General features: G+C 39.3%; 1 protein-coding gene across 1 annotated transcript; it reads right to left on the minus strand.

Annotated features, from left to right (window-relative positions):
- Positions 1-2075: 2075 nt before the first annotated feature.
- Positions 2076-45785, minus strand: MOB3B (MOB kinase activator 3B). The gene is made up of 3 exons (XM_058824012.1): positions 45368-45785; positions 14733-14935; positions 2076-2562 (listed from the first exon to the last, which is right to left on the minus strand). Exons 1-3 carry the CDS (start codon positions 45783-45785, stop codon positions 2533-2535), a joined length of 651 nt encoding a protein of 216 aa, XP_058679995.1. The 3' UTR covers positions 2076-2532.
- Positions 45786-72089: the final 26304 nt, after the last annotated feature.

Below are 72089 nucleotides of genomic sequence, written 5' to 3' on the forward strand. Positions count from 1 at the left end.
GGTGGAGGAAGGAAACTCCATGTTCTTCCTAGCAGAATAAGCAACCAAAACAAGTACACTTTTCCCTCCTTTCCAGCTGGTTCATTTCCTGTGTAATAATGGGCTTTTACCATTACAGGGATTTTGGCCAGGTCAAACACAAATCCTCTAGAGTTCAACCCTGCATTTCACTCTTTTGCTTCATACAGTGTGCCATACCAGAAAATTAAACATAGGGGTTTGTGGGGAAAAAAAAAACCAGTTAAAAAAAGAGGAAAACACTTCCAACTGATAAGTTTTGCATTCAAAAAATGTATGCATTCACAAAAAGGTAATTGAATTTTTTCTCAGGTAACTTTTTCGTAGCCTAATCTTCTGACTCAGCTACAGTGAATAGTCTCAAAACAGCATGTGGTAAGTAATGTAATAAAATGAAGACTAAATTATGCATAAAACCCCATGTTTTTCAATTTGTGTAGTGACTTTGATCTTTATGCGCTAAATTCCACACCTTTGCATCTTTATGTTAATCTTTCAAATACAGTGTTGCCCAGACTGAGAGCACCACATGGCAACTGTACATGGTGGCAGTGAAATTCAAGTGCACTGCATCAGCTACAGCTTCTGTAGCTTCATCTCAAAGAGTGCCATAGCCCAGGCACTTTGGAGGAGTTCAAAACACCCTTTATAAGCAATTAAAGTTGTAATTCCCAGCAGTTGCCAGCTACATGAATCACCCCAAAGAAGTTATATTTTTCATCTTCTTTAAAATGAGGCAAACTCAAGAGTAGCTGTGGCAATGAATTCCAGAAGCTAGTTATATCCTGCAGAAGTGCCAGCAGAACAGAAATCATCTGTGTGTGCATTCCAATCCCCAGAGAATTAACCTGATTGCAAAGACTGCCAAAGGAGGTAAGAACACTTAGGTCCATCCCCTTGAAAGCAAAGGATAATGCTGCTTATGTAGTTCTAGAGATGCAGAAAAGCTCTCATCATAGGTATACCAAATGTTCACAGACAAAAGCACTTTTTCCCAGCAAGAATTTTACAAGCCCTGATTTAAACAAGCAGGTAAATAAATCATCATGTGCTACAACATTGAGCTAGAAAATATTTGCTGTTCTTCTTTAGTGTCTGCTACCACTCTATTTCAAATGTTCCAATCACTGGATACTCCATGAGATTTTCTTATGTTTCTGTCTCAGAAGATGTAAACATACCTAAACTTATTCGAGGAGAAGGCAGCAACACGGTTCAGCACTCACTCAGGAAAAAGTAACTTTTCACAATAACACTAGTGTGCAAAATTCATTACAAGGCACAGAATACATAGATGTGTTCCACTTGATTCCCATTTATTCAGAAGTATTTCTCTTGTGATATTCTGTATCACTTTCATTTTTTAATTTTTTTTTTTCAGAAGAAAGCCTCCTCAGGGCATATTTGGCATAGAAGATTTGATTTGCTGCAATGGATCGTTCTAGACTATCCATACACGTGTTCATTTTCCAGAATTAAGTTCTGGAAAAATGTATTGTGTTAGCCCAATGTATAAAGCAAGTCACATTACTGGGCACTGTTCAGCTGCAACAGGGACCTTCAATTAGTCCCTCCTGCTCTAACCTTTTTTACTACTCATCTTTACTGTATCTTCCTGCAAGTTACCCCAATAAATTTATTTTTCTCTGAAAAGATGAAATTTTAGGGTGATTGAGAAGGATCATTTTCCTAAGGGGATAAAAGGATATGAAATTACATGACAGATTGGTGTACTTCATTGGGTACTTCAGGAAGATGATGACTGTAGCTGGTTTTTTTTAATGTAATATAAAGATACTGAGAACATTTGCTGTCAGTCACAGCATGAATTCAAGGAAAATACCCCAGCACTGCAGAGCTATATTTGGATCCCTGTTCATTCCCTGTATTTGAAATCAGAAATCCTTCCATTGTCATTAAATTATGAATCACAATGAAGCATACTCTGTTCAGCTGAAGGACATGGCTGTCTTCCTGGAAACACAAGGCTTGATAGCATTTGGGAATGGCGGCCAAGCTTTGGGTGGCCTGGAGCAGGGCAGGGGGCATTAAAGGCTAAGTGTTCTTTCATTCCAGAACCTCTTAATAGTCTGCTGCAGTTAGGAAAGAAAGCACATACCAAGAGACAAAATAAAAAGAAAGCAAAATTGCAGATTTCATTTTGAAACAACTGGTCTGGAGGTCAGCCCAAGGACCTGAATTTCAGTAAAGCTTTAGCAGCAGGGGCACTGTCTGCTATTGTCTGTGGCTGAAGAGGTTCTTATCCCTGATAAAGGAGCTAGAACTGATATAATTCTTTTTCTCAATAATCCATGTTCTCAGCTGAGGTTCCTAGCAGCATATTTAGGGTTAACAACATTGACACTGGAGAGAAGCGTTTGTGACAGTAACTGTGGCTCCCAACTTTCCTGCTTTCAGGGATGAACAAGCAGGCTCAGTCCATGAAGGCTGTCATATTCTTGAACTCTGCAGTAAGAAGGAAATTGGACTTTGCTTTTGTTCAGTGGGTAGTTTTTAGTGACACATCCTGGTTGTCATCTCTTTCTGTAAAACAAGAAGAGGAAATAAAAATACAAATGGCATTTATGATAAAGTGTGCACAGGCCTCTTCACTGTTAGTATTTCTGCAACTCTGCAAATTCATGTGGTTTTATATGGCACCATGTTTCTGCCCCTTTCTGTCACTTTCAAGGACAATGAACATACCTGCATGTAAAATACAGTATTTTGTCATTTTGACAGCTTTAATAATGTAATAAATCCCTACCCATGTCAGGTAAATGGTGCTGCATCCCCCTGCCCTAAGAAATAAATCAACTGCAAATGCCAGAAATCTTTTAATTTAATATAAGAAAAAGGATTCAAATCATTATCATTGAACCTGCAGCCAACAGGAGTCCTAGATATATCTTCTCTGCCTAGCTGTTTTACCCACAGGCACAAAGGGAACACAAACCTTGAGGACTTGACCAGAGCTGTGGCATTCATCTCCAGGATAGGGTTTTGGACCATTCACAGACTCCGTTAGGAACTGGGGCTTGGGATCCACAGAGGATTTTATTTGATCTGATTTACAAACACTCTCATACAAACTCTCTAGTAACTGGCTGCTCTATTCTATAAAACTTCATATTTGTCAGCAGATTTCTGGAAAGGCATTATTTGACTAACAGCCATACACATACACCAGACCACACAGCAGCATTTACCTTGGAAAATCAATGGAGATTTACCAAGTTACCAGAAGTCTCTGAAAAATCTCTTAGCTTGCTTGAACTTTTTTTAATAATTTATCAGGTCATTAAGATCTAATGCAAATAGCGTCATGACAATTTTGTAACTGTATCTTACTCTGTGTTTAACAAATTACTTTTCCACCTAGGATCATACACATAATCATGGGACTTTCTCCTCCTTTTCCAAATCTTTAACTAGTTTTTCTTTCTTCTATATTTATCTTGCATTACATTTTATTTTGTTGCCATGCATGTAGCAGAATAGGATGTTGTCATTTGTTATAAAGACAATCGTAATCAGTACAGGAGTTTATACAGTAATATGTGATCTCCACAGTGATATATACAGTAAACTGAACTAGGACTGGCTTCTCCTCCAATTTGTTAAAGATGACAAAGCTGACTGTTAATGGAAAAGTCTGTCTCCTTTTCTCCTTAAATGTTTGTGTGGATTTTTTTGGGAAGTTGCTTTGTTTTGTTTTTTGTTTGTTTTTTTTTTTTTTCCTTAAATAGCTGGGATTAGGTTTATTTCATTAGAGCAACAAACACAAATGCAGAACTAAATAAAATTCAGCACAGTGTGTTGGACAGCTTCCTACTGAAGATTAATTAGGTGTCCAGGCATTTCAAGGCAGTTTTTATCTTTGCTGGCCCCTAATTTTACACATATTCGATGTCTGCATGTTTGTAGTGTACTTCCTATAATCAAGGCTGATAGATCTGTGAGGTAAAACACTGCAACTTCCTTCTGCAACTTCTGCTGAACAGTGATTTTCAGTCAGACTGTATCATCTTGCCCTGTTATAAAAACAGTCCAGGGAGTAATGTGGACCATATCAGAGCCATTGTAAACTGGGGCACCCTCCTTCAGACACAGTGGGAGGCAAACTGCAATAGCATCAGAGGTAGGAGTCTAGATATGGATAAATGTGTCCAGGAAAAGGGCAGAGTAGGAACTTAGATGATCCATGCATAGGATGTAAACAAGAGGCCTTTATGACACCCATGAAGCATGAACCTATCATGCCATTTCTAACTTCTCTCTAGAGGCAGAATTTATTTTTTATAGTAATACAAATTCTCCCAAAGCCTCTCTCTCCCTTAATTTCTAACTTTTTTTGGTTATACTATTACATCCACAGTCTTCTCCCTAGATCCTATATCTCCACCCTGGAGATAGGAGAACATTGCTGCAAATGGCTCTGTAACTTCCCTCCTGCAATGGCTTCCCTGTAACTTCCCTTCCCAATGGCTGCTAGGCTACAGTATTGGAAATTACCCCAAAACTGTAAAGTCAGAAAAACATTTAACCTTAATAAACATTGACATCACTGATGCACAGAAACATTCTCTGTGTTGATGTATATTGTTAGTGGTAAATGAAGGGCACACACACAAGTACAGTCACAGTGCATGCCTGCATATATGTGAGCTTTTACTGATTTCACCCAATGACAGTGAATTAGATGTGCTTTAAAAAAAAGATAAAGCCCATGATGCCTGTCATAGTGAACTGGTGCAAGCTTTGTGGGAGTGACCCACTTCTACTTGTTATTTTCTTAGAGGAATTCACAAAACAATCTGGAAATAGTTTCTCAAGAGACTGATACAATTTGGATGCTGGCAAAGAAAAAGTTAGCTTCACTCAAAATGCTGGTGAGAAGGTGAGGAAGGGTCACACCCCTAGTATCCAGTCTTGGCTGGGTAGCAGCATGAGGCATGCTGTGTGCTGCAGAGCCTGCTGCTGAGCCTGTTACTGAACAAGCTGGTCCTACTTGCCAGACTCTGCCCCCTCAGAGATACCTACCTTTCAAAATTAACTGCCCCTCTTCTCACAGCCTGCTGGCATATCTCTCACTGATTCTGACGGGCACCAGAGAACTTAGCATGCATCCCCCCCTCAACTCTGCAGAACAGTCCCCCTCAAACCTCATGAAAGATCTGATCCTCAGTTACTCTGCTGCTGCATAGCCTTGGGTGGAGCACTGTCTAACAAAAAGCTAACAAAAGTTTTTTTCACTGTCTCCTGAGTCTGCTTGGGTTTGTGCTTCTGTGAAACATCAATGTTCATTTTAAATTGGGAAAGGTGGAGAAGAATGCTCTTGACTAACAGTTACTGATTAAAAGCACAAAAGAGTATTTCTGAAACACAGCAGATGACAAAAAGCTATCAACTGACTCTTCTGAAAAGGCAGGAAGACTGGAAATGCACTTTGCCTTAAGGTACTGTGATACCCAAGCCCAGCTGGATCTTGAATGAAATATAAAGGCTAGACAGACGAGGGAGTCAGAAAGTCAAACACAGAGACACAGATTTGCTTGTTAACAGAAACTCTCCACACCAGAACTTTTGCTACCAGATGCACTTCCTTTTGAAAATTAATTACAAGATACTCCAGAGCATTATTCTGCATTCAGACTTACTCCTGCTCTCAATTCTGTATTACATAGTTAACTCAAAAAAAAAAAAAAAATGAAGGCAGAAGTAGTTGTTTTCCAAATCCAAAATGCAAATCAGAAGCCTGGACCCATTCTATGTGTTGGATATGCCCAAGACTAGTAACTGAGGAGAATTTAACGTGGAACTCACTTCTAAGGAACATAAAGAGAAACATTTGCTATTCTTTATGAAGTCCTTCAAGTATCTACTTGCTGGAATTAATGGTAACAAGCCACTCTGTAAGCATCAAGAATCTATCTGATTTGTTGGGATTTATGAATTCATGGAAGGACACATTCCTGAACATTTTGCAGGGAATACCAACTTGATTTCACAGATGAAGGGAAAAAATAAGTATTTATAAAGGTCATCAATATTTATATCTAAACAATGTCTGGCCCTCTCCCTTCCATAATGCTCCAACATAAATTTCAGATACATTCAGCACATAAATCTATACCTGACCATTTCAATTTTTACTCCTCAGTTAACGTTTAAATGCAACAGGAGGAGAATGGAAAAAAATGCAACATAGCCAGAAGTAGCCTGGAAAATCTCTTTTTAATGTGACAAATTTACCTGTGCAAACATATTGATTGCATCTGAATGGATTACAAGAAGAATGAATTTCCCATAAAGAATGATGTTCATCAAAGAAAACTGTGTTTCTGTGCTTATGCGAGTATAATCTATAGCTGCCAAAACACAAGGCAAAAACCCTTCAAACAAATATCACCTTTGTACCAGTATATAAGAGAAGCCAGAGGCCCCTCCTGTGCAAAAACTGATGAGAAAGTAGATGAAGTGAAAAAACAGTGTAAGTAATAGTATTCTATAAAATAATAATAGGAAAAATAGGAAAAATAATAAATGCAATAATGACCGTCACTAAAACCAGTGTTACTTTAAAGACTCAAATCCTCCTTCAGTGCCTGGGTCTCATCCTCACTTCCAGTTCTCCAAATTGAAGCAAAGCATGTCTTGATATTCCCTCTCCTCAGCTCTCCTGCTGCTACTTAGGAAGCCTAAGGATGATGTGGAAACATCTCTTTTTAACCCTTTGACAACTGTTTTAAGCATAGTGAGGTTTTAAAATGTATATACAAGGGTATTCACAGACAAGTGGGTAGAGAGAAAGCATTACCAGCTGACGGGCAGTGATACCTTGCCTGGAGGCACCCATCAGCCTGGAAGACCTGACCAAGAGGCAAGGAGAAGGACATGCCAGCAGCGGGCACCATGCCAATTACACTTGCCAAGCTTACTGACTCCACAGAGAACCGCTCATGTCTGCAACCAAATACTGCAACCAAAAAAACCCAACCCAAACCAACCAAAAAAAAAAACCCCACAAACAAAAAACATTGCCCAGCATTAACCGCAGTCTCACAGGTAAGGAACTTAAAATCTATTCAACCATCCTGTGAGGCAGTGCTGGGCAGAAAGGCAATACACAAACAGGCCTCCCAGTTTATGGACTCATAACAGTCCAATCCAACCTGACCTGAGGCTCTGCTGGGCAAACACAAGCATCCCTGGGACACACATTTCTCCTCCCTACTCTCATGGACAGAAATGCAAGCCACAGCCACAGGGAATGGTATATGCACACAGAGAGGCACCAGTGCAGCCAGTTCAGAGTCTTTCTGTGGTTCAAATCACAACTGTAGAATAAGCAGATGAAAAAGAGAAAGATCAGTTCATCAAAGTACAAATGACTATGACATCTGCTGCTTTTTATTGCTGCTTTCTTCACAAACCTCTCAATAGTTAACAAATAACTAACCTGTGGACAAAGTTCTTTGTGTCCTGATGACAAAAGAAGCTGTTTACAATGGAATAGCACTGGATCACAATGTCTGTGTTCCTGTGCTGCACAACTAATCTGTATTCAGATAGCTGATTGATCAGGATGGGAAGACTGACAACAGAATTGTAACAATAAATTAATCTACAAAGCTTTTTTTTTTAAATGGAAGTTTTAGTTAGAACCTTGTACCCTGAATATTAATTTAGAAATTGTTCTCCAAAGTTATTAAAAAAGAAATTCCTCCACTTCTTCCATTACTGCTCTCTCCATATCCTGACTGAAAAAAAACCCAACAGACTGGTAATTGCTGTCCAGTGGGTATATTGATCATTCAGTTATTTCCTTTGTTAGGTTTCACAATGTCTTCCACTTGAATGAGTCTCAATTATCATGATGCACAACATTAAATTAATCTCTCAGACAATCTCTTTGGCTTCAGGGTAGTTATTCTGAACCTAAGGACAGGCTGACAGTAATCCTATTTGGTTCCTCCTGAATTTGTTTGGTGATGTTTGCAGGACACAGATAATACTCCTGTCTGCAAATGTAACCCTTTATCACTGATGACAAAAGTATTTTATCAACTGACTGCAAGCAGGAACAAGATCAGGAAATTACCCTGCCAAATACTCCTGTGAGTAGAGCTAGACCCAGCTAGATACAAAGTACATGCATTTGGATGACTGACTTGCTTAAAATTGTCATATTCCAAGGAGGTATTTTCACCTTCTGCATGTTTTTGTCTTCTGTAACAATAAAAAAAAAGTTGGGTTTAGTGTACTTTACCATATTAAATGGACTTGAAATATGTTACTTTTTACACTGAAATGAAGCAGAGTGAATAAGTAAACACTACACTATATTTTGCATAAAATTTTTGCGTAACATTAATCAGGAGACATGTTAGTTCTCTACTATGAACTACAATTTTGTTGCATATAGTAGGTATTTTGCATAGATTATTGACAGATCTGATTAAATGGGACAATAAATACATCTTTCCTCATTTCTTTTTTCTTTTGCAGAACTTCTAAGTTCATGTGACATGAGATTTTTTTTTCCTTGGACAATTAGAAAAAGTGGACTTGTTTCTCAGTTTTCTGGTTCTTGAAGATTTAAGAGAATATTAACAGTTCAATCCAACACGCAATCAAACTAATAGAGTCACTCAACAAGTACTGGTCAAATTAAGAAACCCATACTTAAGTAAAGTAGCTTTTCTGAAATTTCTTCTGTATACTGCCTTTACATTTGCCTTATGACTAGCTAGACTATTGAAGGGAGCTGTTAAGTACTGTAAAAGAAAGGAGATCATAGGCACTTTTTTAACAGTTAACCAAAATCTCACTAGGAAAGTCCTTCTGTCTTCAGTCAAGTACAAGCAAAGCAGCTGATGCAATAGAAATAGTCACTAAAAATGTGCCAGAAATTATATATTCAGAAAATCCAGTGCACCTTAATTCTCTGCTTTCTTCGAGCACCAGCACTGAGAATTCTGTTTTGCAGCAATGTTTAATCCTAGAATTCTCAATTGCCTTCTAATTTCCTGCAGGACGTGGAAAAGATGGCATTTACCTAAAACTGGTTTCTTTAGTTAGTGACCAGATCAATTTTTTAGAAATTCACACTGCTTGTACAATGTAAAGAAAATTCTGTTAGATATTAACACTGTAACTAGATTGGGGGCAGGAAATACTAGGTTGTTTGAGTTGGTTGGTTAGTTTTCTTGCACTTCTGAAAGAAAAAATGAACTCCTATTTTCTAGTTGACAGCAGTGACTGAACTAGTCTGAACAAGACTAAAAGTTACAGGTTACCTGCCCAAAGCTTAAGCCATCCTGGCAGCACTCACAAACACACTGGGAAGTCTGGAAGGATAAACAGCTGGAGGTATCTTTAAAAGAGTGTCTTAATATTACTGTTGCCTTGCTTTTTCTAAGTGCAGTAACACAGGACACCTTGAAAAGACCTGAAGGGCTGTACTTTGATGGCAATGAGCAGCAGTATGAAAGTAAAACTGGGTAGCTATAAAGGATAATGACAACAGGAACACAGTAACTATAATGAGATTAGTTCTCCTGTACTCTTCATCTCAAACTGTCCTCTTCTGATTGGCAAATAATTTGTATTTCAGACTCTACTGATTTGTGGATGCATTCACTGCTTTCATGAAGTTTATAAGTGGATATACAAAGAATATGGACTGGAAAGTTTAAATTCTAATTTTCAGCATCAACATAAAAACATAGGTAAGTGGACAAACAGACATTTTGGGAAAAACTCCAGTGAATTAAAATAGGAATACTTTTATTTTAAAATATATGCTTGAAAATTTTGTCTGCATAAAAAGTCTCTTCTAATCAACCTGTTTCACACAGCTGTGCTTCATCTGAGACACCTTTGTCAAAATGCCAATGTTTTTGCCATGTTTTTCTAAACCTGCTACAGCTGAGTTTTCCACTCTGAGTTCTGAATGAAATTAGTGCCAGAAGTGTTAGGTTTATAGTATTTTTACTACATTTACGGCATTTCTGGCAATGAATTGCCTGATGAGCAAACATTCTTTTGTGGTATAGATAAAGATGCAACAAAGCTGCTAATTTTTTAGTGAAAAGACATAAATTAGATATATACCAGTAGCTACTTTGGCCTCATGCACAGAGGCAGAGTAACAAGACTTACAGACCTGAGGGACTGATATTTATGAGGTCTGTAACCCTAGAAAAACAAAAAGCACAAAACAGAAATTCTCAAGTGTTTACCTGAGTACTGTATGACTACTTTACTATTAATGGCACATCCTGAAATAGACAGAAGACTTGGTGGAACTTATGTGAAACAGAGGCTTCTTGCTTTGGTATCTTGACTTCCATGTCATGTTTTAGGCAGCTCCAAATACCAGATGAAAATGTTTGCAGAAACCAATCATACCACATAGCCAATGGAAGCTTTTACAGTGAGAATAATGAGGCAAGAAAATCCTAATTTCCTTGTTTATCCTGCAGAGGAAGTCCATACTCATAGAGGCAATTACCAACTTCACCATTTTTATACACTCAGCTCCACTGATGGTCATCACTTCCAGACACAATCCCAGCCAGTTGCTACTGTGGCTGATAGTCTCTGCATCTAAATGAAACCAACATTTCAAAAGTAAGCAGAATAGTGCATATAAGCAATATATTTCTCTACTTTTTGTCATTCGAATGTAATTGTTCCTTTCTGCTCTTATGAAAAAATGTTTATAACAATTACTTTGAGAAAAAGCTCAATGTTTTCATAGGATATGATTTATTAAAAAAAACAGCTTGAGAAGAATAAGTGATGCAGATTACTGTATTCTGCTATCTATTACCCCAATCTCTGAAGAAAATTTTGCTACCATTAATAGTTTCCAGTTATTTAGGAATCTGCTCGGAAACTAACTGATTTACACTGCTATCAAACTAGTAGGAGTGGGATGGACTGAGGTTCCTCTCCTACTGGCACCCTTAGTTTAAAAACCTCTTCACCAGCTTGGCAAGACTGTGGCTGAAAATGCTCTTCCCGTCCTCTGACAGATGGACCCATCAGCGCCCAGCCGGGAAAAGCTTGCTCCCTTCCCATTTCCACCAGTGTAACTCCTATAGAAACAGCAAAGCAAATCAGCAAACACCAAGTTAAGGAACACAGAAAGCTTTGGTCTTCCCATTTCTTTTGTATGTGGCAAGGATCTAGTTTGCTGCTGAAGGTAGGATGTAGAATTAGGAACAAGCTCTTCTCTTGGTACAACTCTTATTTTGTGGCACCAGAGTACTTTGCAAATACTGTTAAATTCAGGTTCATAAGACTTCTGTCAAATGCTAGATATTTTTATATGTCGCATAAGAAGATTGATGAAGAGACCTATTACCCAGAGATAGGCAAAAAGCCTAAAATAAAATTGGAAACAGAAACTAAGTCTTTAACCAAGACATCCCATATGAACTTACTTACAAGAGGTTTCTTTGTACTGGGCCTTACTGGGAGGGTTTTGGTGGCAGGGGCTTGCAGGGTGGGTTGTGGTGGCAGGAGGTCATGTACTGCCCTGTGCCAGCCAGCTACTGCCATCTGCCCCTGACACCACTGCAATAAACCCACCGTGTGCCAAAATTTCTGCTAAACAAGCACATGGTTCCTCTGCTCAGATATTTAAGAAAGCAGCAGCTGTTAAGAGGAGAAGACAAATGGTGGCACTGTTGGGATGTGGTTGGAGACATATTTTTGGAAGGAAGGGCCATGTGCCAGAGCAGACACAGCCCTGAAGGGACTGTGGGTCCCAGCACAGCAGAGCAGGGACACTGTGGAGGGACTGTGTCCCACAGGAAACCCACGCTGGGGTGGAGGAACACAAGTAAGAATCAAGAAGCAACAGAGACCTCCCCAGTCTCCTGCATTGCTCCTCACCTCCATGAAGGGATTAGGAGTATCTGAATGTAACCTAGCAAACTCAAGGTGAATGGAGACCTGCAGGAAGCAGGAATAAGTTTTATACTGAATTAGAGCCCAGGGAAGAAAGGTGTTTCTTTGCCAACTGTTTTGTTTAATTCCCTTTTTTCTCCTCAATACACAGATCAGTAATCAAGAGTTTTGTTAACTCGCAATAAATTAAATAAACTCCATGAACCAAGATTGTTTTTACTCATGATGTGTTTATAAAGTTATATGGTATATTTCTGAAGTCCTACATACTGTAGAATACATTGTCAGAGAAAAGGGATCCCAGGAAAGAAGTAGAGGGGCAATACTTGGCATAGCTGTACTAATGTTTGAACAACAAATTTATGTGCTGAGACGGCTGTGTACAGATTCTCACTAAAAAGTATATTTAGTTGCTGTGTCTGACTTTTGACAAGCTGTCACCTAACAAAGGGTGAGGGTGGGATGGAGGTAATAGGCACTCCCATTCCTATGGTGTTTTGGCCATTGGATGAGGCTCAGAAGTGAATTAAGGTGAACTACTGACAGCAGGAAATAAAGCTAGCCACACAGGAAAACAACATGAAACAAATAACACATCTTAAAGCTAAGAATAGCCCCCCATAGCCTCCCCATGGATGCACACTTTAAAGGTCTGAGAGCTCTCATGGTGCTGCCTTGTCTGTCTGTTAGCTGCAAAGAAGAAATCATATGCTTTCAGACATCTTTTTCCCTAAATAAACCAACCGGACATGAGTTTTTTCTTCAGGATGCCCTGTGGGGTCAGTGACTATGTCAGTTTCCTCTTTTGTCCCCATATAAAACAACTCTATGAAAGACTCAAGAATCTTGCAAATTGACCTGCTGATGGGTATGGGAAAATGACATGTAGCATTTTAAACTATAACCATCTCTTTGACTGCAGAAAGGACGAGTTATGCAACTCCCACATGGGAGGGACAATTCTCTTTGAATTATTTCTTCATTTGATTTTATGACTGCTCCACTGGGTTGCAAAAGTCTGATAAAATCTATTTTAAACATAGAGCATAAGTCCTGTAGACTAATATTATGATTCATCTACTGCCAACTTCCCCAATTATTCTCCCTTCTTAAAGTTATGTTGATAAATCAGTTGTCTGCCCATTTATTAAAGCATGTGGCAGTCTGTTTATTTAATCATCTCTTGGCCCATTTTCTAATTAAGGGAAATAATGCAGGCTCATTTCCTGTCATGGTGAACCCAGCAGTCCACAGGTTGTCCTCAACCAACTACTCAAGACTATTTGTAATGCCTGATTTGTTTGGCAATTCCCTCCCTTCTCCTTGCTCAGCTGAAGAGAAAAATACAGGCATGGTTTTTTTTCTGCATTTCCACACTGCTCACACCCACCCAACTCAAGGACAGGAAGAGGGAAGCAGGTGAAACTTTTATCTGGGAGATTGTGAATCTCAGCAAAGTTAATAATCATACAATGATTCTAAGGATAATTTTGTGAAGGGAGGAATACAAAACAAGGAAAGCACACACCAACTAGAGCACATTCCCATCTTGCTCTGTTGCTGGGCTTGAGTAACCTCCTGCACCACTCTGTCCCTATCTGTCAACTTTGTGCAGGGGTTTTGATACCCACTAACTGCAGCATTCAACCATTTTTGTCCTCTCTGTAATCTAAAGCTTTTGTACTAAACTTAAGATCACCTCTATTCCTATCTCTGAGATATTCTGATTTGTATCTTGCTTATGACTTAACTTCAGTATTTAATAGCTACAGGATAACCTAGCATCACTACTCTGGCAGAAAAACTCTCTTTAGCAGGGCTGCCTTCTACCCCTTAGGACATATTTATATAGCGTATTAATTCTCCTGTATAGAAAAAAACCTCAGCTGTCCTGTGATTCTGTGCAAAAAAAACCCAAAAACAAACAAAACAAAAACAAAAACAAAAACCCTCCAAAAAAACCAAGCCAGTGATTCCAGAACTTCCTAATAGGCTGTATGATACAGTATAGTCCAAACTCTAACCAATGGGGAAATGTCTCCTCAATCCCTTTTAAAGTTGGCTGGACACCCACAGTGAGGATTTGAACTGCTTTCTGAATTGTTCCTTACTTTTCCTTCTCTGCTTATATTTTTTTTTATTTGCATTTGCAAGCAACAGCAAAAACATTTCAATTTCTGGGTCTTTGCTTCTGGAAACAATGATTTTAATTTTAATCTATTTCAGTCCACAAGGAAGTGTCTGGTTTTGTTACACTGCTAATTATGTGAACCTCTGTCTCACTTCATCTATCTCACTTAGATTCAGAGTGTGCTCTGGATCTAACACACTCAATAGCTTCACAAACACCTACTTAAGGACTTAAATAACCTCACAATTCACCTTTATATAGATAACTGTTCCCTTTACACTCATTTAAGTGACTGCTATGACTTAGTGCCATGCTGTTACTGACCAGTGAAAACAGACTGAATAAAATTATATACTAAGTATATAGTACAGGAGGAAGCAAAAGACAAATGAACTTCTATTTTCAAATGCCAGGATTTTCCACCTTATATTTTTCCACACAACATACATTACACTTTTTTCTTTCTACAGAGCCTACTGAGGATTGCACAAATACTGCAGCAGAAAGAATGCAGAAAGGCAGAGTTAATCCCTTTAAATTGTCTGTGTTGGATGAAAAACCTTGTTCCTAGAGGAAACTCACTGCAACAAGGATGAGAAAGTCTTGGTAAAGGGAGAAGGAAAATTTCCTAGAGCTTTTGCCCAGACCCCACACTTACCAAAGGCTCTAGTTCTTTGCGGTCTATGAGGTTGAGCTCTGTCACAAAATAATAAAAATGCTTGTAGCAGGTGTTGACGTGGGCCTCAGCCCCCATAAGGATGATACGGTCAAAGTGATGGATGTAGACATGAACGAACACCCGAAAAAGCCGACAGAGTATCTTCTTGCAGATCTGGAGAAAGTTCTTTGGAAACGGAACACCTGTGAATAGAGAAGGCAATGTTGTCATAGCCATCTTGTCAATCTCAAGACAAAAACACAGCCAAGTGTGAGATTGTAACTGCAAACCAGGTTATGACTTTCTAGGCCTCCCTTCCAATCCAGAATATCACTTTATGCATGCATTTCTTTGAGAGCTAGCACCAAAGATAGCCAAATGAATAAACAACTTTAATGGATCGAGGCTGACAGGAACAAGTTATTTTTTTTCCTATATATAATTTGGTGAATCCATGCAGTATTGTAACATGGGTGATTTCCACTGCAGTGCACATCTATTAACATCAATGGATTTACATCATGCAGTAACTGTTCCCCAAAGTGATGCATACAGAGCACTTAGAAGTAACACAGTTCCTGCTCATGTTTCTCAAAAGTGGCATTTCACACCATCAAATTTAATAACAAATTTGAAATAATTGGCAGAAGGACCTTTTTGCTTTCAACTTCCTCACAGTTACATGTACCAATCTGATTGCTCCTTTAATAGAAAATCTCTTCAAGAGATACAGGAATGGCTCTTTCAAAACACTTTTAAAGTTACCCTACTTTGTACCTGGGGATTCCAAATCAGATGCAAAAGCACTATTTGCTAATAAACTGTCAGGCATCAATAATGAGGCACAAATAATTTCTTCAGAACTGCTCTCCATTAAAGACTGATCTTGCATGGAGTTATGTACCGCTAGGCTATCCCCAAAATCCTAAAGTTTTATCTCCTTTTATGATTGTCTCTCAGACATAATGACTTTAGTGCCATGCTTGGAGCTTTACTGCTATTCTGCTTTGTTGCACAGTTTCCTGCTTTTTTAGTTACCTAATTTATGCTTTAGTTGGATTTGAACCACATAAATGCAGCTATTTCTTCTTTAAAAATTAGAAAAACCCTCACAATCAAGCATTTCCATACTGCCTAAATGCCCATTTCATGCTCTGAACAAGAAAAACGTTTATTATTGGCAGAAAGAAAGTGGAGGTACTAAACTAACACTTTTGCAACCTTTCTAGTTTTCAAATTTCAGTCCCCTGTTAAATGTTGCTCAGCACTCATAAGAGTGGTGAATTGACAGACAAATTGCCCAGTTTCACTGAGGGTTATGTGAGGACATACAGAGAGAATTTCCATACCAAAATTTTTGATTACAGATGACATAAATTATCAATTGTGCTGTAACCAGTCTGCATCCGATCGACATAAACATGCATCTTCTTTTGGAATCCCTGGCCAAGGAGGTACCAGGATATACCCACTGTGGATATTAACATTGGTATGTCCAACAGCATGTGAGTAGGGAAACACATCAGCCTCCAGAAGTATCCTTGAACTGCTTCTATATTTGCCATTACTGAGGTGCAGATAATGTTGGGAAATATTTTGGGGTTTTTTGGTCTGTACTGGGTTCACCAGACATTACAAAATCCTTTTGAAATAATTTTAAGTAGCTTGTAGACATGCAGTGCTGCTTTACTTATTCCTGATGTACAAACCAAGGATCAGAAAATAGTTGCATCTATCAAAGCACAGCTGCTTTATCTTCTTAAGAAATGTTTGCTTTTTGTTGTCAAATCCATTCATTTAAATGCTAAAGCTATTATGGAAGGTTAAGGAGAAGGCTTGAATGCTCAAGACATGAACTGAGACATGGTTAAATTACAGAAATGACAGTATTTACAGATGTCTTGGCAATGTTTAAATCACAACTCCACACAATTACCCAAGCACCTGGATTATAACAATTGTTGTTATTTCCAAGGGCAAAATAAACATAATCTATCAAAAACATATTAGAAACTCCAAGTAGCTGCTCATTAACAAGGGGGATCACATTCACATTCCAGCCATCAGAGCATGGCTAAAGTCAGGAATTACTATAACAGCAACCTGCTTTGCATTTCTGTAAAATATACCTATACCAGAAATTAAAAAATATACCCAAGAAAATATCCAGTCTTTAAAAAGGAGGAAGGGGAATAACTGACACTTATCACTGCAAGTCGGCTTGCTGAACTGAGAGATTAATTCTTGAAAGCACTGTATTTTGTAATCCAGAACAAATATGTTCCAAAATGGAGAATAATTAGTTTCATCTTGCAAGGGCTGACACATGATTGTTACTGAAGAATGTTGCTATAATGAAGACATTTGTACTTCTGTATTAACTGACTAAAACAATCTGAATAAACCAAGCTGATAAATCCTTTCATTTCTCTTCAGGCCATGCTCCTTCACAGTCACAGGCAGTAACTACAAGAGCCGCAGAGCACTGTTTCTGCTGCAAGAGAGGATGTTCACCTGACAGTTCTTTAGATGCATTACATTTTCAATCTGAGGACATGTAAACAACATATGTTTAAAAATAGTTGGTATAGAACAGCCAAGGATTCATAATAAATTTGCAGTGTTTCCTCCTGCTCCTCACATGAATCAAGGTTTCAGACCAATTGCATAGTTTCACTTGCTGTTGCAGAATCTCTCCTATTTTATGGAGTTGTATATGATTCATTAACTCTTAAATAAACAGTGAAACATTGCTGCTATCACAAATATATCATTTGGGCACAGGAGAATTAGTAGTGGCTCTCTGATTTCTTTCACATTCCAGCAAAACTGATTTACAAAATGACACAGTGTCCTAAAGAGTTAAAAAGCATCTCCTAGTATCACTGAAAGCAACTGATAACTTTTTAGTGAGCTACCTACACTCCTCAATCTTGGAGAGCCTGTCAGTCTGTCTATCTGAACCTGGCACAAAGAAGAGGCTCAAATCTGGTCAGCCTCAAGGTACCAATGCGCATATCAAGGTGCCAGCAGCCCTAGTTTGAACATACACCCTGCTGCTCTTTGTGCTCAAAATTAGATAAAAGAGAACAGATTCTGACCTCAATCACAATAGAATGAACTCCAAGTAATGTCATCAAAATTGAAAAAAAATCAGAGCAAAACGATTCTAGATTTATATTCTGAGGTCAGAATTTGGCCTCCTGTTTTGTTCCCATTGCAACTTTACAGTTATAAATATATCAGCCACAGAACAGAGTAATTACAAGTGTCTCTTGGGACTGGACTAACTTATATTTAGATTCATTTGATTTGCTAAGAAGCCTGTTCTCTGTCCTTCATCTCAGCCACAGCAGTCTTTGCCTTACAATCATCAAAGTTGGAAGAGACCTGCAAGGTCATCCAGTCCAATTGTCCACCCAGAACTATCACTGTAGTCCCTAAACACTAAACCACATCACCAGCACCAGACCCAGGTGCCTCTTGAACATTTCCAGGGATGGCAACTCCACCACCTACCCAAGACAACCTATTCCAGTGCCTGACCACGTGGCAGAGAAAATATTTTTTCCAGTTACTGACATGAATTCTCTTGTCTCAGCTTAAGGCAATTTCCTTTTGTCCTCTCACTGCAGGCACATCAGGAGCAACCAATCCCCACCTCCAGCTGAAACTTCTTCAGTTAACCAAGACTGCTGGTAGATGATGGAGAGGGGTTTGGCAAGTTCTTCCATCATTACTATGGGGTGGATCCCATCAGGTGCCATAGGCTTGTGTCTAACTGGCATAGCAGGTCACCAACCACTTCCTCCTGGATTATTTGGGCTTCACTCAGCTCCCTGTCCCTAACTTCCAGTTCTAGGGGCTCCATATCCTGAGGGCACCTGATTGTGATATTAAAGACTGAGACAAAAAAGGCATCAAGTACATCAGCCCTTTCCTCATTCTTTGTCACTACATTACCCTCTGTACTCAACAAGTGATGGAGACTGTCCTTGGCCCTCCTTTTGCTGCCAATGTAGTTATAGGAAGTTTTTTCATTGTCCTTAACTGAAGACCAAATCAAGCTCTAGCTGAGCTAGAACTTGGCCCTTCTAATCTTCTCCATCCATGGCCTTACTGCATCCTGACAGTCCTGTGAAGTTACCTCATCCTACTTCCAGAGACAACAGATTTCTTTTTCCCCCTAAGTTCCAGCCAAAGTTCTCTATTTAACCAGGTCAGTCTTATTCCTGACAACCTGTCTTTCTACATGTGGGGATAGCCTGCTTCTGAATATTTAACAATTCCTTTCTAAAACACATCCATCCTTCCTGGACTCCTTTGCTCCTCAGGGCTGAGTCCCAATAGACTCCTGTCAAACAATCTCCTAGACATGCCAAAGTCTGCCTGCTGGAAGACCAAGGTGAAAGTTCTGCTGGTCCTCCTCCTTACTTCACCCAGTATTGAAAACTAACATTTCATGGTTACTATGCCCAAGATAGCCACTGACCACCACATCACTCACCAGTCCTTCTCTGTTCACAGTCAAGCAGAGCACCTCCTCTAGTAGGCTCATTTACCAGTTGTGTAAGGAAGATGCCTTCCACACACTTCAGAAACCTTCCAGACTGCTTTCCCTCTGTTGTATTTCCAGCAGACACTTGGCAAGTTGAAGTTGCCCACAAGTACTAGGTCTGGAGACTGTGAGACTTCTGCCAGTGCTTGCAGAATGCCTCGTCAGCCTGTTCATCCTGGTTGGGTGGTTTAACAGACTCCCACCACCCACCCTGCTGATCTTTGCCCTGATCTTCACCCATAGGCACTCAACCATGTCATCTTCATCATAATCACTGCCAATACAGTCAGAACACTCCTTAAGGTACAGTGCTACCCCAACCCCTTTGCTGCTTTGCCCATCTCCCTTCTGAAGAATTTATAGACATCTATTGCAGCACTCCAGCCATGGCAGTCATTCCACCAAGTTTCCATGATGGCAAACACATCATAGCTTTTCTGCTGCACAACGGTTTCCAGCTTCTCCTGTTTGTTATCCTTGTGCACTGGTGTAGGTGCATTTCAGCTGGGCTGTCCATTGCACCAACTCCGGTATGTCACCCTCAGGCTCATCTCTAGAGAGCCTGGCCTTGTCCCCTTCCCCTTCTAACCCATTTAAAAGACTGACTGTATTGCTACCAGCAATGTGACACTGTAAAGAGACAGAATGTAAACCTACCAAACCAGACTGGTCAGTTACAGTTATTAAAAGACAAACAAAGATGTTACTGAAATTTTTGAGCTAGCTGAATCTTTCTGCAAGAAGTATTTCTAAATGAGTGAAATGGCAGCCTTGTTCCTATGTAGGATGAGCCCCAGTGCTGCCATAATGGAAAAAAGTAACAAAAGGATCATTTTGGTTAGGTTGACATTTGAAAGTCTAGAGTTCCCCAATATGTTCCAAGAATGTGCAAGCAGCTTTTAAATGTTTCAGTCACACAGCAAAGTTCCTTTAGCTCAGAATTACATATGTAATTGGGAAATAATACAGTGGGGCTTAAATAGGCATGGTAACAAGCTTTGTGAATACGACTGTTCCTGTACCTCTCAGGAGTGTGGGCCACACATGCCACTTTTGTACCAAGGGATGATGTACACGTGCAGAAAAGCTGCCCCAAATGCTCTGGTGAGAGATCACAGAATTGTTAGGATTGGCTGCTCCCAGCCTTTATGTTTTCAAATGGTACCTCCTTGTTTGTTAATACAAGGTTCAGCAACACACCTTTCCTCACTGGCTCCTCCACAACTTGCATCAAAGAACTTCCTGGACTGTGTGTGCTGGGCTGTGTAGCCCCTCCAGCAAATACCAGGGTGGCTGGAGTCCCCCAGGAGAACCAGAGCCTATGCCTCAACTACTTCCTTCTCCTGACCATGTAGCCTACAGTGAACAGCCACAAGAGTGCCACCCAAATTGTGCCTATCCCTCAATTCTTACCCATAAACTGTCAGCTGGGTAAAGCTTGATACATTCCAGTTACTCTCTCACATAAAGAGCAACTCTAACACCTCACGCCTCTGACCTGTCCTTACTAAAAGGCAGATTCCCATCATACCTATCCATGGCAATGTTCCAGTCATGTGTGCAATCTCACCATGTCTCAGCAACTGCAATGAGATCATGGCCCTGCATACACATATATTTTGAGTGTTTATTTATTTTTCATGCTGCATCCATTTGTATGCTGGCACTAATATATATTTATGTGTATATATATCTCTTTTATACATAAAATAATAGAATCAAGAAGCCACATTGCCCAGGAGGGGTGTAAGAGGATTCACCACAGCCATAAGCACCTATGATGTGTTTTGTGCTTGGATCCTCAACTCCAGGGGCACCCAAGGTACATCTGACTCTGCAGTGGTTGCTATAACCTGCTTCTCAGGAGGAAGCAATGGCACAATCGTTGCCATTTGCACCCTGCCTCCCAAGTCCTTCAGTTTAAAGCCCATCTCACCAGACTGGCCAGAGTGCTGCCAATGATTCTCTTGCCCATTTTAGCCAGGGGTAATCCACTTCCCCCATAACAGGCTAAAAATCATAAAAACACCACCCACTGTTATAGAAGCCAAAACCACCTTCATGCTTTTGGCCACAAACCCAGACACTGATTTGCACAATGTGTCTGTCTCTGGCTGTCCTGCTTTCTCTAACAGGGAGGACAGAGAAGGAGATGACTTGGGCACGGGGATGACTTATGATATTTTTCACCTGTCTTGTCAGCATTTAATAGTCTTCCTTGATCCCATCTAGTTTTTGGCTTGTGGCGTTATTTGTACCCATATGAAAAAGTGATGGGGGTAGTGGTGTATGACAGGTCAGGGTACCCTCTTGGCAACACCATGGATCCCAGCTCCTGGAAGGCATTCTCCCTTGTCAAAAGGATTGACACTATTCTATTGCAAACACAGCTTAAGAATGTAGCAACCTGGTAAAACAATAACTTTCCAATTTTATAATAGCTATCAAAGTAACAGTGTTACCAGACTCTAACAAAGTTGAGAAGTTAGGTGAACCAAACTGTTCCACTCTTCCTCCTCAAAGCACAAAAAATTGCAAAAGACGCCCTTTGCTGCAAAAGCATCTATCCTAAGCTAAGCCAATGTGTAATGTTTTCATAGTATGTTAGTCAAGGAAGTGTCTATCTAAAAGGCCAATGAAAACAATGTTAGTTTTGCTGGACTTTGTTCCTCAAATAAATAAGTAGATAGCTGCAAAATATTAGGGATAATCTACACTACCGTGTACCTATATCATCATGATACTGCCCTCCCTTCTGCTGCCAAGTCAGAGGGAGCAGAAGAAAGGAAAACAATCTTGAGATTTATATGGCTTCCTTAGCAAAGTGGTGTACCACTTCCTTTTTAAATAGGAATACCCCTAACAGTGTTACTCTTCAGTAACATAAATCAGCAGGCAGGTCCACTGTCAGTTCTTCAACAAAAGTATTCATATGCTGTCCTGAAGAGAACTCTTAAAGGCAACAAGTTACAAATCAGAAAATTGTTGGAAGCACTGAAGCATTTTAACATCCCTAACAGCTCCCTCTGCCGCTCTATTTCAAGAAATGTGTGATGGCACTAAAATCTGCAATTTAATTGTCAATTTCACCACAAGGCAAATCTTGTAACACAAATACTGTGAAACAGTATGCAAAGTACCTGAATTAAACTCTTCCCAAAGTCAGAGTACAGAGACTTAAATTTCTGCCCTGCAAAAGCCAGATCCCTTGGACTTTGAGCAAATTTACAGAGGCTGTTACTTGACTGCAATCCAAACTCCTCCCCTTTACTGATTACTTCTGCTGCTGCTGTTTCAGAGGAACAGAAGAGAAACTCTGAAATGCCACAGAGCAGAACATTCTTGCTGCCTGTTCCAAACAAAGGTAGCTTTACTCCAGACAATAATCAGCCTGATAAATTCATTAGAACAGCTCTGTACCTCTTCAAGGCAAAGAGAACACTGACATAAAAAGCTGCAGAGTCATGATTATGTGTCAGTATAATTCATCTGCCATGGAAGATTCATTTTCCATATAGTAACAAAATTAGGTTTGTTGGATTGCTGCATTTGAGCAAGTCTGTATGGCATTTACATACATAAATACATATATATATATATATATATATATATATATATATATATATATATGTATGTATCCTAAACTGGCTTGGAAAACTATTAGAATACTTCTTAGAGCAGAAACCATAGTGCAGGTGCAAAATGCAGCCTCTTCTGGGACAGAAAATATAGCAGCCATTTGGCAGTATAACAGCTTAGGAAGGGAAAATAGAATTTATTAACCCATTGAGTGAACATAAGGAAAAAGTATGAACATTTGTACAACACTGGAGCCTGGCCAAGTTATCAATGGAAAAGCATTCCTCCCTACTTGTTAATAGCCCTGTTCAAACAATACTTACAATGAACTGACAATTTCTGGGCAATTATGTGGTCTTGGCTTTCCATGCTGAGTGTACCACAGCACAGGTTTTACTTTCTTTAACTCCTGATGTCTTCAATACCAAACATTCTGGCTGCCCATTAATTTCACAGGGACACTGGAAGACACATGCAGTTCTACAGGCCCCTCTTCAGAAGGGCTGCAAGAAGCAGCAAAATGAAACATTATCAAGAGTAGCAAGCAGCACAGTCTTGGTGATGCACTCAGAACCAGACTTCCTGTCTGCAGCACACAGATATTCCAGCAGTTAGCTGAAAAACACAGGCCCCACATCTGACAAAATTCATCATGACACTAACAAGCAGCTGTAGTTGACAGGTTAATGTCACAAAAGAAAATTTTTCTCTTAAGATGATTACTGTGCTAAATTCATTTTCATAGGCCATTAGAAGAAATACGCAACTTTAACTCCTCACACTGCAGCCCTTTGTGTCCTCTAATGGAAGGTGTTTTCTGACTCTGTGCCGACTTACAAAGCTCGTAGGTGTACAACAATATTCTCAGTGCATATCAGGAGATGATTCATAAAATGAAAGCCATTTAAAATTATTCTGGAAAAGGAACCAGAGTACACAGGAGTTTACACTCACAGGTGACAGCAATTTCCAAGAAATTTTAGGTTATATCAGTAGGCACACACATGCACACACACACATGCAAATTCAAACACAGGAATACAGGGAAGGCTGCAGGAAAGCTATCATTGACTAACAGGTTTTGGGTCCAGCATAATTCCAAACCAGGAACACAACCCATATAAAGAGAATTTGAATATTTTGATTGCATATGCCCCATAACTCTTATGTTAACTGATAAAGTATAGGCCAAAGATGCTTGGATTTACAAGGTACTCAAAACCTATAATTGTCTGTGCAAAAGGAGCCACTATCACCTAAACAGATTATTCCAGTATGTCATTAATAGATGATAACATCTCACTCTTCAGATGTCATGGGGTCCATCTGGTACCTGGAAATCAAAGAAAGCTTAGCCACTAACTTCCTTGAAAATAAGTCTGGAAAATCAATAAGCAAAAGTATCCTACCTCTTTCAAAGAAAGAAAACCTTAAGCAGAATAAGAATATATTAATGTCATTAGCAAAGGACAGTTACAGAAAAAATTTCAAAAGATTAAATAACTAGACCTACACAAATTACTTGTAAGATACATTCCGGACCAAGTAAAATTTTGAAGAAAAATAAATCAATAAACATCAAATGCACAATTAGATAAAAAGTTTTGAAAGAGAACAAATTATTTTAAGACATAACTAGCCAAAAATAAGTTAATTTGCTCTGTCATCAAATTCAGCTGAAAAAGGGAGGCACCCTGATTTTACTGGAGTAAATTTTTCTCTTTTACAAATTAATTACAGGGTTAATACAAACTGATTCCTTCCCTAAGTGGGCATCCATCATCCAATTCTGAAGTAAGGCAACAATAAGAAAGTTAATTGTGTCATTCCCTGCAGTAGCACCTCATTAACATGAATGCTTATATTTTTCTGGGATGACCAATTTCAGTAGCCATTGAAGCTGCAGTACAATCTATTTCAGCATTCTCTGTGTTCTTGCTCTTTATTCTTTTAGCTCACCCACTCATAACAACTTGGCCTGCCTGACTTTCTTTGCCAGTTATTCACTTGGCAGTTGAGCCATTTTCTGCTATTCCAACTTAGTGCTCAGGAGTATTGCATCATCAAGAATAATCTCATACCCTCGCTGTATAAGACTTTTGTAAACACCTCCTCCCACTTTCAAGATCAAAGAAAACTCTTAAAACTTTCCTACTTTACTTTATTCCTTCAGGCAGTTAAGTTTCACCACACTCCTAGAAATTAATGCTGTGTATGGCATTAGATTGAGATGGTCCACTGCCGTGAATTATCTGCTGCCTCTTATACATTCCCAGCATCCACTGTAAGGCTTATCCAAAGAACCTTGTTTTTCTGCCATTCACACAATTGCATGATCAAATCATTAATAATTTCTGAAAATTTAAAAGCTACTCCAAGCTTTTCCTTTTCCTTTGAGACCACCAGCATTAAAAGTAAATATTAAGAGAGTTTCATGCTTCTGCTTGAAAAAAAAAAAAAAAGAAGAAAAACCCAATTCAAAATGTGGATGACATTGAAAAGCAAGTAAAATATAAATTGGAAACTTTGTGGCTAACTCTCTTGGAATAACCATGTTAGAAAAAAAGCACGGCATGGAGTTCAAATGTGGTATGCAGATGATAAGTTTAATAGGTATCCTTAAGCACATTCCAGACCAAGTAAAATTTTGAAGAAAAATAAATCAATAAACATCAAATGCACAATTGGATCAAAAGTTTTGAAAGGTAATTTTTTCAGCTTATCTCTGGCTAACAAGGGGAAATGGGTTATTAAAGATGCAGTACTAAGAAGGAGCCATCTGCCAAAGCCTGCAGAGGCTGGCTGGTTGAATTAGTGTCTGGGTCTACAGCTGAGAGGCCTTGTACTCATGTCTCTGTCTATCACAGTCAACAAGAATTAACAATAGGAAGTTTAAAAAAGAAAGCCGCGTCCATTTCGCTCTGCAAAGAGTACTGGAAGTTCCCCTACTTGCCTTTTGGGGATCATATTCTGACAAATAGATTGTTAGTCAAAACTTTACTCATTGGGTAACAGAATTGGTCGTGGAAGGTAAGAGCTTTAAATTCCTATCTGCCTCAATAAATCTAGACCAGATGAATATATACATTATAGAGGAGAACGTGGGGAACATATAACAGCCAAGAAGAGAGAAAATATAAACAAGAGAAAGATATTATTTGTTCTATTCTAGAAGAAAATATTACGAAGAAAAGGAAAAGGAAAAATAATCTGAAACTAGTAATCCTGATCTTCAATAGTCTAGTTTTCATAGTCAGGCATACTACAGTGAAGGCAATTTTCAGTTTTAAATAATTTAAAATTATCTGGGATTTGATTAATAATCTGGATTTCCATCCTATCTTTTTCTCTTTGCCTACAAGACATATCATCCAAATGTATTTTCTGAACAAGTAAGCGTGTATAAGTAGCTACACTCGAAGAGGTTTTATGGACATGGATTTTGCTTGCCATACCTTCTGTTATTCCTCCCCAGAGCCACCTGCCTGTGTCTCCTAGCAGCTGCCAGCTACACGGCCTCAAGGGGTTTTGGAAGAAGGGGTTTGATCCTCACCAGATACAGCAGAGAACATTTTGGCTGGTCAGATTCAAGCTAGTTTGCCATCTAGGGTTATACCACAAAATGCCATTTAAATGTAGTTACATGCACATCAGAAACTGTAACACTTGTTCTAAGTGACCACATTATAAATGTTGACAGAAGGACTGCAGTTAGAGGACTGCAATGAAGGGATGCAGGCTTTTAAGGAAGTAGAGGCAAGCACGGTTATGTGGGGAATAACCTGCTTTGTGATAGCATTTGAAATGCAAACAGGTCTGCCTTAGGGCAGGACAGGAGTCAATGAAGAGCTTCTGCATCAAGATTAGTGGGCAGACCAATACCGGCACTGTTAAGGTGGGAATGTGCTTGCCTGCTCAGGAAAATGCAGATAATGTCTTCAGCAAACAAGCAGAAGTTTTCACTGCCTCTGGTCCTCAAGGGGAGCCTTAACACCCTTAAGGCCTCTTGGAAGGAGAGTCCAGCAGGACTCAAGCAATCTATGATACTTCTTGTGTTCCTCCTGGAACACATAATGAAGGAGTCAAGAAGGAAAGGTACTCAACCAAGTCTGATTGTTAAAGAAGATGGAAGAACTGTTAGGAAACATGAAAGTTAGAGGCTGCCTTGGCTGCAGCGACTTTAAAGTGGTTGAGGGCAGATCCTAAAAGGAGATAGGAAGGCAAAAATCAAGACCACAACCTTGGATTACACAAAAATCCACTTCCATCTCTTCAGGGGTCTGCCTGGAAGAATGCCATGGGATAAAATCGTGTTGAGAAGAAGGTTCCAGTAGGGCTGGCTGATATGAAAGGATCACCTCCTGGAACTCAAGAAAGATCTGTCCAGACAAGTATGAAACAAAGCAGGATAATCTGCAATGAACATATTGCCCCTAACAGGAGCTGAAATCTTGGAAGGTATGTGAACAACATAGCAACAATGTGAACAACTTAGCAACAATAAAGGATTTTACAAGTAAACAAACTGCAAAAGAAAAACAAAGGAAAATACATGTCTGCTGCTGAATGGAGCATGGGAACTGGTGACAAATGACACAGAAAAGTTAGAGCCTTCCTAGGCTCAGTCTTTACTAATTAAATGGGCCTTTAGAAACCCAAGGCCTCTAAGACCAAAGGAAAAGTATGGAAAAAAGAATCATTACCCTCAGTGGAGGAGAACTGACTTAGGGGAAGGTTAAGCTATGTGTTATCTAACATCCATAAATCCATGGGGCCTGAAGGGATGCACCCAAAACTGTTACAACAAGGCCACTCTTGATTATCTTTGAAAGGTCATGGTGATCTCATGCTGCTAGAAACAGGGAGAAAGCAAAGATCACTTCTATCTTCAAGAAGGCTGAGTTGTAAATGTGGGGAACTCCAGGACACAGAGCCTCACCTCAGTCTCTGGGAACTACTGGGAGAAAATCTTCCTGAAACACATTTTCAAATACATGAAGGACAAGAAGTTTATTGAGAGCTGTCAGCATGTATTTATGAGGGGAAAACACACTTGTCCAATCTGATGGCTTTTACAATGAGGTCACTAACTAGGCAGATAAAAGTGAGGACAGAAGCTGATGTTCTTTAAATTGACTCCAGTGAAGTCACTCTATCTCTGCCACCACAGAGAAGCTGGAAAAATGAGGGTATGAAAAGTGGATAGTGACATGGATGGAAAGTGGGTTGAGCTGCTGGGCCCATAGAGTGGCTTGAAATCCAGTTGGAGGTAAGTCAGTGTATCTCTATATGTGTATCTCAAGGCTCAGTACTGTTTAACGTTTTACGTTTTCACCAATGATCTGGTATACTGGGTCAGAGTTTGAAGAGGACACAAAGCTGGGAGGAGTGACTGACAAACCTAAAGGTGCAGTGCTCCTCAGACAGACCTAAAGAGGCTGGAAAAATAGGCACAGAGAAATCTCATTAAGTTCAGCACAGGTAACTGTATAATATTGTTTCTGGGAAGAACAATGGAGGCACCAGTACACTTTGACAGCTGAGAAGCTGGAAGGCAGCTTTGCTGAGGAGAACATTTGAGCTCTGGCAGACCAAGCTGACTACAGGTGAAGAGTATGCTCTCAGGGTGAAAAAGGCCAACAGCACCCTCGACTGCATTGAGGAGAGCACTATCAGCAGTTCAAAGGAGGTGGTCCTTCCCTCTCCTCAGCCATGGTGAGGCTGCACCTGAGTGCTCAGTCCCGTTCTGGGCTCCTCAGTAGAAGAAAGGATTTAACTGAACAGTGTCAAGCGCAGGACCCAAGAGATAATGGATGAAGGAACTACAACATCTCTCATATGTAGAGAGGCTCAGGGGTAGGACTATTCACTTTGAAAATGGAACACTCAGGGGGTTTTATCTATGTGTAAAAGTACCTGATGAGAGAGAATGAAGATGAGGGGGCAGACTGCTCTGCATAGTCCAGCTGGCAGGACAAGAGGTGGCTGGCACAAATTAAGACATGAAATACCACATAACCACTAAAAAATGAGTTTTTGCTCTGAAACGGGTCAAGAACTGGAACAGGTTGTCCAGAAAGGTTGTGGAATCTCCATCCACGGACTGGACAACCTGTTCTACATGGTCCTGCTTTGAGCAGGATGGCTGGACCAGATGATCTCAAGAGGTCTTTTCCAGCCCAAATTATTCTGTGATTCTAATTTTGTCAAGTACAGCCCCAAATGTGAAGATCAGTGCCAGACAGCTCACTGTCTTACCACACTGCATTCATAGCCTTTAAGAAGCACCTTTACACCAGACCTGCTAGGGTGTGATTTAAGCATGATCACTTTAGGAGGTGAGGAGGCCTGTTCCCATCAACCAACCTGGAGCTGTACTGCACAGCTCCCATCTGGACTTGCACAGCTCTAGAAGTACTTTGAGAGAATAACTTAGGTACCAGACCTAGACCAAATGCTACAGGTACTTTGACAGGTTCACAAAGCAATTCATTCCCCAACAGCAAGAGGGGAATGGACAAACACTTGCACTTCCATCCAGCAGCAGAGCCTAGAGTGGAAACAGATTCAGGGATGCAGACAGCTTAGGCACATCCTCAGCCAGGTACCTTGCTGAAGGCAAAGTATGTCTTTGGCACTGGACAGGTTGTTTTCTCATTGCTGGAAGAGTGAAATCTAGTTTTTTAGTTAGCCACTGGAAACATTTGTAAATATCTAGCTTGCAGTCTGGGGCCAGAAATTTAGCAAGTGGCAGTTTACATTATTACAATATGTATCACAAAATAAGTCTGAAAAAGACTTGTTCAGTTCTAAAATTAAATATTTCAAAAGTCAAACTATTAAAAGAAATGGGGACTGAATTCTCTAAAGGAACTGTGTTTTAATAAGACCTTTAAATCCATTTGTGGCCTCCATAGCTATATATCCCCATGATACTGAAAGGACTACAGTTCATTAGCTGTTACTATTTCCAGTGAGCTTTTATGGGTTTAACTGCAGGATAAAGCAAGAATTGAAATAGCTTTCAGAGGTGGCTGCATTTTTTCCCACGATCACTGCAGCTGCACGATCACTGCAGCTGCTTGGCACAGAACTTTTTGTCAAAGCAGAAATCCAGTTTTGTTGTGCCGTGCATAGAGAGGGTTTGGTGCACTACAGTAGTACTGGTGTACGTCTGAGGATCCCACCTGTTCAAGAAAATTTCTGTTTTGGCTAAGCAGTCACTTAGCCAAAGTGGTAAGTGGCACTAACTGCGAGTGGTGGAAAGAACTGTTATGTTTTGTTTTTTTTCATCTATTTTTTTGTTTTGGCCTAAACACTCTGACATATTTCCAATCATTAGTATATTTCTCCCAGTTATGCCATAAAGAATCAGCCTGTCTTAGAAAGGTTTTATAAAAGATTCAGATTTTAGATTCAAGAGTGTCACTGAAAGTCAATGATATTTAGAGCCTGACTGTTTCCCCTATATTTATGAAACCAAGCCTGATGATAAAAAATATCAGGGGAAGTTGCACTACCAACAAAACACAATCCTGATACAATAAATATATCTTTTGTTAATTAGCCCTATAAAAACATACATACAGACAAACCTGCTCAAAAAATTCAAGGAAAGTCCTGTTGTCACCAGCATTCACTTTGACAATTAAAAGATTTTTATGGTTTCTTTAAAGAGGAACTGTTAAGACATTGTGAATGAAGTTTTGTGTGCTTTAACAGCTGAGGTCTTATAAGAGGAGACATGCTAGAGTAAGCTTGGGCAAATGACAGGAGAGATTAACAAGGAAAACCTTCATTTTAGATAAGGCTATATTCCATGTGATAATTTTCTCATCTTGAATACATACAACATTGCTTGCTTTATGTCAAACATTTCAGCTCACACACAAGCAGCTGAATCTTTAGAAAGACATCCTCAGTGTCCTGCAGCCCAGTTATCTGCAGGAGGCAGAAACTATGCAAAACTAAAACTTTATCTCAATGCTGGTGACAAATGTCCACATGAGTGAATAATGCTAGTTTCTTTGAGTCAACAAGGCTCAGCTGTGTTTAGGTTTTTTCCTTCTTTTCTCTTTTTCTGCTGTTGATTTATCAGAAGACAATTACATTATTGTAATTTTTTAAAGTTTCTTGACACCTTTTGCCATGCCTTGGGACATTTATAAAAGTCTGCAATCTCTGTGGCATAAATGTATCATGTTAGTTAACTGATATTCAACCAGCTCCAATTACAACACAACCTGAATACTAAAATTATCATTGCTTTTTGCTCAAAAATTTTGGGTCTGGCTGTGACTGCTACTGTGACATAAAATGTTTTCAACATATGCCTGTCCAAGGACAATTTATCATCTTCTCTTTTCTTTGCCAGGAAAATTAATGGGCAGAAATTCTCAATGCAGCCCAAAACAGTAGAAAATTGAAATGCATAAAATAGGGAGTCACCACCAAGATAAAACAGTAAGATTGTAATTTGTGAGATTTTCATTCTTACCAGAATTCCCCAAGTCAGAGAATATTTTGACTCCTCCAAGACAATCTCTATCATGCAGATTGCTGGAAATTGGGAAATAGCATATTTCCCTTTCTCTTTCTTACACTGAACAATGAACATTACCTGTTTGGCTGGATGGACCCTTGCTTTGACCTTTACAGACTTGCTTCTTCAGATTGTGTGTTTAAAAGCCAGGGATCTGGAACCAAATGTTCAAATTGTGATCTTATGGGTCCAGAGTAAACAAACACCTGGGCAAAATCTTTCTGTTTGATCTACAATTTTAACCCTCTGTCATGGTTTGACCCAGAAACAGGATTTCTGGGATGCTGCAGATAGGGCCAATGAGTGCTCAGATTTGAGTATTGCCATCTGGCCCAACCACTGGGCATTGGATCCACCTCTGAGAACACAGGGTAAAAGCAGGGCTCTCCCCCTGGCAGTCTCTCTTTGGATTTCTGGCAGGAAGGAGTTGGGTCTCTCCCCCGGCCCAGTTGCTGGCTGGGCGGGGGGAGGAGAAAAGCCATGCAGCCCGGCCCGGGAGAGGTAGGCCTGGCCCCCCCAAGGGTGGAAGGAAGAAGTAAAGAAATGCTGGGAAGAAATGTGCAGCCTGTTCCCCCCCCTTGGAGACAGACAGAGAGAGAGTACAGCCTGTGTTTGTGGCCGTTACCTTGAAATTTAGTAAACGTGCTGGCAGCAGGCAGCCCGGCTGAGGAGATGGGGGGGGGGGGGGGGTGTGCAGCCAGGAGTCCAGCCGCTTGGAGGAGTTTTTAACCCTTCTTGGACAATGAAAACTTCACTGAACATTAACCCTTCCTAGACGAGTGATGAAGGTCTGGACCAGAGAGAGAGAGAGAGTGAGAGATGTTGGAAGAATGGAGAAGATGGAGTGGCATTTTATGCTGGACTCTTGTGTAGCCATGGACAGAGCCATGTTTCCGTGTGATACAGAGACTGAGTCCAGGGGGAGAAATGTCCCAGAGCCAAAGAAGATTCAGTGTGGGTACCCCTCAGCCCCAGGGGGTATATCAAATATGGGGGGGACAGATGTCCCAAAGGTGAGATACTGTGCTTTTCTGGAACTGGACAAAGCATCCTTAAAAAGACAACCCTGGAAGCAGCCCTGATTCTTGTTCGGTGGTGAGAGCACCAGAACAAGGACGGAAAAGGCCACCACGACACACGGAAGGACTCCCTCTCCTCTTGAGGAACTGAAAGTTGAGCATTCTAAAGGGTGGTGCTGGACCCAGAATTGGTGATTTTGGAAGACGTATTGTATTGGGAATTTAGGGGGGAGGAGGAGGAGAGTGTTTTTGTGAGGTTTTCATTTTCCTTGTGTTTTCTTTTCTTTTGCGTGTAGTTTAGTAATTGTTTTTGTAGTTTAGTAAATAAATTTTTCTTTTTTTTCAAGTGGGAGCCTGCTTTGTTTATTCCTGGTCAAAATCTCACAGCAGACACCAGAGAAAGTGTATTTTCATGGGGGCATTTGGCCTTGTGCCAGTGTCAAAACTTTGACACCCTCCCAGAAAATGCATCAAGCGTTCTCTTGGAGGGCTAGAAATGCATGGGATTTGGAGTCTTTCTAAAGCCTTTCAGTTTTCATTCTCTTTACTCCTCCATATACGGAGCTACGAGTTTAGGAACAGGTAAAGAGTACGCTTGGCATCACTAACACTACCATGTGTTTGTGACCTCTTTCTGGATCAACAAACAAACAAACAAACAAACAAACAAACAAACAAACAAACCGCAATTCAAGAAAAAAAATTTTTACTTAGAATTTCCTACCTGAACAGCTACTTACACACTATGTAGACTACTTTGGTTACCTGAGATTTGGCCTTCAATTTGACAAGTGAAATAGTAACATCTACCATGCCTTACAGGGCTCTTGAACAATTACACCTAATTTAACAAAACCAAACAAAACCAAGCCTTAAAAATCCAAAAGAAAGGCAGTCAGGAAATGCAACTAATTCTAAAGTATATAAATTCTAAACAGATGTGTTGTTATAATACCTAAATATTCATTGGCACTTTTCTAAAAGATATTATGTCACCCAGTATGTGATTTGGACATGTTTCTCCTGCTTAGTACCATAGCCAGCTTCAGGGATTTGTCTATTAGAGGACTGAATTATGTCTGTTAAGTCTGGTTAGAGTCAATGCTGTACAAATAAAATCACTATTATTTCACCATGCTAATGTTGACAGTATACATTCATTGGTCAACTATAATGTTTCTCAGTTCACCTGAACATCATCTTCTTAAATGAAAAGATACTTCTTTCCATATCCAGATGAGAGGTTAGTCTATCAAAGATACGCTGTTCATTGTTCCCCCTTTCCCCTCTAACTATTAATTGACTTTGATTATTCCCTTCTCGATTATCTCTGATTCCTGCTGATTACTCAGCAACCATCCTTTTGTTTCTAAATGAGTCAAAGTGCCACTGATTCACATTATGAGAAGGAAATACAAGTTTCCACTGCATATTTTCAAGCGTATGAAATGACACTGCCTTCCTGAAATTCCTAGACGTGATTCACTGTGAGATGGAAAGAAATAAAAAATCCCCTGTGTCAGCACTGTCACTAAAGCCTGTTTCACTCCATAGTGTTGCTGAGAGGTTCTCAGCATTTGTAATGTCTTTCCTAATCTTTGAGTTTCCTGCAAGTGTTATTTTCTGCTCAGTAATACAAAACAGTCACTGAACAGGTATCACATATACCCCCTATTACAAGCATTCTAAGCATGACTCAGAGGATTTTCCAAGTGAAGCTAACTTCTGGAAAGGGAGACACATGAAACACTACATTGATCTGTGTGTCTAGGAAATTCCTATGTTCATTTGCACAAGGAGGAAGCTACTGCTGTGGAAAATCATCTGCTGGACAGCATCTTGGGTGAGTCTTCAGGGAAAAGGAAACTATTTAGGCCTTGGCTTTTGTGGTTTTTCTCTACTTGGAAACAATTTTTCCAGGTTAAATGTGTAATCAAAAATTGTGTAATGACTTGCAGTTTCATATAAACAGTGTCAGGCACTAAAAATTATTTTATATTTTCACAGTCCACAATATGCACATGTAAGTTTTGTGGCACTGTAACGGAAGAATTTGTATTATAAAGGCTGTTTATCCCTGTGACACAGAGCTTACAACTCAGCCCAAGAATGACTGTCAGGCTGAAGAGCCTTTCTCTGGGGAGCCTGTCATTAATGTGAGTTACAGGGTAGTAACAGCTGCCTGGTGTCTCAGTCACTGCTTAGGCACACAGAGCCTACATTGAACAGTAGGGTAGGAGAAGGAAAGTTTATTGCCTCAATACAGCTTATGCAGACCTATCCACATCCACATGGCTTGCAGAAGGTAACAGAGAAAGCAACTGTTTACATTATTTCTTTTACTCATCAGCTCTGTTTGTAGTTCAAGCATTTGGCCCTGCCACAGATCCATTTACAAGATTGGCTTTAATATTTTGGCTTTGAACACCAAAAGCATATGCAGGATGCAGTTTGTTTTTTCTCTGCAAGTAGTTTCTGGAATGTGTTAGTTGATGGGTTTCAATCAAAACTGCTCAGCTTACAGTCAGTTACAGCATTAAGAAGAGAATGAAAGAGAATTATTAAATTCCAGATTCTGTTGTATATCTGTGCAATTCCAGTCAAATAGAAAGTAGATTTTCATGAAGTAACTATCCATAGTTACCTCTGCACAGAGGTAACTTATGGATAGATTAGAGACTGTAGATGAAATTCTACAGTGCTTAAAAACCATGACCCTGTGAAGTTGTACACCTCTCATGAACAATCACAGGATGGTTTTTGATGGAGCAAGAAAGCAAGTCACATAGAAAGACCTGTGCTGGTGGACTGGGAAAACACAGCTCCCAGTTACCAAGGACTCAACACCAATTAGCTCTCACCACCTACAGACATTCCTTATATTGGTCATCTTTATAGAAGTGTTTGCATTGCTGCTCTGAAAATTCAAGGCTTCTGCTTTGATTTTTCCAGGACATTAAAAAGGTGTAAGAAGGCATTTTATGCTTCCTTGGATAGACCCATAAATGCAGAAAGGAATAACCTGCCAAAGCTTCTAAGTTTTGTTTAGGTTTTCTGAAGTCAGGCAGTCCCCCGGCACATAACAGGTTTCCATGCTAGAACCAAAGCATGGATTTGCCCTATCAAAGCATGGAGCATAAGCTGGTGAGTATCCATTTTTGTTGAGTTGTTCTAGTGTTTTCAGTTACATTATTTTCTACCATTCAGTATGGACCTATGCATACTTCAAAAACTTTTCAGCTATATACTTTTCAAAGTTTCCATTAGCTAGGAAGTTGCAGAAACCCTGTCTTGGAAGTACTACAGGACTGCCAGCTAATATGAACAATTCTATGCTCAAACACCATTTTTGACAGGAAAACAATTTTCCATTTTCAATTTTCCATAAACAGGGAAAAAGCTCATTACTTTAAACTCATTACTGGAACATTAAATGAAGAAACATGTTTTACAGCAGTGTCACTAGTATTTGTGTACACAGCACCAGCTGTGAATTCTGTGTGGTACCAATAGTTTGACAGCTATGACAAAGGCACGAATGAGCTCTTTTCCCTTAGTGAACCAATTATGACTAAATCTGCTTTTAAGAGTAATTCAGCTTTTTCTGAATGTAGCACATAAACTTAAATCTGTTCTATTTTAATGAATGGCTGAATTACTCTATCACAGTCTTGTGGAACATATACAGTAAGCCTTGGGTCCCTTTGCTAAGGACAGAGGGACAGTGAATAAGCAGGAGGTTTGTGTGGACTTAGAAAAGTTTTCTAATAAAATTAACATTGCCCTTAACAATGCAAAGACTGGCAATGGTGCAAGACTGACGTCTGCTTTTTTCTCCTCCTCTACTTCCCAAGCAATCTTATATGTTCATGTTCAGGGTTGCATGCACTTACATTTTTCAAAAACAAAAAGGAATCTGTTGTCCCTCCTACTTAAAGTTCTCTGTTATGGTCCCAGGCCTCTTACAAAACCCTTAATAATCAATACAAGAAGAAATACAGCTGTCTTTTTCAGAATCACATTATAGTCTAGATTTCAAGTTGCTTACCTCAAAGTACTGAGTAGCTAAGGAACAGAGTATTGACAATCCTCTGCATAAAGGAACACAGTGGCGCGCATACCACAAAAATAGTGTATACAACAACCACAGAGCTAAAGGGATGCCACTCAGAGTGTCTGAAATGAACTCCCTTCAGAATGACCCCCATCGTCCCTACCTTTAGCTTCTTTGGTATCGCTATTACACATGTAAACACACTCATGCAGAAAAGAGATATGTAAGATGCAGTTATGCAGACAAGGACTAATCATGTCATGCGCAGCACTACCAGTGAGTGTTCAGCTGAAAACACTGACCAAACAAATATGATGCAGAAAAATCCATCCTCACAGAAACCATACTAAACTGCTTTTCTTCCTGTTATATAATTATATATATATATATTTGTATAGCTATTGTTATAAATATAATCTTCCCATTATATATATATATATATATATATATATAATTTTTCTTCCTGTAATCTCTTGCTGACTTTTTTTTCTATGAGCATGTAAAGCTCCTCAAGGCAGAGAACTTCTGCAGAACTAGGCATAGAAATGTACAAATACAATTGTCTTTTAATGGTTAACACACAAGTGACTTAATCACACCTATAAATACTCCTATTGAAAAATTTTGATGGTTTTCTCTGTGGCATTATCAGAATGAACACTTACAGGTTATCTGAATATATAATTCTTGGCTTTGTGTTTAAAGACAAAAGAATGAAATTATTTAGGTTTGAAAAGACTCTTGAGATCAAGTTGAATCATAAACCTAACACTGCCAAGTTCATCACTAAGACATGTGTCCAAGTATCTTCTACATGACATCTACACGTCTTTTGAATACCTCCAAATGACTCAACCACTTCTCTGGGCAGCTTGTTCCAATGCTTAACAATGCTTTTCATGGAACAATTTTCCCCAATATTCAATCAAAACTCCTCCTAGCACAACATGGGGCTATTTTCTCTTGTCTGGTTGCTGACTACCTGAGAGCAGCAGCTGACCCTCGCCTGGCTGCAACCTCTCATCAGGTGGCTATAGAGAACAATGCCCCCCTCAGACTCCTTTTCTCCAGATTAAACACACCCAGGTCCCTCAACCACTCCACGTAGGACCTGTGCTCCAGACCCTTCACCAGCCTTGTTGACCTTCTCTGAAATCGCTCCAGCACCTCAATGTCCTTCTTGTAGGGAGAGGCCCAGAACTAGGCACAGGATTCATCGTGGGCCTCACCAATGCCAAGTACAGGGGGAAGATCATTGCCCTGGTCCTGCTGGCCACATTATTTTTGGCTTTTAGCTGCATAATGGTTTTTTTATCCAACATATCTGACTTTCTTCAAAAAATACCTATAAAAGACATGAGAACCTCATTTAAAAGTGACTAATAAGTTTTCTCCCTCCTAAAGTTTCTGCTCTTGCTCCATATACATAATCTATATGAATTTAGAAGGCCAAATTTCTACTTGAAAGAGGATGGAGAAACTTAAAAGAGAGTATTGGTGTTTCTGTCTGAAGCAAAAATCTTCTCCTAGATTTAGGACTTCCAAAAGTTCCCTAAGAGCCACACTAAGCGTCACTCCAGCCACTCACCAGTGAAATCAAATTGAGGTTGTTGTTTAAACCAATTAGGACTATATAATTTTATTTTCATGCCTCTATGATCACACTTCATTCTGATGATTTTTACCATATATCTGTTGCAAGTGATGATATCGTGTTATCAGGGCATACATCTCTTCCCTTGGCCAGACTGTGCATAAAACATGCCCCAAAGCACCAATGTTGTGCTCAGAAGATTGACCTTAAGGATGAAAATACATTTCTCAAAGTAGGGAGTACCATGAATTTTCTACAATATTTCTGAGCTTAAACAACAACTTCAATTTGGCAAAAAAACATAAGCAAGAGGTAGTAACTAAAAAAATTTATTCCTGTGAATCTTATTTTGTGTTCCAAACAATGAACCAGCAAAGTCATTATGATATATAAATTCTTCTCCTACACACATTCTGCCTTGCAGCCTGTGACACAAAGTCTTTTTTAGAAGGTTTTACATAAGAAGCTATTCTTCTTGTTCATCACAGGAAGGAATTCACACATCACTGCAGAATGCAGAGTGCTCAGTTCACAAAAACCCACTTTCCAAGGTAAAGTATGTTCAAGGTACCACATTTCCCACACTTTTTGAGTTGGGCACAAGCTCAAGCCCAGCATGCCTACTTAAACATTGTAGACATCAGCTGTGCTGTGAAGGTGGCTAAAGAGAAGAGGTCACAAGTTCAGTTAGGGTAGAAGTTGTGGTCATGGCATTGCTGAATCTCTGAGAGGCTAATTTAAGTAATTCCCACAACATATGTACAGACAACGTGCTGGAAAGCTGAATTCCTTAAGAACAAGGGAGATGGCAGATATTGGACAAACCACCCCAGTTCCTAAATGGGACACCATTTCTTGTGGGTGTTCTGTACTTTTTTTTTCCTCCAAAACCAGCATCAGACTGAGCAGAAATCCTGAAACCTTTGCAGAGCCAGTTAATACATCCCTTTCCGCTCAAATTTTCACTCCACCACCATTCATGCCACCATTTAAGTTGATTTCCTTCTATTTCCCTCAAGTTTGAGACACAGAGAATGGAGGAAGAAAGCCACTGAGACCTGCTTCTTAGTCTGTTAGCCAAAGTGCTTTGTAGCCCTTAATGACTACCACAATACTGAAAACATGTCATACAAAGCATCAGACTCCCAGTACACATTCTCCAGGTGAGACAGCATTCCTTCATACCAGCAGAGCCAAATCCTTCTCATGGAAAAGCAGAGAATACACTAATAGATTTGCACTTACTTTCTACTACACATATTTTCTTCTATCATCAAAACTAGATTGCAGAATGGGTTAATTCACATGTCTGAGCTGGCAGTGGACCTTTAGGCACCTCAAATGATACACAGAGCAACAGACCAAGGGGATACACTGAGGAAGGCTTGTCAGTGATATGGCTGCAGGACCAGACTACTAGTCTAGACTACTCCCAAGCTTCAGTCCCTATTATTGTAAAAGTAGAATACTTAAACTAATCAAGACATTTTAGATATCAGATACAAATAGGGAATCAAACTCCTCCAAGATATAATCAGTCAGCAAGAAAGTCATTCAATGCTAAGAAGACCAGATTGCTAACTGCTAAACTGCATCACTCGCCATCCAGATGGACTTAATGCAATTTTCATCAGTCTTTTGTGATGATACTCTTGAAGCATACTAGGCTTGTGGGCTGGTTCATATGCCAGCTTAGGTTACTTTAAATCACCTGTTAGATCCTGAACGACAGGGGCAGGAAAAAGGTGTGAGGAGGAGGAAGCTCAAATGTGCAATCTAGTAAAAATAGTAAAATATCTACCTGATATTTTCCAAGCACATATATTTCAAGACACCAAACTCTCTAAGAGCATAGCTGTGCTGCTGCTATAACATTTGTATAGGCACAGAATTCATAAAGTTTAATAACTGAAAAAAAGCTGTAGCCATAGGACAGTCTGTATTTTGCAGAATTTTCTTTATTTCATTGACATAAAGAATAATTCAAAGCTCTTGGCAGGCACATCCATGTTGAAGGAGTGACCAAGAAAGGGCAGCAACAGGGACAAGCAGGTAAACCTTACAAAATAAAACCCTTCCACAGACCAAATTCATCAATAATTCGCAAAGGTGCAAAGATCAAGCAGAAAGGATTGTTTGGATTTTACATTGGTCTTCAGGTGGTAGACTACAGCTGCATGTATCGAGGACTGGGTGACTGAATTACCAGTTAACAGATAGCAATCTGACTTCTCCCTTTGGTCCCTGGCAAAGCTTTGTCTTAAAAAAAATGGAAACATACCAGCTATAGAAATTGTATATTTTTGATTGTGGGGTGGGTGTGCATGAAACAATGGCAGTTCCTAGATAGTGTGCGACACTACAACAATAGTGCAATTGCAACAGCAGCAAAAAAATGAATAAAAAGTGTGTGCAGGAAATGCCAGCAAGCACCACTTTGCCCACACTATGGACACTTCCTCATACTTTGGAACAGGAATAAGACAGACATAACTGTAAGAAAAGAAAACTGTAGAAAATTCCACAATAATAACTGTAAAAAATTCTACAATACCACAATATTAGGAGGAAACCATAGAAAATTTTGAATCATATCTACAAAGGCCCTCCAGAATCTTGGTCTGCTTTTGTAGGTGAATTGTTGTGACATACTAGGCTCCTTTCTTTGAAAGCAGCATCACACACATGCTCTGTGCAAAACCTGAAGCTGTCAGATACCAAAATTTGCTAGCCAAACATGGAACAGCCAAAGTATTGATAAAGATACATTAATTTTTCAGCTGAAGTCCTAGGTTTTAAATATGTTTGAAGTATTTTTATTTTGATCAGCCATAACTAGGCTATTTGATTAATTAATAACTTTTAAAATCCTCCTATACAAGAACTCTTATACCTTAAAAGTGATTTTGTACATCCTTTAAATGTCAGACTGTGGTTTCTTAAACTGCTTAATCAGGTTTCAATTAATTTAGCTCTTTTAGTTCCTTAGGCAGCCTGGCAGTGCTGAAATTTGAATTAAGAATCACAGAATATTTAAAGCTAGCACTGGTTTTGGGAAGCCTGCATCCCATCAGATTAGGTTGCTTGGGGTATTATTCTGCCTGGTCTTGCAAACCCTGAAGGATGGAGATGGCACAACCTTTGTTCTCTCTCAGCTACTTTTCTTCAATTTTCTTCTTCTTCTTTCCCAATTTTCTTCATTGGGAAAAAAATTCATTATGTCAAGCCAGAAAAGAAGTCAATTTTCTGTTAGTTTCAGCAACATTTTCTGTTGCTTGACCATCTTCTCATTTCAGTCTGTGGACCAGATGAAGAAATCATGCGGTGATGTTCTTTGGCCTGTGTTATGCTGGTGTTCAGATTAGAATAAATGACATAATGCCCAGTGGCCTTAAATTTCTGTGTATCTTTCCCAGTAACTCTTACAACAGAAAAACCCTCAGCATTCCATTCACTGAAAAGTGAATGGAATCCCAACAATACATAATTATTCTCATTTTATGGCTGCAATGAGTACAGGAAAGAACCTAAAGCAAATTGTTTTATCATGTTTTGAAATCAGAATTTAAAGGGAGCACAGAAAAATAGAATTCTTCTGTAAGAATTCTTTCCAAGAAAAAATTCTTTCTTAGCTCTTTTTTTGAGGTTGCCAAAACTCATTTGGTGAAAGCTGATGCAGTTCAACAAAAAGTACATCTTTTCCTAGGATCTACTGCTTTCCATTCCAAATTATTTCTTCAGACTGTTTACCAAAGGCTGAGAAATATATTCCTTGAAAAGTGTTAAACAGTGAGACTAGTAGGTGCACTAAAGAGCAACTAGTACTTACCAAAGAATTTACTCTAAAGCTAAATAAACACCAGGCACATTACAAAAACTGATTTTGGAGATGGATAGATTCAGCAGTGGCTGAGCAGGTGTACAGACTCTGTTCTATTCGTGCATTCTCACCCACTAAGGACATAAGAACATAATCATGAACAATCTTCTACAGATGGTGAGGCCATTTTATAAAAACCGTCGTTCAAGATTTGCTATACAAAGAAGTGGTCTTGATATTCAGCACCTGCTTTTATCACCTGCACACAATTCTCGACAGTTCTTTTTCCATGCAACCAGCTCCCTGTAACTGGGAGAGTGGTTGAGGGATGAGGCTCTTTATCATAAAATGAATAAACCAGAAGGACAGGGGAAAGCAGAAAGGAAATCAGATCACATCAGACCACAGATGACTGGTAAGAGGCCACAGGCCATTGTGCCAGTACAAACACTGACAAGGTTAAATATAACATTTATAACAATTTATAACTCAATTGCATTTGTGGGTTTTTTTTGTTTTTTTTTTTTTTTTTTGGTTTGTTTGTTTTGTTTGGTTTTCTTTTTGTTTGTTTGTTTTTTTTTACCACTGAGGAAAACCACCACCACAGAATGAAGATCCCACCAAACCTTGCTATCCCTACTCTGAAATTATTTTCCTTGAAACTAGCTCCTCAGTGAAAGCTGCACTTAATTACAGTTCTTGAAATCCTTCTTTAGATAGTTTGCATAAGACATGCTAAATGAAAGAGGAAAAGTTTAATATGATTAAGCTGAGAAAAGTGTGTTCAGGGTTTCTGTGAACAGCACTTACTAACCCAGCTCTGGATCTCCTCATTAAACTTATCTGCTAATGAAAAAGTCAGCCCAAATACCATCCACTGGACACATTTTTTTTCCTAGAACAATTATCTTTAGACTAGAAAGATTCAAAGCAATGAAGCAATCTCTAATTTACAGCCACTCAACACTTTAAAACTGTTGTCCTATTAGTAAGGTCATATATAAGCCTGTTTTGTTTTCTGAGTATATCATCTTTCAAGATTTATTTCAGCTGCTGTGAAGAATGAAGAATTGTCATATTCATCACCATTAATTTATGTGAATGAAAATAGATATTTTAATTAGTACTATGCCTATGGTGCATAGGCTAACCAAAAGGCTGCTGCAGAACAGATAGGAATAAACAGTATCTAACACAGCAACAAAGGTTCCCTCTCTGATCACCTGTGAAATGCAGCACAGGTAACAATACACATGCTCAGTGAATTTCATTCACCAGCTTTATAATGCAGTACTCAGATAGGTTTACAGGTAGTATCACATCCAAATTTGGGACTGATATGAAAATCAACCAAAAATATTCTTTTGAAAGGCAACTTACCTCAGGAACAGATCCAAACTTCCCTTTGCATGTTTTGAGTCCCTAAGCAGGGACTTGCTCACATAAGAGATACCCAGAATACTAAATTCAACATACCATGTGGTTGTCCCTGAATTGAAAGATCTAAAGCCTCCCAAACAATTTTATCAACAGTTTCATATGGAAAGTGGTTAATCAAAAAGAAAATGAGAAATATGCAGGGGGCCAGCATGGTATCTGCAACAAAGGCTGAAGAGGAGGCAAGAAAGAAATAGGGGTACAAGCACTGCTCCAATAATGCTCTAAAGGTATCTATAGAATCTCTTTACAAGACTGTCCAATCATTTCAGTCTGTAATATGAATACAGCAAAATCCAGTACAAGCAGACTTGTCCCTTTCCTTTGGATCAATTCAGAGTAAGACAAAGATTTTTATGAACATTGGGCTTTCCTGTTTTTACTTTTATCAGAGTCCAGCCCCATTTTAGAGACCAGACGTCTTTCCCCTCCATCAGTTGTTTCATGTTTGATTGAATTGACAACAGCAGAAGCAGCTGGGAGAAGTAGACTGAGAGTATTTACTGATGTCATTCTTAGCTTACAATAAGTAAACCATCAGGACAAAAGTTCCTTCAGAAGTGTCTTATTACAAATATAATGGTGGAGCATCTAGGGCTGAATGCTTGTGTGTTAGAGATTATTAGCTGGTTCAGTAAACCCCATCAGCACACCATTTGTGCTACCTGTTCCCCATATCTGCTGACAAACACTTTCTACATATGCAAATGACACAAAAACAGAACAATACTGGAATACTCCAAGGCAGAAAATTGGTATAAGAAAGCCTGCAGAAATACCAGTGAAGCAAAATCATATATTTCTCAGCACCTTCAGACAATCTTCAACTCCAAAAATCATTTACCCTGAAGAAACAAAAAGCAACTAGTGCTTGAGAAATCAAACCCATTTTTCACCCACAAAAAATATATGATACTGCTTCTGATATCATCCTTCTCTTGCCATGTTGTCAAAATCCAGATTAAAAATATAATTAATGCATCCTTTCTACCTATTAAAGTAGTACAGAAAAGTGATAGAAACTATGAAACAAACCACAGATTTGTCCGGATAGATAGCCATCAAGTCCAAGTGTAAGGTATTTCAAAGGTCTGGAAACACTGATATACACAGACTCTCGATGCATGATCTATCAATTAGTCGCAGGACCTAGCTGCCTATATAAACTCCAAAATATTGGGCTGAGCTTATCTAAACATATGGCATTCTTCCTGTTTGTTACTCATCTGGGCCAACTAATACATAACAACTTACATTTCTTACAAAAAGCCCCCGCCTTTTACAATTGAAAGCAGTAAACCATTCATTAAAATTGCTAAAAATCAAGCAAGTACATTTTGAAAGCATAACTTTTTTATTGTTGCATGCAGCCATAGGTAAATATTTATGCTGTCTGCACTATGCAATGCATTCTTCCACTTTCAGCAAGGATACTTCAACCTACTTGTGCCACTCTTCAGAGAGAATATTATAAAAGGAAATATGTGAAGCTGTTAACAGCTCTCTCATCTAGGCTGTCTGCTTAAATAATAACAATGCTTATTAGTTATATGTAGTACTGAAAACAATACTTTGGAGAATAATTGACAACTTGTGAGTTTTGGACAAGAAATCAAGAGAAGGTGGGAGGGCTAAGTTCATTGCATTCTTGATTCTCCACTGTCTTGTACATAAATGTACACTATGAGAGCAGTCTGACCAGTTTTGCATTCCATCCATTCTGTATGTGAGTAGTTGGACAAAGTGCAAAGCCATACAAATTTGATTAATTTTCAAGAAGGTATTAATGCAATGCTGATCACCCTCAGTGATTAACCTGAGGAATCATTAGGGATAAACATTTAAGGCTAACAAACACTATCATACCTAGAAACCATAGTTAACATTTCATGAACTACATACTATTTCTGATCCCTCCTACTCCTCACCTGCTGTTCAACAGCTTTTATGTCCCTAAATATGTGGGAAGAGAACATGCTTAGTACAAGAATGAAAGGCAGTTTATGCTTTAGGACTTCTTCCTTACACTTACCTACACTTGTGGGAAATATATCCTCATTGTTGATTTGCACCTCAATCCAGTCCATGAGAAGATTCATATATTGGGGTGCAGGCAGTGCTGTGGGCTTCTTGTACTTCAAGTCATCCTGCCACCGATACTCGTACTTGGGGCCTCCAGACATCACTGGGCAACTCCTCTCCGTGCAGAACTCACAGATAGTCCCATAAATGAGGTTGATCCTATTGAAGAAGTCGACAACATGAACAGCCACCCAGTCATTCTGGTCTTCTCCACTGGGCAACTGCACAGCTGCTTTCAAGTCCACCCCTGAGTTGAGAGATGCTTGCGCTCGTTTGTGAAGTTCAAACCTCTGGGTTCCAGGCTCAAACTTGCGTTTTGGGCGGAAAGTCTTATCTTTATTAAAGACTTGCTTGAGTGCTATGGACATGTCTGTTAATCTTCTGCACTGAAGTAGCTGGCAGGAAAGCACGTCTGAGATTTAATGCAAGTCTCTGAAAACAGCTGCTCTCTATCACAGGCTTTCCAGGGCCTGCTCTTTTTCCCAGAGAAGATTGCATCAACTTCAGAGCAATTTATCAGCTCTTCCTCTTGAAAGCCCCCCTGAAAGGCTTCATTTCCCTAAGGATACAGAAACAATACACATCAATGGCAAATTCAAGTCTGGTCCCATCAGTTTGTTACTGTTTTACCAGAATTTTCTAGCAATTATAAGATGAAATATAATGTGTAATATGCTAGCCTTAAGAACTGCCCAAACCCTAACTAGAAGACTTAATTTTTTTTAAGTGACTCATTTTTTGAAGTATTAAGGAATTAACTTCTCTGTTCTTTTAAAATATCTACCCAAATAGAGGCTCTTAAGTTATAAAGATGGGAATTCAATAAATCTTGTATGATATTCAAATTTTAAAACCAACTTTTTCACTTTGCTACATTTTTACAGCCACTGTATAACATTCAAAATGTGCATATAAGTTAAGTAGGAAAAAAACTGTGACAATTTAGAATCATTAACTGCTCCTGAAGCTACCAATGGGGCCTCTAAGCATTTGCCATAGCTTCAGTGCTCATCTCTGTGGCAAAAAGAAATCAGCAAGCAAAACTTATCCATATTTGTTTTCTGTTTTAAATTACTGAGGTGTTCACTTTTGCACACCTCATAGAACCAAATAAGAAGGATAACTATGGTATTACACAGAAATAATTCCTGTTTCCCACAAAACTGTATGGAGATTGTTACTTTTATTGACCCACCTTCAGAAATTCAGTAGTGGACTTAGATTTTTATTGGATTGTGTAGAACTATTAGCAATTGTGAAGCCACCACTTTTTTATAGCTCTATTAATCTTCTTTACAGGGGAATACTTGGCATTGTCCTTACAAAAGCAAGAGCATAGACTTTGTGTTGTTCCATCTAACCTAAGCTGGCAGTGGAATGGTTCCAACAGTGAGCCTGACGGAACAAATAAATTACTGCATTACAGCTTTGTTTGCTCTCATATATGTACAAGAAAGAAAGTATATTATCACTAAATGTATACACTTAGGAGTGACAGGATAGATAGGTGCTGCTTCAATTAGACTTTTGTTTTAGTACTAAAGATTTTGTGAATAAATATAAACATTTCATTCTGTGCAATATTTAAATTAAATAACACAATATATCTTAAACCTGCATAGCAATACAAAAATCCTCCCCTATTAGTGGCCAATTCTTATGGATTGTCTGTGTTCCACTGTTTCCCTTAACCAAAATAATGTCCACAAAAATTTTACTAGGCAGTGTGTGCCTAGCACTAAATTCTTCTGAAGACAGTTGCCTAAGGCTTTGCTGAGGGGCAAAAAGGAAGAGAAAAAGGTGTTGCTTTCTTCTTAATATCCACAAGAAAGTAACACCTACTTTAGCAAAGAGAAATTTGGTGTGCTAGACCCTGTGTCCACACAATAGGATGTAAGTGCCACAAAAAAAATCCTCTTCTAAATATGTGAAAGACTAGCATGCAAGCTAATTTGTTGGCAAGCAGCAGTCACATGGAATCAGCAGAGAAGTGCTTGCTTTAACTTCTGATGGCATGATGGAGGGATATTCCAACCATTACCTTATAAACAGTCATTTTTCCATATCTGCAAAATCCAAGAAGTCTTGGAATTAGCTCCAGGGAGATTATTGTCATATCTGACATGCCCCTTGATCTCTATTCAAAGACTGAGATCCTGAATATTCCAGTCCAGAAATTCTTTCCCTGACAAAGATCAGGGAAAGAAGACTTTAAACAAAAGTAGCCTTGGAACAGTTAAGTGTCATTGGCAGGAAATGAAGATACTTTTAAATAGTCAACTTTGCCCTACAATTTGTTGCTTGTTACTAAGACCCAAAACTTCCAGCCTCAAATACTCTGGGGCAGCCATCTGTTTATTTAAAAGCCCTTAAAAACACAGGTGAGTAGTGCTGCACAGGCTCAGCCTGTGACTGACACACCTTAAGATGGCATGGAGCCAATGTCCCAGTTTGTTATAATAAGCAGGTTAAGTCCAGAATTTTACAGCTCAGGTAATTACTTTCTTCCCCACATTAATACACCTGGTGCTCTTATGTGGTTTGACTCCCTTCATCACCTGCAAATATTCATCAGAATATGCAAGGATTTTTATTTAAAACAACAAGCTGAGCAGCAAATAAAATTCAACTTCAAAAGAGTCACTTTGAAACACAGTACTCACTGCAATTAAAGCTCCTTCAAGAAAAACAGAACACACTGTATTTTATAAGCTATTTTCTACTAAATATGCAAACAAAATGAATCACATTAAATAATGTTTCCCACTCCCCTCCATATATTCAGGAAATCTGCATAAAATTAATTAATTCAGAGAAAATTCAACCAAAACATTCAGCAAACAACTCATTATCTCAAGTCTTATGTTGATGTTGAAGGTCTCTGTGGAAGCACACACACATTCTGGTCAAATTCACCTCTAAGACTCATCCAAAAAATTATTCTACTGTGCAGCCAGATGAAACTGCTCTTTAACTCACCAGGCCAGAAATCAGAACAAGAAAGAACTTCCTATACATTTTGTATCTGGAGAATCTTCTGTTCAGTATCCTGCAATAAAAGCCAAGGCTGTTCCTCTTTCATCTTCCTGTAACTTTACAAAATACAAAAGTACAAAACTTGTATGTCACTGTTTAACTTCTCTTAAGAGATACAGCTCTGCTAAGAGCTTATTTTTTCCCTCTTTCTCTGTTTAGAAATATGACTGAAGACTGTGCAATGCTAGGGGACGAACAGACTTGCTTTCTCATGTTGTCTCATATTCAAGAATGAAAAATAGAAAATTATAAGACCTGACCTTCACAAAATACTGCAGTGAATCAACCCTATGAAATACGGGGATTTTTTTGCATCCTGGTTCTTGATGGTATTTGCTATCTAATTAACCATTATCTTTACTCGAAAGCTAACAGAAATGAATAAAGAAATAAAAATTTAGGCTTTTGTAAACATTTACAAACAACATTACCACTACTTCCTTGGAATAAAGAAGCTTTTCCTTTATTGACAGGAGACAAAGGAGCAGGCTCACCTTATTTTCAGTAGTGTTCAAGCACAGGTATTTTAGGTTTGGATCCTTCAGAGGCTGATGCTAATGGAAGAACTCTACACAAAATCATTATGCTCTAAGACCATCTTTTCTGCTTAGGCAATAAAGTGGCTGGTGTTAATGACAGGATGGCCACTCCTTTGCTGAGGCCTGATTCACTAATCTGTTTCAGGAACTCAATTACCTTGAGACTTCCAGCACTCCCTGTACTGCGCTTGAATCAACAATCATGACAAGAAGTTTTTCATTTCATCCTAAACCACATACTGTCAATTAAAACTTTGTATCTTTGTATGGAACAACTTAATAATCAAAGCTATTGCTTCAAAACTGCATAACATCAGCAAAAATGAAAACTCATCAGATAGCTTCAACAACAAATGATAAACAAAATCCCACCATTTTTAAAGCACTGAGAATGTAACTTGCTTTTCCAGTCATCACATTCATTTCTATGACAGTTTTCACCTTACAAGAATGAAAAATGCTTCCAGTTTCATGATCTCAACAGGTCTTGGGGGAACGGCATCAAATCTGAAACACTGCAGACAATGTGATATGGGTCACACTGAATCACAACTCCTTGAAACCTATGGTACAGTAGCACCCACTCTCATTTCACATAAAACTAAATTTGTCTCTTGGTAAGAGATACTTTGCAGTTTACTGTTACAGTAATGCCAACAGAACTGCTCCTGATTTATACTTGTGTCAAAACTGATAAAAACTGGCTTCTAGTCTTTATGACAGGTTCTAGTTATACAGAAAGGCATAAAGAATAACTCATGGTTATCACTCATGGTATTTGGCTTAATGGTATACTGGAACAGTGTCCTGCATATCCCTCTGAACTAAATTACTATCCTGGTATGGGCTCAGAGAGGTAATTGCTCCCAATGATTTAGTTTCTCTTTTTCTTCAGAGCAATGTATTTCTGGGACAGTCACCAACATCTTGTCCGGGTGGACTATTCCAAAGCATGTATAATGCAGCTGGGTGAATTCCCTTGCTGGGGAAATTACCATTCTCAGAGCTATGCCTGAGAATGGTAAACACAGATGTGGAGATGGTCTCAGGACAGCCAGATCTCATAAGCTTCATCCATGGCATCAGCACCAGAGTGACCAACTCTGTCCTCCAGTTTGTGCACAGACGGAGAGAGAAACTTGGCCCAAAATCATGTATACCAACATCTGGAAATAATAAACCAGTCCTACTGATGCAGATACCATTAAAAAAAACCAAACACAACAAACACACATCATGATCAGCATCATATCAGAGTCACTGCTGTGTTAAAAGCATACTGTATACTTTCTCCACATATTTTCTATTAAATCACAGGGAACAAGAATGTTAAATGACACACTGTTTCTAGACACATACCTTTCATCATGATATTGTAGGGAGTGTTACACAAGCTTTAGAAGTCTGCTGGGAAGGTAGCTAATATAAATCCTCTTTTATTGAACCAGACAGTGAGGAAACATTACTTCTCCAAGAAAAAGCACACAGAGAGATGATTATCCAGCAATGCACAATATGAAAACCAACTCTGCATCAGCTCACTTCTACATTTTTATATTCTTTTTAAAATCTAAGTCTCCACTCCTCATTCTATCAGGAATGATACTGGTTGAGTGGCAATTTCCTTTCCTCTAAAACTGCTGGGATTACTTTGTGCTAGTAACCAAAATAATGACCTTCAGACTCAAGTCACTCAGGTGGATTAGAAAGAAGCCTTCTCACAGTCAGAAACAAGAAACACTTCTAACATATAACTATATGCATTCATCTGACATGCAATAACTGCCTTATGCTCTGTCTGGGCATGGGGAAAAAAAAGGAGCAAGAGATTTTGCAAGACTAGCAAAAAACCACAATTGTAAACAATCACAGGAATCAGCATATTGTTTGCATAATGAAAGTATTAAGGCCTAATGGAGCAAATATAAATAACCCTTGATACTTTTCTAAGGTAGAAGGCTGGAAAGGGAAAGCAAGATACAATGGATAGCTGTCCATAAAACAGTGTGCTTTAAAAATGAATGCAGCTATGAAACAAGAGAAAAATAGTTGCTAAATTGGATCAGCCTGAAATAAATGATTTATGGTTCTTAAAAATACTGAAGTTTTCATCGGGATAAACTTGAAAAATAATATTTGGCTAAAGAACACAATCACTGTCATGACTGAGTAGGAATGGCTGGGGCTTAGATCAGGGCACAACATATGACATTTGTAGTCATTCTTAGACTGATGCCCTTAAATACTGCATCATATTTTCCATGAGCATGTTAGGTGATGTTAGGTAGAACTATTGAATTTATGTATCCCAATAATTTACTTAAAAATATTTAATTTCAATTCTTTCAACAAAGCTCCCTCCTATACAAATGCAGATGCCCCTCTTTCCTTTTAGGAAAACTGGTTGTACAAAACAATTAGAAGTTGACTTAAACAGCAGTAATTTCTATGATGAAGTGCATCAGCTGTTTAACAGCAGCAGAATCAGGTATGAGTGCTCAAATCTTAGATGATAAGTGCTGTTTAACAATGTAAATGAAGCATGCTTTTTCTCCATGGGGATAAATGTCTATGTTTTAACAGATGACTGGCTGCTCCAATAGTATAATTCTAGTACCTTTCACAAATCTTAAATCCAATTACACCTCATCTGAAAATCTGCAAAAGGGATTGAAAATACCCTGATGCTTATTTGCTACAAGTTTATATTGGTTACAGCATCCATGGCATTCTAGTGAGGAATGTGCACTTCCTGTAGTATATAATTTAGGGTGAATTGAAGTAAATATCTCTCAGAACTACAGTAAAGAAACTACAAAAGATACGTTAGTTAGATTACACAGAAATTCACCTTATGTTCCCCCTGTTATCCAGGAATATGAGATCTTAACCCATGACAGGCTGAAAGTCATGCAGGGGTGTGCATGGCCACATTATTTTTCTAAAAACTCAGTCCCACTTCCTCTTCTCTTTTCATGTTCCTACCTTCTTGACATCTTCCCTATGATACCTCGTCCAAGCATTTATACATCGCCTTGCAGGGAGCTGTATGAGACTCACACGTAAACTGTAATAATTAAAAAAACCACAGATTTTTCATCCCAATCAACTTCTTTGATCCTGTTTGGTCACACAAAACAGAGAAAAGGAGAACATAAGAAAAAGTGTGTGGAAGGCAGAGGATGAGACAGATGGACTAAAACCCTATGGGAGTGGTTATTTAGCCACAGCCACTTAAGTGAATTACAATGTTTGCCATAACAATTTCAGACCTCTGAAACTTTCAAGCAGATTGGGAACTCCCTTTAGCTCAGGCAACTACTGACAGAGTGACAGATCACAGTGAAGCATGCAGTTCTGACATTCTCTTTGAATGCTGTTTTTTTTTAATTGCACACAGGTTTTACCAGTTCTCTCTCTGGTTCACAGGCTTTTTACTGACCTGAGCTGTTGGTAGTACACGTGCAAGCACACTGAATCCTGTGCCACTAATCCTGAATCACTAAACCACATTTTCTAAGTACAAAACCAGCCTCTGCTTTCAGTTATCAAGCCCCTGTTACCTGCCACATCTTTCCACACCAACAAAACAAAGCCTTTACAGCTGCACGTGGCTTGTTTCACCAGCTGCAGTTACAATCACTGCTCTTGTACACAGCTGACCATACTGTTGGACGGTGTGGGTCAGCTTACTAACTGCAGTATGAAGACCAACAGAACCAGCTCACTAACCGTGCTTCTGCCAAAATCTCTTGGTATCTGGGGACAGAGACTTCATGCCAACAGTGGATGGTTGTTAGGCTTTTGTAGTATGCATACTGCAGCATTTGCTGCAACAGAGAACAGTTATTCTTCATTCCTTTAAAGTCAATATACTAAGATCAGGTGAAAGGACTAAGGTAAAATAGCCTTGAAGAAGAAGAGGACACAAATTAAAATACATTTTGATTCTCTATTATACTATAGCATGTATTTCCTCCATCTTGCTTAACTTCTGATTCCAAGCCATTCCTGAAGATGAAATGTTGACTAAGCTGCGTTCAGTGGGAGCTGTGATAATGAATTCAGAAAATAGAGCTAAAATTTTACAGTTACACTCTGAAAACTCTCCTTTACAAAACAATAACATATCCATATCAAATGTGGTTGAACTTCAAAAATCTCTCTGTTCTGTTCAGCTTAAATCCTAAACCTACATTCTGGCTGTTAAAAGCACTGACAAAACCGAGTAAACTGTGAGAGAGTTAAAATATTACTTCCTGCCCTCTCCAACATTATCAGATCATCCATACAATTCCCATATATGATAGCCTAAAACCAAGTCCACTCAATTCCACTGAAGATGCTAGTCAGCTCATATGAGCTATAGGGAACAAAAAAATGTGCACACGCAAAAATGTGATTTCAGACCTCATTCCAGGGCATTTCTGTACAAGGCCTATCTGCTAGAAGTCAGTAATTTATATGCCCTAGAACTTCAGGTGTCCTAGTCTGCATGTCCTGGCTAAACTCAAATTTTATTTTTGGTCTAAATCTCAGCTTTAGGAAACTGTGTATATGTTCTGCTTTACGAAAAATGTCTAAATCATATGTTACATCTCAGTGACATTTCAAATAAAGCCACTCATTTTCTTGTCCAAGTAAAGCATGCAAAAAACAGGGATACAATGGCAGAGTCAAGTTACAAACACTATGCTGGCAGAGACAAATAGCTAACACTGGGGTTAAAACGGCACTTCCCACAAGCAAACACACTGAAAACAAGATGTAAAAACTTCAGCTGACACCCATTTAGACCCATTAGCCTTAGTCTGGCTTCTCCTACCAAAGCTCAGGTTAATGCAGTGGGATGGACAGCACAGACACACTGTTGGTGACACATTACCTTTAGCAACTTTTCTAAGAAATTCATTATATCAGAGGGATTTTCCAAAGTGAAGGAGGCTATGACATCCTTTAGTTGGTGCACTGCACCCTTAACAAACACTGATAAATCTGTACATGAACATGATGATTTTCAGTTAGAAAAAAATTACCCTTAACTCCATGTTGCTAAGAAACAAAATCCACCTAAAATCATGTGGTAGTGCAGCCCCTCAAATTAATTGCAAATAACTCAAAAGTAATAATTTGATTGTGAATATCTTCCAATTATTTATACCATAAATCTGTAATCTTGTTCTGAAACGGACCTCCAGCAGCTGTAGGACCTAATCCATTAACTTTAAAACACAGCTCAGCATGATTATCAGAAAAGCTAAGTGTATGAAATAACAGCAGAAGTCTACTTTCTGCGGTTTGGATCAAAGCACTCAATATGGCAATAGACAGAGTGGCAGCAACTACAGATGATTATCACAAAATTCCTGAGTAGGAAGGGACCCATCAGGATCATTAAGTCCAGCTCCTGGCCCTGAACATGACATCCCCAAGAGTCTCAGCATGTGCCTGAGAGTACTGTCTAAACACCCCTTGAACTCTGCCACGCTTGGTGCAGTGACCACTTCCCTGGGGACTCTGTTCCAGTGTCCAACCACCCTCTGGAGAAAGAACTTTCTCCTGACATCCAGCCTTAACCTCCCCTGACATAAGCTCAGGCCACTCCCATTGGTCCTGTCACTGTCATCCCAGAGAAGAGATCAGTGCCTGCCCCTACTCTTCCCCTCATGAGGAAGCTGTAAGTGTAATGAGTCTCCCCTCAGTCTCCTCCAGGCTGAACAGACCAAGTGACCTCAGCCATTCCTCACACAGCTCCACCTCAAGGCTCTTCACCATCCTCATGCCCTCCTCTGGGCACTCTCTAACAAACAGCTCAATATCTTTCCTGTTCTGTGGCACCCAGAACTGCCCTCAGTACTCAAGGTGAGGTTGCCCCAGTAGAAAGCAAAGTTGGGACAATCCCCTCTCTCACCTGGCTGGCAATGCTGTACCTGATACATCCCAGGAAAGACATTTTCAAACTTATATCAAGGAGACAAAGGAAGGGTATTTGTACAGATGTCTTTTAAAGACTTCACAGGTTTATGATTTCACAGTTTGATAGGTCAAGGGCATGGTTTAGCAGCATGCAGTCACATGGCATAGCCTCTGCAATAATTGTCTAGTTGTGGGATTTGTGCTTTCAAAATTCAAGAAATAAATCATCCACAATGTTGATTTTACATAGGTTTTAACTTGCAGAACTGAACTGACTTGACAGCTGAAAAAAATTTTCTCTGTAGAATAATTTTGATCTCCACCATGTAAACTTTAGCATGTTCAAACTTACCATTTGGCCAAAAAGACCTACTACCATGCATAGAGGAAAAAAAGAAAATCTGCTAGGTGGAAACAGAATACCTAGGGTGGAGCAACCATCCACACTCTAGAACTCTAAATCAGCAGTCTTGAAGGACTCACTTGGAGGAAAAATCCTGTTTTCCTTGCCATCCATGATATGTGAAATATGAAAGCAAGTAAAAGAAGTCAGTGACATCATAAATAAAAAACAATATTAGAAAGAACACTTGAGCATTATAACTACTTCCTCTGAGGAATGCCAGTCTCCTCTCCAATGACAATACAACTAATTGTTGCTGTAACAAGGATTTTTCACCAGGAGAGAGTTTAGGATAGCAAAAATGTGCTGCTTTTAATGCAGTTGAGCATATAATAACCAGCCAGCATTGTATTGACTGCACAGCTCTGCAAAGACCAAAAAGTACCAACACTAGAGGAGCAATGCACTAGCAGTATGCCCCGGGGAACAACTGTGGAATTGCCTTGTTCCCCCTACACACTGAAAAGTAACTTCTCAGTTTATGATTCTGCTTTACCTTTCTAGTGAACTAAACTACTTTGAAAGCCTTTTCTGCACACTGCCTAACCCCTGGTGTGTGTCAGAAGGAATTTAACAAAGCAAACAAAACTAATCACAAACTGATCTGGAATAAGGGTTTGGGTAATTTTTTATATCAACAGATCACTGTGGCGAAGCCTTTTATAATCAGGACAGTATTTGATTACTCTTTACAATTTGTGGTCAGAGCAAGTCTCACACAGTACAAGCTCTCCTTCTAACCATATACACAAAAAAATTACTGTAACAGAGCTATAGCACCAAACTCTTAGAAGGTATAAATAGAGTAAAACTACTTTCACTGCCAGTTAAAGATCTTGCTTTTCAAACCATGTTGCCCACAGCTGTGGCCAATATCCAATACTAAAAAAGAAAGGAACAAAATTCATTATTCACACAGCATATGAACATAACCAGCCAACAGGGTTGAGTTCTTTCTCCTATGACCATTGCAAGCCGTTTACTCTGAAGCAAAATAAATGAATGCTCCTCGTTGTCTGTGTGGCCACAGCTGCCAGCACACAGGGAAAGCACAGATGATACGCTCTGGAAGGTGCCATCTGCATTGCAGTACAGTGGTTCCATACAGCCTGGCAGCACCCAGTTTAGCTCTAAACAAAAGTCAACTGCTGATTTTTATCAAAAAATTGATAGTAAAGACGGCACAGTTTGAATGTAGGAGTTGTCAGGTGGCTAAGCTTCCTCCTACAGTATGCATTTATGCAGCATATTTCCCACAGTACGTCCCCCATAATTTCTGATCAAGAAAAAGGAAAGCCTGGTAGCTTCTTGCTTCTCCTTGCACATTTTTGTGCAGCACATGCTGTGACTCAACAGGAAGGTCTTTGTCTCAGATCCCAATCAAAGTACACCATAAAAAAACTTTAATTTGCTGCTCTAATTAAAAGGTCACTGGGGGGTTCTGTGGCGATGTTTATTCAGGACCCCTTGAAACCTTAAGGCCGCTTTACACCTTTTCTCATCCCATTGCTTCACAGAAGAATTTTAGTGGGAACTGTTAAAAGCATCAAAATCTTTGCACTCTCTAAGACAGTGTAGATGCTAGGAAAATATACTGCAGGACAGGCTGTCTTATCAAAGGCACATCCAAACCAAAAGATGATTACTGTGATTACAGCAGTGGAGGAATTCACAGCATTTTCAGTATATCACTAAACCAGGCATATAACCAATTCACCAGTAAGATTCCTATTCTCCCAAGGTAAGATTTCATAAGACTGGCACACTCGCATGATACTTAAAGACATCAGAAGCAGAGGTTGGTTCAAAGTAATCATAGCAAAAAAAGAAACCCAAACCCCAAAGCACCACCACTAAAATCAACAAAAACACCAAAACCAAACTGACAAACAAAATCACCTGCCAAAAACATTGTCTTCCCACTCCCCCCCACCCTCAAACAACCAAACAAAGACCCAACTCAAAAGAAGTCCAAAAGCCAGAAAATCACTGAAGAGAGAAAACATGTGAGATAAGCAGGAAAAGCCACCAAAATGGTAGAGAAGTCACTGGGGCAAACAGCCCTGTATTATCTGAACTACCTGCACTTAGTCTGAGTCTTCTATCTTATTCTTTTAACAGGTTGTCCCCAGTTTGAGAATCTGAATATATGCCACTTTATTACAAGTTAATACTCAACAGTGAAAGACTGAGTTAAAAGAAAAGCTAGGAGAGCTTCAAAATAAACCTTTGCAGATAATTTGGAGAACCTTACACAAATGATAATTCATACATTCAATATCATTGTATTCAATTGTAGAAAAATGACAACAAAGACGATCCTCCCAAAACATCACTTACTGCTTGATTAGTGCCTGAGGTTGCTACCCTACTGCAGTCTTCTCCTCACTTCTGTGCATTCTTCCAAATGGGAAGTACTTGGATTGGCAATAGGTTTTTCACCCATTCATCCAGACCATGGCCTAGATGCCATGCCCTCTCAACATCATGACAGAAACAAGAGTATTTGTTGTATTTTTGAATGTCCTCATGCCCAGGTTGTTCTATGTCCTTTTCTCTACTGCTTCCTGCCAGAGACACACTTTCTTCAATGCATAAAAATAATGGTGCTAGATTTTTTTATCTATTTAGCACTTCTGTTACATAGCTGTATTATATTTATTCCAACATTTTATTATCCACTAGAATTTGGTGGAATCTTTAACAACATGGAGGATACTGAATAAATTCACACAGATTTTAGCACTTGTAATTTGTTCCTGAATTGGCACAAAGCCAAAACAACCTTAGACCTACTTCCCCCTAGGATGCTTTCATAATTATAATTGCTACATAATAAATGGTTAGGGAATTGCATTGCTACCTTGCTATTCTTTACCCCACTTCAATTACATCTTTTGCCACTCGTGCATTCCATATGTTTATGATTTGGATCCAGTCCACAAATTATTTGAGTATACCCAGCTGTATCACAAACAAGATCTGCTATTAGAGAGGCAGATACCATCAGGATTTTTGAGGTAGCAATCACCACAGATCCCAAGAGTACTCCCAAATAATAATATATCTGTTCTCTGAAAAGAATGCCACCCAGGTGACTGACAAGACTGAATCCCCATCCTAGTACAGCAGGGACTGAAGTCCAAATTTTCTTCAGAAAAATGAGTGCGAATCCTGGATAATGAGCTGCAAAACCAAGTTTCTAGGCAAGAGCCACTGTCACTGTCTTGGGGATCATAACTCTGGTGTCAGCAAGACTGGAAACTTCAACTATGGGTATTTCTTTAGGAGCCGCTAATAACACCTGAGTGCCAAGGTGCAAAACAGGCAGGCGCATCTGCAGTTGCCATGATTACAGCCAATTAGATGATAATGCATAAACACACTGCTTCACATGCAGAAAACACACACCTCACTGATGCTGTAAGATCAGGCAAAATTCTGAAATGCTTTCCTATATTGTTCTTTGTGAGGAACTTCTATACCTTCTATTCCCTTCTTAATTTCAGAACACCCTCTTCCCTACCTTAACACTTTTTTTTTTTTCTTTATTCTCTCCTTCACTCACCCAGACACTGCACCAGGCTTTGGTTTAAGTGTCAGCTAAAAAGCAGTTCAGAAGAATCACAGGCAGACACTAAAGCAAAGGCTGTTGGCCACACGGCATTTTGTCTCCATTGAGTTTCTAACTCTAGGTTCAACTGTAGAAAACAATCAGGCATATATACAAAGATAGTGTAAACTACCTACATTTGCTGCCCTTTACATAATCATGTTCAGACAGGTTCAATTTTTAAATTATTGCATGTATGTGGGAGTACATGCAATTAGAGGATTATTCTTCTTGTGGACTTCCTGTTTTTACAACAGGACAACATACTACAAGTTAGACAGCCTGTAAGACCAGAACCTATCATGCAACTCTTCACCTGCTTGCTCTAAAATAAAACCTCCATTTAGGTCAGAGCCATACTGATGTGGCACACCTGGGAATTCAAGATAAAAACCACTACTCAATCTGTTATTCAATTTTAATACATCTGCTTAAATTGAAAAATGTGGTATAAGTGGCACACGTATTTAGAGAACATGGTCCCTCTAAAGGACCATGATAAAATATTTCAAATACTGAATATGCCAGTTATAATTGCAATGGAAAGTCAACTCTTGCCAGAAAATCACGATTTTCCAAATTCTGCTAAACACCATCATTCTTCTGTTTCTTTCAGTTCCAACTTCTTTGTTATAAAACAAACATGGACACTGGCACTGTATTTTCCACAATTTACTCAAAAAAAAAAAAAAAGTAGGCAGAACAACAGACAAAACTCGTTGTGTCCTAGATATTGAAAAATAAAGACCTAACTTGCAATGCAAGCATACATTCATATTCAAATATATTTCAATCACTGTATTGAACAGAAGCAGTTAAATAAGGCTTGCAAAATGATCATGTGTATATTTCAACAAAAATAATTTTCAGAAGTCTATCCAGACTTATCTAATGGGTTAAATGAGATTTACTTTATTGCAAACATACTGATAGTCTTGTGAATATAATAAGAAAATGTAAAGTAAGGGTGCTTCTGTAAATGTGTAGGCCCCAAGCAAACCATATAATTCCAAGGTAATTATAGCAAAGCAGATTCTGTCTAAAGAGTCACGCAGATATAGGCATGTAGCTTTTCTGTCCCACAGGAATATTGTAGGTGCTATCCAGTTCTATAGATTTAATTCAAAGCTTCTAAATGTGATGCAATCTCCAGAAGACCCACCCATGGAAGTAGAGCATAAACCTTAGCACAGGTGGCCATCCAACACCCCTAAAGCCAAGTGACACAATATCCTGAAAAACTCCACAGAACAGATGTCATCTGTGGTAGGTTGGACACATAAAATGTATCTGTTGACAGCAGTCTTTAGATAAACTGACTCATATTTCAGCTCCATGGCAGAGGTACCGTACCTAGACTGAGAAACTGCATACTCCATGCCTGAACTGTGCCTTTTACAAAAGAGATTTCAACATACGGCTGCTAAAGGGTAAGAGGTAACCTTATATGCTCTCTTCTGATCTCTCACATCCCTTTGTCATTAGAACTGTTAGATTAATTGCATGGTTTATTCCATCATCAGGCAGATGTTACAGAACAGCTCCACTGAAAAAATGCAGGAAACATAATGTCAAGCTTTATGCTTCTTGTCTGTTTACGACTTCATAATATTTTGGTTTCTAAGACATTATCAGATGAGTAAGTCTAAGGTCTAGATGGTGCACTGTACTACTGTTCACAGGAGCATCAAAAGATGAAACTTTGATGGAACATATTCCAAAGTGTAGGCAGCAAGTCAAACAAGTGAATTGGCTCAACTGCACTTCTTTTTTTGTGATAAGGTATAATGAAATGGACTGAGGAAACGAGACATCTATGGGGAATACAAGGAATCATCTAACGAATCCAGGCCCCAGTATCCCAGAAAACTAAAATGATCCCTACTATTATCCTACTGTCAGCATTTGAGTTGAAACACTAGCATGCACATAGATAAATCTTTAGGAATAAATTTTGAGTACAAACACAACTTCTCATTTAAGCTCTAAGTGCTCTAAGCAGAGAATAAGAACTGAGACAAACTTTTTTCTCCCAAGACAGAGGTAAAGAGAAGCACAGAATAGCACAAAACTGTCTCGTGAAGACTTATGACCCAGTTAACACCTTCTTAAAGCAAAGCAGATGTCTTTTTGTGGGTAAACATGTTCCCACACCAGGTAAAATTTCAAATCAATTTTCTGTGTCTGTTTTTGCAGACTGTGTATCAGTTTTCTCTGCTACCATACCTATAACACATTCTGTCATGCTTGCAGATCTGAAAAAAAGTATTTGCTAGCAGTGGAACATTAGTTGCAGGGGAAAACTTGATGACCCTGTGCAATGTTAATAGTAACAGTCCCTTTTACCTATTTCTGTTTAAGGGAAAAAACAACTCTGGAAATACTTTACCTATCAACCATGAGATTCAATGTGATGTTAAGGACTTCCTAACTATGACACTTTAAGAAAGAATTCTCAAAGAGGATTTAGCATTTCAGAATTGGTCACAGTTGCTTCTTTTTATAATACCATTCTAAACCAGTCCACTGATGGCAATTCTACCATCTTCTTTCTACTGAACGTAAGAGGTAAGAGGGTAGTCTGCAGGGCAAACAAATATTTGCCCTGATCTGATTTCTTGTGTGCTTTCTATGAAGTGCTTTTGAAATAAATCTTGGAATTCAAGAGTCTGAGAGATGTTTAAAAACATTCTGCATGTCCCTTCCTCTAGTTAAACTAATAAAGCTAGTCTGACCTGTCTACCGAGAAAATTAGCTTTGAAAATGAAAAACAGTGAGTTTGTGGTGAACATAGGACAAATGCCTGATAGTATTACTGCAGCTACACAAAAACAATCATTAGTGCATAATTAAATGCCACAATTTACAAATGAAAGAGCAATACGAACAACACAACAATGTAGCATTAGCTTAATTTACTGCATTGCTGAGAACAAGTCTACATTATGAGCAGCTAATGGCCCTGCCTTAGAAATATAATGATTACAAAAAATAACTCAGCAACACCACTTTTCTGGACTATATGTCAAATTGCACAGCATAATAAACAATCATACATACTACAACAAATAAATGCTGAACAAAGTTCCTAGCAAGCAACCCCAGGAACTCTCAATTATCTATCAGTATGTTAATACAGTAGAAAACCATTCATGAAGAATAGAAAGTAAGACAACTATGCTTCTGGACTGGTGTGGTCTAAAAAGGACTAAATTCTGAAAAGGCATAGGATTGAATTTTGACTGTATGATTTGAAGGGACAGATAGACAATTCCACAGTGAACACAGCCTGATCACCCAAGCCAAGTGACCTAGCCAGCACTGATGCTTCATCACTGCACCCCCAGAACATAAAAATGTATTGGCTTTCTGGTTACCAGCCCAGCCCAGTTCTCAATGTTTTTGTTGCTCAAAGCATGAAAACCAGGGAAGCCTTCTGGCCCTCTGGAGCGCACTAGCCCAGCAGTATGTTCAGGCTAACCAATGCTTCAATAATGTACAACATTTGTGCCATTGGCTCTGGCACAAATAAATACAGTAGTCCAGCAGGACCAAGTGCAGCAGCCACTGCCACAAATAGGACATGGCAAAAGCTAAAGCCTTCATGTAAACTATGTGGGTTATTTTCATAGCAAAGTACATAAACCTGGAGTATTTCCTCTTGGAAAAGGCATTGGATAGTGGTAAGATACAGGGAATTACAGTTAGAGCCAAGCCTGAAATGATCTTTTGTGGCCTCCACTTGTGCCATTACAGGCTATCAGTCACCTTATTTTATTTTCACTGTATTAAATATGTTGCCATGAGCCTTTAAATTAAAAGACTCTAACCAGTTGAATTCAGACTCTCAAAGTAAAATTCTTTATCTAATAAATCATATGTACTCCCTATTATGGTGTGAACATTTCTACTGTGGTGTAAATTAACTTCTTATACCTACCTTATTTTGTCTTAGAAGACATTGAGTTATGACCATCTGTACTGGAGTTCCATGGCCTAGTTCTGGAAATGGCAGTGGGGAAGGAAAGGGAGGGATTCTGGGGTGGCTTTTGTGACAAGATGTTGGACACGTCTTCCATGTCTTACAGAGCCAACTCCTGCTGGCTCCGAAGACAGATGAGCCTCTGGCCAAGGCTGGACCAATTAGAAATGGTGGTAATGCCTCTGTGTTAACATATTTAAGAAGAAAGAAAAACAAAAAGAGGTTGTGCAGTTGTCATTGTGACCAGAGAAGAGCAAAGTGAGAACATGCGGGAGGAACAATGCTGCAGACACCAGGGTCAGTGGAGAAGGAGGGGCAGGAGCTGCTCCAGGCACTGGAGCTGAGATTCCCCTGCAGGCTGTGGTGCAGCCCATGGTGAGGCAGCTGTGCCCCTGCAGCCCACAGGGGTCCACGGGGGATGCAGAGATCCACCTGCCTCCTGTGGAGGAGCCCCATGCTAGAGCAGGTGGATAACTGGAGTAGACTGTGGTCCTGTGGGAGACCCATGGAGGGTGGGGCCCTGCCCCCAGGCTGCAGCAGTCTGTCCTTGATGGACTGCACCCCATGGAAGAGTGACCCACACTGCAGCAGTTTGAGGGGGACTGGTGCCCAAGGGAGGGATTCATGTGCAGCAGGTCACAGGGAGCTGTTTTTAATGACATGGAGCTGCATCAGAGACATTTATGGAGAGCTGTCTTTCATGGGAGAGACCGCAGGGTGCAGCAGGATAATGACTCCTCTCCCTGAGCAGTGGGAGCAGCCTCAGGTGGTGAACTGACCATAACCCCTATTCCCTGTCTCCTTGCACCACCAGGGTAAGAGGTAGAGCTGGAAAGAGGAAGGAGTGGGGGAAGGTGTTGTTAAGGGCTCATTTTGCTCCTCATTTTGCTGCTCTGATTTTCTTAGTAATAAATTCAATGCATACCTCTAAGTTGAGCCTGTTTTGCAGGTGACATTATTTGATGAGTGATGTCTCTCCTGGTCCTTATCTCAACTCAGGAACCCTTTGTTAAATTTTCTCTCCTCCGTCCAGCTGCAGAAGGGAGTGAGTGGGTGGCTTTGGTAGGTATCTGGCAATTGGCCAGGGACAACCTATGACACCATCTTTTAATCCTAACTAGGTTCCTAGATAAGAACATGAGTGGGACAGACTTTGGAAAACAGAAGCTGTATTGGTGATCCACAGCTCTCTCTCAGGCCTTTATTTATTTGCTAAGTTCTGTTTTGTTAACATGTTAGTTTACAGTATGGTGCAGAATATAGTTCATGGAAAAGAGGTTATTAGTTACTGAGGTTATCACAGCAGACTCTGATGCCTCGTGCCATGTGAATTCTGCAGCCTGTCTTGATGGAAAAGCCTTGAGAACTTTGAAGACTCTCGAGGCTCTGCAGAAAGCCTTTTTGGTTGAGTGGGAGAGCTGGGTTACACAGGCATCTCCCAGCTTGTGCTCCAGTTGTACTGCTAAGAGATTGATTATTAATAATTTGCAATTCTGTCTAAAAAATAATGTGACTTGGGGATTGCATTTGGGTGATTGTATTTTGTAAAGCAGATCACACCAGAACTCAAGATTGCCTGAAGCAAACAGAAGAAAGTTCTGTACCCTTCAGACTACTCATAAAACAGAGAGAAGCTGCTTAAATATGTAGTCAGGAAGGAATGCAAAATCTCTTTGCTTGCAAAGGATTTTGAAAATAAAAAACACTAAAGAAGAGACTAAGGAAGTTAAATCATATTAACCTGTGTTGTACCCTACAGATAACAGCCAGGAGTTAACTTTGACAATCCTCATGTATCCCTTCCAACTCCGGATACTCTGTGATTCTGTTTTTCAGCAGCTTATCCTCTCCTTTTCCTCCAAAATGCTTCAGCAGAAGGCTTTTCAACCTAAGCACTTTCATTGCCAGACAAGATTTTTTAAAGGTAATGTGAAATCAAGATTTTGTTCAGGGATTACAATGGAATACCAGCAGTGTCTTACATACTATATGTTACACTTCTGGATTGTCTCATTCCATGCATCCCAATGGAAGCACACTACCCCTGCAATCTCCCACATTTGATGACCTGCAGAAACCAGTACATTTCTAATGCAAAGCACTATAAAAATGAAGAAGATAAGAAATTACACCTGCAAGCATAATGAGATATACAATCTAAGAGAAGTTTTCCTTCTTTATAATTCTATAAAGGTCATTAATGTAGTTAAGTTGTGTTTGGTAGCTTTATCAGTACAATAAACAAAATAAATCAGATTATGAAAGCTGCTTTATTTTAATAGTGAAAGATCAGGTTTTCAAATGACTGCTCTCTTTGCTGTAAAATATAACCACAAAATTCTTATCAAAACCACTGTATCATGTAAAAACTGTCTCCTCGAGTGCTTTGGGAACAGCAGATGGAAGCAAGAAATATGAGAGCAAGCCATTTGTCCAAGGCCACACACCAGGCCAATAGAGATCAAGGAAGGAAAACACAGTTGCCTCATTTGGAGTGGCCATCTGTTCATAAAGCTGCACTCCAAATATATTCTTTAAACAGATTTGGCCCCTCTGTTTAACTCAGCTTGAACCTGCTCAACATAACGTATATCCCAATTTCCACTGGATAATGGAGTCCTTTGGATCTAATAAATTCACAGTGTAAATGAAATATCTGATGGATAGCCCAAACTTGACATCTTCTACACGTACATTCTTTATTCATCAAGGGTTTCAAAACTGTCCTTCCAATAGACTTTGAAATAAGCATTAGAATGAACTGGTTCATGGCTTCAGCACATCAAAAGTTCCTGTGTTCAGAGCTTTTGTCCTGCCCAAAACATTGATCTGTCATATGCAACCCTCTTGAATTGCCTGTCATGTGTGGCTAAGCAATTTCAAAATAATGGGTGCCAATGACCAGTTACTAATGTCACAGAATCAAAAGACTCATGCCAATGCACCAATTCCACAAGTGATATACTCTCATACAGTCCAACTGCTTACTCAGCAAAGACTAAGACAGGGTTTAGGAACCCACCTAAGTTTTAGGTTCTATGCAAGTTCTTCCACAGACAGACTTCTGCAAAATTCTAAGTAGCAAACAAGAGAGTACCAGCAGTTTTTACTTTAGTTTTTAGTGTCACAATCTACACAGCAAATCAACTGAATATCACTGGATTCACTGAGGGTCTTCAAGCAGGAAATGTGAACTGTTTCTGATATAGTGTGAAGGGGAAGTTGGACCAGATGTGGGACCCATTATGGCCCCTTTCAGTCTTACGTACTCGGTGATTCTGTGAGAATGGACAGTACTGTAGGCACTTCTCTGAACACAGGAGAACAGACGCAGTGATATTTTCATGGGGCTACATGAGCTATTCCTAACATAGAATCCATCCTGTTACAGGAACCTCTCTGGTCACGCATTCCTGGCAAGGTTTATGAGAGCCTTCAGAACAACTTTGTTACTTAGTAATATATCAACCACAGAACGAAGTGTTCCTGGAACCATTTAGCATCCTTTAGCCAAGATCATTAGCAAGGCAGGCTTTTAGACTTGCTGGTAATATCCATTTTCATATGTGACCAGATCCCGAGGGGAAACAAAGCTTATCTGCAACACTAACATTTGAGGGAGGGGTGGGACAAAGATGCAAATGACCCAATGAGATGGGTACATAAGAAAGGAAAAATAACCAAACACAAAAGCCCCAAACAAATGAAACAACAACTAAAAAACCAATAAATAAGCTGAATTTGGCATGGTTATTATGCCTGTTGTCAAACCAAGCTGATGTAAACATTCTTGGTTCCCACCTTATTTTGCAGTTTTTCACAAAAAGTCCATAGCCATGACACTTGGCAATAATTGCTTAGACTTTTTTAGTTCTCTATGAAAGTTATTAACTTTTAAGAACTTTTTAGGTGAAAACATTTAATTATCTCTCTATTATATTTTTTAAACTGATTTCGTGGAAACAAAACTTTCCAAGAACCAGAAAGTCCAAAGTGTCTGTCTTGCTAACAACAACCTTACAAACCACCATCCTCCTTTAATGATGTTTGAAAGAGCCATTCAAACCTCAAAAAACCCCTCAAAATAAACTCAGTCCTCAAGAGCACACAAAATTAGCTGCTGAATGAGGAGGAAAACAAGCTACTGACCAACACAGGAAAAATCTCATCACTAAGCACATAGAATCATATAATAGCTTGAACTGGAAGAAACCTTACAGACCATTCCAATCCTCCTGCTGTGGACAGGAAACTTTTCACTAGATCATCAGAGCCCCATCCAGCCTGGTCTTGAACGCCTCTAACAATGGGGTTAGTTAGAGGTGTTCAAGACCATAAACTCACATTAGTTAGTTAGTTTCATAAACTAACACAACCCCTCTGGGCAACCTGTGCTACTTTCACAGTAAAGAGTTTTTTCCTAATATCTAGCCCAAACCAGCCATCGTTTAACTTAAGGCCACTCCCCCTTTTCCTATCACCACACGTTTTTGTGCAAAGCCCCTCTCCAGCCTTCTTTTAAGGCCCCTCTAGGTACTGGAAGGTGTTACAAGATCTCCCCGGAGCCTTCTCCACTCTAGACTGAACAGCCCCAACTTTCTCTGCTTGTGTTCATAAGAGAGGTACTCCAGCCCTCTGATCAACTCAGCGGCTCTTCTCCTGACTTGCTCCAACAGGTCCACATCTTTCTTGTGCTGAGGCCCCCAGAGCTGGATGCAGTGCTCCAGGTGGGGTCTCACCAAGGCAGAAAAGAGCAGAGAGACAGAATCCACTCCTTCACCCTACTGGCTGTGCTCCTCTGGATTGTTCTCATCACCATCATTCCTGCCCAGAGAAAGGAAAGGTGATTAGCTTTCCGGTCACACTATTTTTCCAAGTTGAAACAGTATTGAGGCCAAACAGGAGAGAAAAAGGACCAGCTCTTTGGGTGGGAGTTAACCATCACATCAATTTGGCTGTGTGCAGTAAACTTCACCTTAAGCTTGGAATCATTCATGTCCTGTTAGAGGCTTGCTCCCAGGAGTAATTTGGCTGATGGTGATCTCTTAAAATACATTCAGTGTAAAATATTTCCTCTGCAGTTGTGGGTAAACAAATCAGTGGAGCTTTTCCTATTATGTTTATTGGATTCTGTGATTCAGGCCTAAGGGTTTTCTAGGGGAAAAATGAGGTGATGCACGCTTCCCAGAAACAAAAACACTGTTCAGCAGGAAAACCAAGCAAATCTAATCTGGCATTTTGATTTCCTCTTTTATTACACAACACCTCAACTTTAACTAGACTAGCACTAACTCATAGAGGTGAAAAAGCATCAGGAACCTTGTATCTCCTATTTCTTGGGTAGTGTTTTCATAACCACTCTTTCACTAGCTGCCAAGATGACCTTCTTACAGACAGATGAACAATAACAGTTAGTCTAACTGTTTATTACAATTGATTGCAAACAGATGAGAACATTAGTCATGAAGATCTAACCCGAAGAGTCAGACAATGCAGTCAGATGGAAATTCCTTTGGAAAGTCAAACAGTCCCTCACCCAGTAAAATATTTAGAAATGGAGTTTGCTGGGAGGGCATAATGGTAATCAGGTCATAACAGAGAAGAGTTTTGACCAGCTGCTGTTTAAACATGACCAGTCATTTTTCTCCCTCTATTTTCACCTGCTTTTTCCTTCCCAAACAACCCAGTTCCATTCCTTTTCCTGCTTTTAATTTCTCCCCTAAGCATCCCATAAGTCCTGTCTTCCTGTGTATGCTGCAATGTGTCCTCTACCTCCAGGCAGCAAAACCAGGAAGTCTGTGAGGTGCTCCAGGACAGGCTCATATTGATGCATTTCTTTCCCATGCCATGGGGATGAGGCTGCCCCAGCACAATTCTGGAAGGGGCCTTTCCTCAGAATCCTTACATAGGGTCTTTGCCTGCCACTGTCCCTTGTGCTCCTCTGGGTTTGAGGAGATAGGATCCAGTGATGGGGCTGGGAGCAGCCGCAGAAAGGGTTACTAAGGCTCCTCCACACCTGCCAATGTTTCTCTGCACTACCTTGTGGAGCACAGGCAAGTTTTTATCACATAAACTAACAGTTTATCACTACTACTTCTTAAGAAAGAAAAGAGGGCAATGCTGAGGGAAACAAAGACAATATGGAAGCTAAAGTAGCTAAAGTAGCATCTCTCTCAGAATTTAGCGTTGCCCAAAGTCAAAACTGATTTTCAGGTCTCTGCCTTTTTTTTTTTCTTCTTTTTTCTGCATTCGTCATAATGCTTCCATTAGATAATCTTAACAAATAGCCTGGGTAAAACTGTATAATGCTCCAAGACATGTACTAACCAGATACATCTACTTTGTAAAGAAAGATGTAGTTAAAATACAGGAAAACTAAGAAACTTTGAACCTAGACAAATTCATTTAGGTGAATTCAGATATGGGATCTCAGTTCCATTCAGCTGACACCTAGTCCTCTGTACCAGACCTTCACCTTTATCCTCTGGATTTTGTTTTCACCTCCCATATGAGCCATAAAATGTTCATATTGTCATCTGCTTTGGTGCAAAATGGGATCCTCAGTCCAAAAGTTCTTTATCCTTCATTGAAACATAACAGGTTATGTAAGCATAACTATAAGACATTTTGATGCTCACATTTGTCACAGACATCTGTGACAGACAGATTTTTAAAATTATTATTATTGTTGTTGTTGTTGAGAAAAACAAACCACAAAAAGAAGCAACCAAAAAAATCCAAACCAAACAACCATATTCTATCTCACTAGACAAAAAAACCGGTTCTTTCAGCAAATTTTGGTTCATCCACCAGACTTCAGAGAAGTGTTTAGGAGGCAAGAACACAATGAAATGCAAAATCCTGAAGCACTAAAAGTAAAGCAGATGCATAGCTTCTGACTCAGTCATTCAAGCCCACTTTTCTCATTCCCACAGGAAAAGTATTTTCTTATGTACCGGAAGAGATAAGGAAAGAGCCAGTGTGAGGTGCTTGGTCACAGGGTGGCTGGTTTGCACTACAGGAAAGAAATGTGTTTATCTCCCTCCTCTGTTTTCAGGAAAGAAGAGTTCTGATTTAGAAGATGGTAATCTCCATGTGGATCCTCAGATGTCCCCAAATTAGGGAGGCTATGCATAATATTAGGTAGACACATAATATTAGGTAGACACATAGGATTTGCACCAGTTTGATTAGAGACTCCATCAAATCCTCTCCAGCTATTCCGAGAAGCAATTGTCCTGACTTGTCCTTAGACAAGCTGCACAAAGCAAACAGGTCACTGATCCCTAACCCTGACCTGAACTTTCTTACACAGGATATTCTTCTCTTCATCATTTACAATCACTCCATACTGCTTAATCTCCACTTGGAATTTTTATTTTTTTTCCTACAACAATCAAATATTTCATGGGTTTCCTATGAAATGACAATGGAAGGAAAAGAGGTATGAGAGTGTATAAACAGAATAGAACCACTGAACAGTGAATTAGATCCACTTTGTTACGCAGCACTAAGCTGCTTCTCATGTTACTTTAGTAGATGAAAGGACTGGTCCTAATTTGATTTAAATCAATGCTCCATTTAATGCAATAGATCCATACACCTGTACACAAAATTAAAATTAAAAACACATCTGTGGCAAATCAATGTGCTAAATCTACCACAGTCCTCCTGATTCTCTTTTCAGTCTTTCAAACACAAAGACATCCCTACCACATATTTCATTCATAAACTAACTTCTCTGAAGACCTCTGTGTGTAGATAATTTGTGACAATACCACAACATAACTACAGCCTTAGCATCAGCAGAATCAAAACAAGAATAATTGTGGGAGAGTTCTTATATTACTAGGATACTACTGTGCAACTACTGAAGTCATTCACTGGTTTGCTAAAAGAAACTGCTTATCCATAGCAATTTTTCACTCAGTCATACTATAATAGATGCTTCCAAGCATCAATAGGATTTATTTTTCCTTTATAAAAATACTTTCTTTCATTTGGAAATCCTTCACTCCTTGCATCTGTCATGGTTTAACCCCAGCTGGTGACCAAGAACCACACAGTCACTCACTCACTCCTCCCCCTTCCCCAGTGGGAAGGGAAATCTGAAAGAAAAGTAAAACACATTGGTTTAAGTAAGAACAGTTTAATAAATGACACATAATGTAATATTATCATCATCATCATCATCACAATGATAAACAACAACAACCACAAAAATAGTGATAAAGAGGAATAAAACCCAAAAAAGATAAGTGATACACAATACAATTGTTCATCACCTACTGGCCAGTGAAGGATCCGCAGCTCCTGTACAACTCCCCCCAGTTAATACACTGGGCATGATGTTCTCTGGTGTGGAATATCCCTTTGATCAGTTCAGGTCAGCTGTCTTCGCTGGGCTCCCTTCCAACTTCATCTGCACTTGTTCATTGGCAGAACACAGGAAACATCGGTTCTAATGGCTACAGCTAAATCACTAATGTTTCATCTACACTATCCTCCTGCTGAATCTAAAACACATCATGCAATTAGGAAAAAAATAAATCCTATTCCAAATGAAATCAGGACAACATAAAATATTTCTGAACTTATGCATTTCCCATATTCTTTTTCAAATATTCCTGTAATTATGCAGACTGAATAACATAAAGATAAATCACTTTTGTTCACTATTAGAATTAGCAATCCATAAATATTCCCACAAGAAGAAAAGCAAATCTGCCTGCTGAATAGTTCGTAATTTTTGCTTATCTTAATGGTTATTGTCTTTGTTTTCAACCACCAGTGACTTCCTATATTGTGATTATAGGAATGAGTTCAAAAGGTGGTACTGCGCTAGAGGAAGTCAGTGATACATAGAAACATGGCACTTTGCTAATGCATATTCAGGAACCAACCAAACACTTCAATTTCAAGCCACAGGGCTTAGTGGCACTTTCTTAGAAGTGTCATTATCAAAGGCTCAGATTGATTCAGACACTTAGAATTCATCCAGTGGTGCCTACCTGCAGTCCTACTACAGCCTGGCCCAAAGACCTGATAGTCAGAGAAGTACATCAGCCAGACCCTTGGAGAAAAACTTCTGCCTTACACCAGCTGGAGTAGTCCTGAAGATGGGACATTTTCCTACCAACACAAGTGAATTCAGTCTTCTTGAGAGCTTGTTTTCATAAGAGT

The sequence above is a fragment of the Ammospiza caudacuta genome, chromosome Z (assembly GCF_027887145.1).
Source record: "Ammospiza caudacuta isolate bAmmCau1 chromosome Z, bAmmCau1.pri, whole genome shotgun sequence".
Taxonomy (NCBI): Eukaryota; Metazoa; Chordata; class Aves; order Passeriformes; family Passerellidae; genus Ammospiza; species Ammospiza caudacuta.

Coding starts and splice junctions, on each gene's coding strand:
- MOB3B (XM_058824012.1), bottom strand. CDS start 45,785: ATGTCCATAGCACTCAAGCAAGTCTTTAATAAAGATAAGACTTTCCGC. Junction 14,936..45,367: donor TATATTTCCCACAAGTGTAG/GTAAGTGTAAGG, acceptor CTCTATTCACAG/GTGTTCCGTTTCCAAAGAAC. Junction 2,563..14,732: donor GCAAAGAACTAGAGCCTTTG/GTAAGTGTGGGG, acceptor CTTGTTTTACAG/AAAGAGATGACAACCAGGAT.